This window comes from Prunus avium, chromosome 1 (genome assembly GCF_965620075.1).
Source record: "Prunus avium chromosome 1, drPruAviu1.hap1.1, whole genome shotgun sequence".
NCBI classification, from domain to species: Eukaryota; Viridiplantae; Streptophyta; class Magnoliopsida; order Rosales; family Rosaceae; genus Prunus; species Prunus avium.
Window position 1 is genome coordinate 15,605,900 of NC_142284.1, and position 53,363 is coordinate 15,659,262.

At 36.7% G+C, this 53,363-nt stretch overlaps 3 protein-coding genes and 1 non-coding gene across 7 annotated transcripts; 2 read left to right on the forward strand and 2 right to left on the reverse strand.

Moving 5' to 3' along the window:
* Nucleotides 1–6,261: 6,261 nt before the first annotated feature.
* On the reverse strand, nucleotides 6,262–8,304 carry LOC110748965 (large ribosomal subunit protein uL10). The gene is made up of 5 exons (XM_021948953.2): nucleotides 7,833–8,304; nucleotides 7,687–7,755; nucleotides 7,126–7,224; nucleotides 6,646–7,038; nucleotides 6,262–6,544 (listed from the first exon to the last, which is right to left on the reverse strand). Exons 1-5 carry the CDS (start codon nucleotides 8,088–8,090, stop codon nucleotides 6,404–6,406), a joined length of 960 nt encoding a protein of 319 aa, XP_021804645.2. The 5' UTR covers nucleotides 8,091–8,304; the 3' UTR covers nucleotides 6,262–6,403.
* A 209-nt stretch (nucleotides 8,305–8,513) lies between these two features.
* On the forward strand, nucleotides 8,514–8,586 carry TRNAE-CUC (transfer RNA glutamic acid (anticodon CUC)). Its single transcript has one exon. It is a non-coding gene; the product is annotated as a tRNA-Glu (tRNA).
* Nucleotides 8,587–21,179: 12,593 nt separating this feature from the next.
* PDS3 (phytoene desaturase 3) lies at nucleotides 21,180–34,896 on the forward strand. 4 transcript variants are annotated; one of them, XM_088243907.1, is made up of 15 exons: nucleotides 21,180–21,704; nucleotides 21,795–21,927; nucleotides 22,115–22,203; nucleotides 22,743–22,800; nucleotides 23,574–23,729; nucleotides 25,774–25,922; nucleotides 26,842–26,961; nucleotides 27,337–27,550; nucleotides 27,644–27,746; nucleotides 28,303–28,350; nucleotides 28,896–28,941; nucleotides 29,860–30,047; nucleotides 30,515–30,677; nucleotides 34,356–34,467; nucleotides 34,576–34,896. In XM_088243907.1, exons 1-15 carry the CDS (start codon nucleotides 21,510–21,512, stop codon nucleotides 34,602–34,604), a joined length of 1,803 nt encoding a protein of 600 aa, XP_088100033.1. In that variant the 5' UTR covers nucleotides 21,180–21,509; the 3' UTR covers nucleotides 34,605–34,896. The 4 variants fall into 4 exon arrangements, with proteins under 4 accessions (XP_088100033.1, XP_088100037.1, XP_088100043.1 ...); XM_088243911.1 differs by having other exon boundaries at nucleotides 21,181–21,704; nucleotides 34,548–34,896; XM_088243917.1 differs by lacking the exons at nucleotides 34,356–34,467; nucleotides 34,576–34,896 and adding exons at nucleotides 31,369–31,436; nucleotides 31,472–31,711 and having other exon boundaries at nucleotides 21,186–21,704.
* A 1,870-nt stretch (nucleotides 34,897–36,766) lies between these two features.
* On the reverse strand, nucleotides 36,767–38,053 carry LOC110747260 (F-box protein At2g26160). Its single transcript, XM_088253221.1, is given in 2 exon segments — nucleotides 36,767–37,810; nucleotides 37,813–38,053. Coding segments are annotated over 2 exon segments (1,086 nt in total). The 5' UTR covers nucleotides 38,033–38,053; the 3' UTR covers nucleotides 36,767–36,944.
* Nucleotides 38,054–53,363: the final 15,310 nt, after the last annotated feature.

Consider the following 53,363-nt stretch of genomic DNA (forward strand, 5'->3'; position numbering starts at 1 on the left):
ACAAAGGCCCCAGCTGTTGCTGCATCCTATAGTTTCGGAGAAGAAGAAGTGGAACCAAAGTTAGCATAAACCAATTGAAGGAGGACAAGATCAATACGAAGAAAAAAGTAGTCTGTTCTTCCATGCTTGCTTTAAGTTTAATGGCGTGTGTTCGATGTACGAAAATAAGAGCTGATAGAGCAAACATCCAGGCTTGTAGGCCTCTTATTATGAATAATTACTATTGTATAATATTATTGTAATTACATTCCTTTTGTTTCGTTTGTACCAAGTTTGTGGGGACATTCTATCTTCTAATGTTGCTGGCAATTGTTTCGATCTTGTACAAGCTCAATTACTTAATAGGTTCATTCATTGATGACAGGTTTCAACATGGTTTAAACTGCAATTACTGATCAACAAAGGTATGTGTTTTTGTACCTAGTTGATTAGTATCGTTTTACTAGTTAAGTTTCATCAGATTTTGAGTCGGGTATGATTTAATTCTTACAGTATCTTTTAATGTTATATTAGAGGTGTCAAATGGACCGGGCCAACTTGAGCACGGCCCTCTTAAAGCTCATTTATTAAATTATATTTATTTTATAATATTATTACATTTATTTCTTAAATTCAAGTCTATTTCCTTTCTCTAATAATATATACTAGCCTCTCCGCATGCGCTTCCGCGCCTGGGAGAGGTTTTTTTTTTTTTAAAAAAAAAAATTTATTTTAGAATTAAAAAAAATAATAGGTAGTTGTGTTCCATAAAAAGAGGATCCATTATCTGATTTTCCTTCAACAGTTTATGTAAATACTTCCCATCATATTTGGGTCTTCCTAAAAGTTGTAAATAATGAGAGAGTTGTCGTGCAAGGTATATTGTATGCATACGAAAGGTACATAGTACAACAATGTGGTATCTCCATCAACAATTAATTGTACCTAGATTTGGGGAAGATTTTAGGGCAGTGTTCGAGATAAAAAGGGATGATATCTTCAATAACATACAAGGGACGATTATTTTCTTCTAGGGTAGTAAGCATTGCCGCTACAAGGCCACCTGTGCTCTTCCGCACAACCACATGAAAATAATATGTGAGCCTTGCATGCTTACCATCTAGCTTCAGCATATAGCCTGAATAGAGCAAAACTAGTTGTATTAGATATTTTGTTTTTCCCTTTTGAAAAGCATGAGAAACATCAAATTGTGAGAAGTGCAATAAACATGCTAGCTAGGTGTAGCACCACTTGATGACATGACTAATCCACTTATATTGTAATACTGGTATTTATTTATCTAAACTATACGCTCCATAACATATGAACCTTGTGTTACACATGCCAATATATTATATCCTAAAAGTTCCTATAACATGCTATCAGCTAACAAAAATGCAGATTGATCTATATATATAAAGGCAGAGAATAGTAAAACATTCAAAATACCAGAAAATGCCATTGGTTAATGCAAACATTAAAAATTCAAATTATTAATTAAATGAGGATAATATGGTAAATTCACATTTTTCATATTTTAAAAAATTAAAATTAAAAGAAAAATCAGATAATGGATTATATTTTTATGGAACACAACTACCCATTATCTTTTTTTAATTCTAAAATAAATTTAAAAAAAATTATAAAAAATATATATATTTAAAATAAAAAAAAAAAAAAAAGGCCTTTGACTGGCGCTGAAGCGCGTGCGGAGAGGCTAGTATATTTTAATGAATAAAACATTATTTGGTGAACAATGTTTGGCATTATATATTGCTCATAATTAATAATCTCGCTAAACATATATAGAGTTCTATTTTCATCTTTTTACCTGAAGCTCATGAAATTATAACTCATGCGATAATCCCTCTTATTGCACCTCTCTGTCTTTCTCAATCTTGCTTAGTCTCTCTTACCGCTTGGCTCTCTCTCCTCCAAGGCATATCTAGAGGTTCTAAGAAAATGATACTTTGGATTCAAATCAGGTTAGCAACCCCTCCCTTTATCGTATGTCAGTTTAGCCACCTCCGACTCACAAATGCTATGCAAATGGATAGGAAGAAGAAACATAGAGCAGGTATATGTATAATTGTGCATATATAAATTGGATGACTTTGATTGAATTAGGAACATTTATTATGTGTTCAATTTTGGGTTTTTATTTTTGTTATGAATATAAATTAATAAGCTTGAAGTATAATTCAATTTGGTAACCCTCTAAATTGAAATTAATTTATGTGTTGGAGTATTTTCTGTTTCTTTCCCAAAAATTTGGAGTATAGTTCCATTTTTACCTAACATATAATTGTTTTTTTTTTTTTGTCGTTGTTGTTGAATTTTGCAGAATTATCAGCATATAGAAGTTCTTTGATGCTTTCTTCACTAGCTTGTCCTGTGCTGTTTCTCTTTCTATGCCCTTTTATACTGCCTTTCTTCCTTTGTTTTTCTTCTCTCTTTAATGGTAACTTTGATTTGTGTGATTGCATGTCATTTTTGGGTTTTGGGTTGTATATGTTTGCTATACTAATCAGCATATTCTAAATAAAAAAATTGTGTTGTAGTTGGCTAACCATTTGTAGAGGGCGGGAAGGCAAATTGACAAGTGATATATGATCTAAGGTCATTAAAAAGGACAAAAGATCTCACTTTGCTTCTGGCTCTCGTTCATTGCAGAACGTAAGACTCCTCATTTTATCTTATTTCATTATTGTGGTCATTTTATCTCACTCCATGCCAAATGAGTAAGAGTTGGTACTATTTTACAGCAACTTCATTGCATTTGCAAGAGACCAAGAACGTACGTTTAATCCTAACAAACAAGTAGGAGCTTGGAAATCTATGGGTTCGATTATCTATAGCTAAAGTTTGTAACTTTGCAAGAAAATAGTTTGTATGCTATGCTCCAAAGGCTTTTGATGAATTATTTTTTATGGTAGATATTCATATTTGGTGTTGTGGTTTGTACGAGAATAACTTGGTAAATTTATGGAAAGGAAAATATGAATATTTATGAGAGAGAGAGAGAGAGAGAGAGAGAGAGAGAGAGAGAGAGAGAAACCTCCATAATAACCAGCACGCCCCAAAAAACCCCTAACATCCCCGTCAGGATTCAACTTGACCCAAGATTCATGGTCTTAAATATCGATAATATCCCCGATATTATCCCGATAATATCTGATTTTTGGGGGTCCGATATTTTAACAACTAACCATATAGTTATCGTCAATATATCGATATTATCCCGATATTATCCCGATAATATCGGAAAGATATTTTCAACACTTTTATGAATGATTTGGTCAATATATCGAGATATTATCGATAATATCCCGATATGAAACTCAAAAAATGTAGAGAACTGAAGTAGCTCATTGAACTGATTTGGGCACTCTACGGAAAGCATGTCTCCTAGAGTAATACAAAAGTAGCTCATTGAGCTAATAAACAAAGCATGTCTAGCCGACAGAATGCTCACATGCTTTTACAAAATGGATAAAATATAAAACTTAGCTTTGGATTCCTGGCTTGGTTTACAAAATGGATAAAATATAAAACTCACCAACGTTTTTTCAACTTACATTACTTACCCTACCATTCAACCACTCACTTGCTTTTACTTACCCTACCATGGCAGTAGGCGGGCAGAACCAGGAATTGGTGCCATAGGGAAGAACTATACTCGTAGAGAAAGAGGCAAGGGGACATTGTCAAGTTAAGAAGATGACTCGTTATCTATAACTTCGGACTCTGTTGGAGTAGGAAGTAGTAACTATGGTTATACTCATAACCAACCATTTCCCTACCCTTCATATCCCATTCCTGTTGGGATGGAATCAAGTGACACATGGAAAGAATCCGAGACTCAATCTTCAAATGATTTTGCTTATGGACAACGTCAACCAATCTTGGATCCATATGGGTGGCATGTTAACAATTACATGGAAAACTATTTTGGGGATTTATCATTTGATGACTACTCTTCAAAATATACTTACTCGACACATAGAGATGATGAAGATAGTGAAAATTTTGAACTTCATAGGAACTCTATGTGGTACTAAGTCACTCATGTATCTTACCATGCAATATATAAAGTGTAAAATATTGTAATAATTCATTATATATAAATGATTATGGTGTGTTTAATCTTCTTTCATTAATTACTACATATTTCTACACTTACGGTGTTTGCCAGCTCGCTATATAATCAACTTAAATCAATTAAATCCATCATGCAATGCATTTCCTTCCAATTTTTTGTGATAAACTAATAGATAATTGACTAAATAAACATCCTACAAAGTTTCAAGAAAAATTTCCAAGTTTTTCTTACAATTTCCGTGGTTTTTATTCAATTTTTTCCGATACCGATAATATCCCGATATTTCCTGCGATATTTCCGTGTTTTTTGACTTCCGATACTTCCGATACCTCCGATATTTAAGACCATGCCCAAGAAGAAGGAATGCCACCGAAGCACCTAAACTTAATAGTGTGAAAGGGGGGAATGATTTATTGGGATTATATATCATGCAAATTTTATTTTACTGGACATCCCGCCCATCATAGTGGGACACTTCCTTTGTGAGGAGGACTGTAATGGGCCAACTGAAAAAATTCCCAGAGTGAAAGTGCAAGTGTATGCTGTCGACACACACGTATCCTATACCGTCATATTTTCTGCAGAACCAATAAACTACCTAACAGAAAACTAAATATCATGCTTGGTAGAAAGTAATTGTGCTGGTATATGCGAGCAGAATTTTTCATTGCCTATACACATTCCAACTTGTTTTTTCTTGCATTCCCCAAATCTGCCCATACAAACTGAATCCCATTTTTAAGATGACAATGGAATACAAAGAGACTACAAATTACTAAACTTGAAAACATAAAAGGTTTTTTATCACAAATGGTCCTTAAAGTTTACGATTTTATCACGAATGGTCCTTGAGGTTTTTTTGTGACACTAATAGTCCTTAACGTTAGTGTTTTTATCACAAATGGTCCCTCCGTTAAAAATTTTGTTAAGTGTAATAAGTGGAGCCCACATGTCCAATCACATCATGACATGTGGATTAAATAAATAAATAAATAATATTTTTTTTTTTATGAAAATCCACTCTCTCTCTGTCTCTCTCCCCCTCCCCTCTGCCCTCTCTCCTCCCTGTGCTCTCCCTCTCCCTCTGTTGTTTTTTCCTTGCCTCTACAGCCCGACCACCCCTCGCCCACCCACCCGCAACCCACCCGCAACCCACCCCTCGCCCTCCCACCCGCAACCCACCCCTCTCCCTCTGTATATTTTGCATAATCACTTGCACAAGGTAGTTTCACATTTCCTTTTACGCAAATATTTTTTCAAACAACTTAAAATAATTAAAAACAGAGGGGTAGAGTAGAGGAGGAGAGAAAATACAGTGGGTGAGGGTAGGGGAGTTGGGCGTGGGTTGCGGCTTGCGGGTGGCTGTGTTAAAAAAACAGAGACTAATAAAAGAATCCCAAAGACAATTTTTTCTTGCAGGTGGCAGGCAATGGGCAAGAAAAAAACAAAGGGGGATTGTGGGTTATGATTTATATACCACTATACAAAGATGGAGAAAGATATATGGTTTATATTATTATTTTTACAGAGGGAGAAGGAGAGGACAGGGGGGAGAGAGGGAGAGCAGAGGGGGAGAGAGGGGCAAAGGATGGAGAGCGAGGGCAGAGGGGAAGAGAGATGGAGTAGAGGAAGGGGGATGAAAAGTTGTAGAAAAAAAAAAGGAATTTTCATAAAAAAAAATTATTTAATTATTTTTCCATCCACATGTCACAATGTGATTGGAATATGAGCTCCACTTGTCTTCCACATCATACACTTAACAGAATTTTTAACGGAGGGACCATTTGTGATAAAAAGCCCTAACGTTAAGGACCATTTGTGATAAAAAGCCAACATAAAAACCAGACCTAGCAACATAAATCATAGATTATTTGCCGGAAACTACCCAAAGAAAAACACCAACAAATCATAGATTGATTTCCATTTCATTTTTCTTTTCCACCCAATGAATTAGATAAGCTTTTCTTTTTAACCCCATTTTTCTACATGGAGATGACAGAGCTAGGTGAGACTGAACTGAAGAAAACAACCTAAAACGATATTATTACATAACAAAAAGCTCACCTAAAAATCGTTTCATGAACAAAGCTGCACTATTAAAGACGGTAGTGTTTTCAGGATAGGACAACCCAGCAAAAACACGTTGCTGATAAACACCTCCACGGATAAGATCAGGTGACTAAACTTTAAAATATTTAAAATAGTCATACGAAAATACAAAAATGTATCCAACAAAAGCCAAAACATAACATAGTTCCAGGGCAAAAATCTAAATCTGCGAAAACTTAACATCCTCAAAGTTTAACTATTAATACTAACTACTTAATCATCAAACAAACTGAAACCAATATCGTCATCAGATTCCTCAGCAGGCTCCTCCTTTTTCTCTTCCACCTTGGAGGCAGCAGCTGGTGCAGCGTCGGCAGCAACAGGGGCTACAGCAGCAGCAAACTTGCTAGGGTCCTGCATTTGCACTCCACAATTAATCACATGCACTAGCAATGGAATAGAAAATCAATCACACAAACAAACGAAAACAATCAGTTGGGAATATAGCACAGTACCTTCAAATACTCCTTGACCTTCTCTGCTTGTGGGAAGGTATACTCTGTGGCAAGAGAAACTGCCAGCACATTCTTGTATGCGTTAAGGAACATGTGTGGGGCAGCTGCAAGCGTTGGGTAAGCAATGGCCAACGCCAATGAAGTGACCATGGAGACACCTAAAGCAAACTTTACCATGAGGTCATCCTCAGTCAGATCCAGAACCTCAGGGCTGAAGACAGAACCATTGTCATAAACGGTCTGGACAACAAGACCATAAGAGAATGGCCTAATTCCAAGCTTTGCAAGGAGGGCAGCCTCAGAAGACCCAACCTTGTCACCCTTCTTGATAAGTTCAACAGGGGTAATGATTTCAACAGTACCCTTGTTAATCTTGGTTGGGATATTCAAGACCTGAAATACGAAACGTGCAAGTAAGAACTCCTGATCATCAACAGGAAAGTGAAAAAGTTAGAATGGTGAAAGGATCTTATCACAGACCTGGAAGAAAGAGGTCTGAGACGGGTCCAGCCCAGTGTTTCCAGGAGGGACAACGACATCAATTGGAGCAACTAAACCAACACGAGCGGGAGCTCCAACCTATTTAAATTCAGGAAAAACACAGCAAGAAGATTACACCCAGATGCCGTAAAACATACAAATAAAATGAATGGAAAACAATCAACAAATTATCATGGAAAATAACACACTTAAGCATGTAAACAAGCATGAGTCAATATATACAATTTGAGGCATACCCTAAACAAGACAAACAAACCACGTATGTATACTACGAACAAAACCATTCAATTTAGAACTCATTTCCTTCACTTAAGATTTACTCAAGTATAGTCTTGTTCTTATGGCTAAAACCCATTTGTATGGCTGATGAATACACTAAATCTAATACCAATTTAAAGAGCTACACACCAAACTAGTACGGATTCATTGTGTATTGTAAACAATTAAAAATTATAAATCATCACATCTATAACCCACAAAAATTAAGAAGAGCCTGAAATCGAACAAATACAATAATAGACAGGAAGCGAAAGTTCGTACCTTGTACTTGGCAACCTCCTCGCTGACTTCCTTCAAATCACCCTTGGTGAAAATCAGACCCACATTGCCCTAATACACAAACCAACAAGAATCAACAAATGAACATTTAAAACGAAAGCAGCAAGAACAAACAGATAGAAGCTTACCACAAGAAGGGGGACGAGGTTCAGGTATACATTGTTGCCGGTCTTCTCAGCATGGATTCTGATTGACCTCTTCATCATAGTGTTCTTCCCCATCAAAACAATGGAGTCTCCACGCAGACCCTTGCGGATGTTCTGCAGCTGATTGGAGCCCACGTTGTCTGCAGCCACGATGAGGATCTGGCCATAGTCATCGAGAAGCTGGCACAGCTTAGAGTCGTATGCGATCTTCTTCTCGGCCTTGGAGGGTTTTGGTGCCATTTCTGCTTTGGGATTGAGAGTATGCGTTTACTGAAAATAGAGGTTAGGGATTGACCAAAATCGAGGGCCAAGACGAGACTAGGGCTCTATCAAGGCGGACAGCGACGATGCCGTCCCTTTAACCTCTCTTTCTCGTGAGATTCTAGGGTTATGGAGACTGCTGCAGCGGCGGGTACTAACTTCTTCTCAGAGCAGTAGAGGGAAACCCTAAATTGGTTTGTTCTAATTTATAGAGCCCTCAAAAGGCCCAAAATGGGCTGGCTCATTTTGAAACGGGTCAACCTGGGTTTAAAACAAAGAAATTTGAGGGTCAATAAAAAGGGCCCAAATGACATGAGAATCCATGTAAGTCTAAGAAACAAAATCACCAACGAACCAAGCCATGCCATTGAAAATCATTTGTAGCCGAAAAGTTTAACAAGTTCCGTTGTAGTCTAGTTGGTCAGGATACTCGGCTCTCACCCGAGAGACCCGGGTTCAAGTCCCGGCAACGGAAAGGTCTTTTTGTTTTTTGTTTCAATTGTCTCCCAACTTAAGTTTTATATGGCTCATTTGGAGATGTCAAATACCAAACATCAAATTTAAAAAATTTGATGATTGATGTGGCAATTTGACATCTTACACAGCTTTACACTCCACCCGATATGTCAAATTAAATTATTATTTTATTACATTTTAGTGTTGATTTATTTTTAATTAAAAATAATAGAAAAAAAAAAATAATAAAATATTCATTTGACATCTTGCTTTTGGGATGTCAAAAATAACATCTCAATCTTCAACCTTCATTCCACATCAGCTTTGACACATCGGTTGGAGTGTGTAAGATGTTATTTCTAGCTGTTAAATGTCTATGTGGCACTTTTGACATATCGGTTGGAGATGCTCTAAGTTTTGACATCTTGAATCTTGAGAGTGCATAGATGGGAGGATTGGAGGAAGGTTTTTGAGTTTTTCTTTTAAGTTTATTTTTAATTTTTAATTATTAAAATATTTAATTATTTTTTAATCTATGTGGGGGTGGCCTCCACTTGCCACATCACCCACTCAAATGGTATAATGATCCATGTTTATGAAATTATCAATAAGCCCATGCCATGTTATCAGTTTTAACAGAGTTTTGGATGGAGTTGACGGCATGAGGCAAAGTGGGTCACCAAACCACGATCAAACGGGGTAAGTGCCACTTTAAGTTTGGAGGGGCAAAGTGAGATTTGACCGTAGTTTCAGGGGGAATTGGTGTAAATAAGCCTTAAATTTAATTCAATAAATTTAAAGACTAAACAATTGTATGAGGTACGACCCAAAAAAAACAAACAATTGTATGAGGTTCAATTTTCAGGAAAAAGTCACTTTTTGTTCCTATAATTTGCCATTTTTACCACTTTGGTCTTTATCGTTTTAATTTTGTCAATTTTGTTCCTATGGTTTAAATTTGAAGCAATTCAAGGACAATCTTCAATTTATGTCAAAAAAAATTTTTAACTTCTATTAGTTGTGGAGAGGTAATTCGGTCAACAAACTACATATTGATGAACTTGGTCAATAGTCATCTTTATAACCCTATTGCACTTAAAGTTTGGAATTTCAGTTGGTGAGTTAAATATTTTATGTCATTAGGAAAGAAGACAAATTCTAAGATCTTAGATGTGAGTATGCAATTCGTATGACATACGTTCAGTGGCGGTTCTACAGCCAGGGCAGGGTAGGCAGCTGCCTACCCCAATTTTTTTCACTTAAAAAAAAACCTATATATAAACAAGGTTATTTCTAGCCATCACATGTGATAGTGTAAACCTTTGCCTACCCAGCCCATGTAAAACTACCCACATGTGTTATAGCCCATTCAAACTTTTTTTTTAAAAAAAGGGAAACAATTTTTACCAGCCCACACTCTTGTGTTATGGGATGGCCTAGTCAAACTTTAAAAAAAGAGGGAACACAACTTATAAGCAGCCAAATAGCTTTTGACTGTGCAATTCCGGACAATTTTGTTGAATTTTTTGATAATTTCCTCTGAAAAGCAATTCACTCGTACCGTCGAGTTTTTAAGGTAAATTTCGCCTACCTGACTTTTGAATCCTGGATCCGCCACTGCATACGTTCCTTTATTTATCTTGACAACCAGCCTAATCATATGCCTATATTGGTTATCATATGCCTAAGAAGTTCAAGTTTAGATGATATAAATTAATATGAATTGTTGTTTTTCAAGAAGCAATTAAGAAATGGAGAAATCTTGTAGCCTGCTCGTTCACTTTGATAAAGGAACACCAGCAATTGCAAATGAAATCAAGGAATCTCTCGAGAGAAATGATGTGGATGCAAAGATAGATGCAATGGAAAAAGGCAATCATGCTTTTGTTGAATGGTGAGACGTTACCTCAACTTTTTATTACTATTGTTAGATATGTCACTACGAAAAATAAAGGGTCATTACTGACCAAAGTTTTCCACTCTGTCCAAAAAATATTGTCCGTTAGAAATATGTAACGGGCCTGAAATATATTTCCGACAAACGAAATGCTCTCGAGAAAGGTTTGTATGGTCGTCGGAAATGTAATTTATTTGGCGGGAAGCTTTGGTACCAACTTTACTAACGACCAAAAGTACGTTCGTTGGAAATATGATGATTATTTCCGAGGGGTTTCTCATTCCGTCGAAATTGTTTAACTATTTCCAAGGGGATTCTCCTTCCGTCTGAATTGTTTGACTATTGCCGAGGCGCCTCTCCTTTCGTCTGAATTGTTTGACTATTTCCAAGGAGAAATATGTCATCTCGAAAAAAGTTCGAAGGCCAATTTCCCATTAGAATAAGTAAAAAAAAATATAATCAATACTTATCCAATTAAATTGTTTAATCTTACATGTTAAAAGTTCCAAAGCTCATTAACATTGCCCACAGTGGCTATCATTTATTCAAGCATAATCAATGACAAAATTGTAAATTAAAGTAAAATCGATGGCATAAATATAAATTAAAGAAAAATCAATGGCATAGTTATAAATTAAAGAAAAATCAATGGCATAGTCATAAATTCAAGGGAAATTGATGGCGCAGGAAAAATGAATGGCGTAATCGTAAATCCAGGCAAAAGTGGTGGCATAATTGCAAATTCAAGCAAAATGCGTGGCATAAATGTAAATTGAAGAAATATTTGAAGCAAAATTGTAAATTCAAGCAACATTTGTGGCAGAATTGTAAATTCAAGAAAAATTGATACCATAATTCCAAATTCAACTAAAATGGGTGGCAAAATTAGTCCAAAACAACAATTTCAACAATCGAAGATTATGAGAACCAAATCTAAAAATTCAACAATTGATGACTACCAGACAAACAGAATATATATATGTCAGTTTGCTTTCTCTTTTTCTCCCTTTAGAACCCGTTTGGTGAGCTAGACTGGAGTGGCTAGGATTAGACTTAGGGCTCGTTTGTTACACATGATTGACTTGGACTGGCTTGGACTAAATTTAGTACCATGTGGGCTCGTTTGGTACGGGGGACTGTGATGGACTGGACTAAGTGTTGGTACTGTCTTGGATTGGCTTGGCTTGGCATAAGCTGGATAACACTTGTACAACGTTTGGTGTATGTTTGATTGGACTAGGACTATTTTTTTTATTTTTTGAAAAGTAAGATTTTTTTAATGTTTTTTTTACTTTTCTTCTCTCTCCATCTCTTTCTTCCTCTCTGCATCTCTTTTTTTCTTTTTTGGACGAACCTCTCTGCTTCTCTTTCTTCTTCTTCCCTTCTACATCTCTTTCATCTTCTTCTTCTCCATTTTCTCTCATCTTCTTCTGTCTGCTTTTCTTTTGTTTCTTTTTTGCTAAAATTTTATCTCCTCTTCTATGTTTTTTTTCTAAAATTTTCTCTCCTCTTCTTCTCCATTTTCTTTCTTCTTCTCTGTTTTTTTTCGAAAAATTTCTCTCATCTCTTCTTCTACATTTTCTCTCCTCTTCTCTGTTTTGTTTTTCGAAAATTTTCTGTTCTCTCCTCTTCCTCTTCAATTCTGTCTTCTCCTTGGGTGGCTATGGCTGGTGATCGTGGCTGGTGGTCGTGGATGGTGGTGGATGGTGGTTATGGCTGTCGCTTGGTGGGTCGGTGGTTGTGGAGCGATTGGGCGTGGTTGCTCGTTGCTTGGCTAGGGACTGTTAGTCCCTCCTCTCCAGACGGGCTTAGCTAAGAACACCTAAGAAGGTGTTTTTGATGGGCCCAGTATTAGTTAATCCCACTTAAAGTTAGAACTGGGTGAAACAAACATGGGATAAAATTTTAGCCAAGCCAGTCCAAGCTTGCACGGTGTACCAAACGAGCCCTGTTTGTTTTATTTAATCCTAGTCTTAGATGGGATTGCTAATACCGGGCCCACCAAAAACACCTCCTTAGGAGGGGACTAATAATCCCATGTGGAAAGGGAGGATTAACTAGTCCCAATGCTTACCAATGTATAAAATGCGTATATTATATTGTAAAATTAATAACATATATTATTATTATTAAACTTACTTACACATATACTATAATGTACATATATACATGTATATACACATAAATATATCATATATGTATATATGTATATATATACATACACATATATACATATATAATATATATAATATACATATACATATATACATGTATATTATTATTATAATATACCCATATACACATATACATATTAATATTATAATAATAGCATACGTGTATATATGTAATATATATTATATATTATAATACATATATATATATATATATATATATATATATATACGTATATATACATATATGTGTATATATATTATACCCATGTATGTATTATAGTATACATATATACACATATATACACATATACATTATATGTGTATTATATATATTGCAATATACATATATACATGTATATACATGTATATATATATATTATAAAATACATATATATATATTATATTATATTATAAAATACATATATATATATTATATTATATTATAAAATACATATATATATATATGTATGTATTATACCCATGTATATATTATAATATACATACATACACATATATTATATATGTATAATATACATATATACATGGGTATAATACATATATATATATGTATATATGTATGTATTATACCCATGTATATATTATAATATACATATATACACCTATATACACATATATTATATATGTATAATATACATATATACATGGGTATAATACATACATATATATATATATATGTATGTATGTATTTTATAATATAATATATATATATATATATATATATGTATTTTATAATATATATATATATATACATGTATATACATGTATGTGTACATATATAGATATATATACAGTGGTGGACCCAAGAATTTTTCAGGGAAGGGGCAATTTTTAAAACGCTAAAAGCTCAACCAAAAAAAAAAAACACCAAAAAGATAGACAACCAAATACCTTAGAATTTGCTATCAAAAAAATATATATACCTTAGAATTTAAACAATACTAATGTCATTTGTAATTCATAGAAAAAAAATATAACATTACAATTAAGTTACAATTGTTCACCGCAAGCTTTTTTTTGGGTGAAAACCAAGGTATCCCCCGCGCGATTGCGGGGACTAACACTCGAGGTACTGTCGGGCGCAAAGCAGGGACCTCTCCCAACAAAGTCTGCTCTATTCGCAAGCGCCTGGGATTGAACCCAGGACCTCTTGTTTAAAGGATCCAAGCCCCTTCCACTTGGACCAACTCCTGTTGGTATTGTTCACCGCAAGCTTTGATATCACAAAAACAATGACAATATTTTATACAAACTTGGTTTCTTTTCTTTTTTATTAAATAATGCAATTTTATACATACTTGATCGATATTAACAATGCAGACTTGATAGATAATTAATATTGCAGCCCTACAAATTTATGCAAGGACAATCATTATTCAAGGCCCAATTTGTTTTTCATCCAATGACCCAATTGATTTATCATATACTAAATAGCATGTAGGAATTGCAGTCGCACTCACGTGTTTATTCCTCTTTTTTTTTGGGGGGCCTTGTACTACATGACGTCGTTTTGCTCAGAACTTAAAAAACAAAAGGACAGCAGCTGTGATGCGCACGCAGCAAAAGAAAGGAACCCAGCAAGTTTGCTTAAGCTTTTTTTCAAACACTTGGAGTGCAGCAGCAGCCAGAGCAGAGGTGCAACTCCAGCAGCTTTATTGGAGATTTCCGGCGACCGGAGGTGCAGGTGCACCTCCTTGCGCCTGCACAGGTCCGCCAATGTGTATATATATATATATATATATATACATACATATGTTTATATTATTTATAATATACATATGTATATATACACATACATGTCACATATATTATAAAATACATATGTACACATACATAATACATGTATTTATACATATATACATATACATAGATAGTTTTGAAAAAAAAAAAAAAATCTAGTCCTAGTCCAAGCGTACACCAAACGCAAGATAAGTGTTATCCAACTTAGACCAAGCCAAGCCAAGCCAAGATAGTCCCTAAGCATAGTCCATGCCAAGACAGTCATGTGTACCAAACGAGCCCTTAAAGTATTGGACTGGACTGGGCTAGACTTCAGTCCTATTGAGTTGTTTGGTAGAACACTAGACTGGACTAGACTTAAGTCCAATCCATTGTTTGGTACAAGGCCACACTGGACAACATTGGACTTCATTTTTTAAAAAATTTCAAAATTAATTTACTGTTTATTAGATTATTTAATATCATAAATAAATAATTAAAAATGTATCAAATTACAGAACCAATATTTATATAAAAAATTATTATAGAACCATAACATTCAAAGATATTGGGACTTCAATAAAAAAAAAAAAAAAAAGAGATCGAGAGCATCTCACCCCCAAAAAAAAAAGATTGGAACCTACAATCAAACAAGCAACAAAATCCAACAAAATTAACGCAACATATCTAACTTAATTAGATCAATTCGATCAACCCATTAACCACTATTAACAACAACAGTAAAAAAAATTAAAAAAATTGTAGCCAAAAGGAGATGGAGAAAATCTGGGATTCCCCTATTACAGCCAATGGTCTTTGCATCTTGGACCATAAACAAACATAAGCAGAAAAAAAAAAAGAAAAAAAAAAAGAAATATGAGATAGCATTGAAGAGACTGAAGTGAGAAGATTTGCATCAAACCCACCCTTTTCCTTCCATTTTTGTTGTTTCTATTTCCAAGAGAGAGATTGAAGTGAGAAGATTACTTGAAATATGAGATAGCATCAGAGAAGAAGATGAATAGAAGAACATAAGAAGAAAGGGGCTCTAGAAAAAAAAAAGAAAAAAAAAAGAGAGGAGAAAATCACTAAGACAGAAAGAGAGGAAGAGAGAAGAGAGAGGGGAAGAGAGAGAAGAGAAGAAACTGGTGAGAGGAGACGTGCTCGTCGAGAGAAGAGAGAAGAGGCGTGTCTCTGGAAAAGACTTGGATTCTAAACCCACATATGGGTTTGGGTTTTGGAGCCATAGTTATTTGGGACATGGATCCCATGCCCATATCCAATCCAAGACTAATTTAAGCTCACCAAACAATGGCTAGGATCCATGTCCATTTTAATTGAAAATATCCAATTCAGTCTAGCCTACCAAACAAGGCCTTAGTATATATGTGAGTGCCAACACATGACTACTTCATCATCGTCAGCCTCCATCATAAATATTAAAAAAAAAAAAAAAATTCATTTTTTGCTTGCTCACTCAACATTTGTGCAAATCTTTCTTTCTATATCCAATATTTTGCATCCCTCCTGTTTGAATTAAATTCCTTGCATCTTTCTTTGTATATCCAATATTAACATCAACAAATCGTTGTGCCAATACTTTATTAACTTCAAAAATTTTATGATGAGATCTCAACAAATGTACCATTTGAGGGGATGTCAAAGCATGATTGTGGCCCTCCACAAAGTTAGAAATTATGTATTTCGTTCCTTCTCTTGCATTCAAAACTGCACTTCTCAAGTGATTCAAACTCCTACCCAATTTTTGGTACATGCTGATGAGGATAGTCTGAATCATTTTCATTAGTATCTCCCGTAAATTTATATGTCCCGAGTCCTTCATTTGGGCTTCCCATCTCTAAATTTTCATCTATTAAAGCAAAAAATAACAAAAATTAGAATAACCCATACATCAATGCTTTCTATTTTTTCGATTCCAACCATTAGTTATTTCCAGCGAAACCCAATATTTTTCGTAAGCAATCCCATACCATAAAGAAAAGAGTTTTTCTATTGTTTGTACAATATCTGGCCAAGCATTCCCAAGCCAATCCAAACAAAAGGAAGGGAGTCCCACATCGACAAAACACAAGAAGAGGGGACTCTTCCTCACTTATAAAAGAAGACCCCTCTCCTTCAAGGAGGGGGAGGAGAAAAAGAGAGAGATTGGGGCAGGCTACTAGGGCTCCATATGGCTCACTAGGGCCTCATGGGCTTACCCATGAGCCCACTTAAAAGCCCACGGATCATACCAGATCCTCAGCATGCAGCCTTTGGCCTTCAGCCTCCAGCCTTCGGCATCGGCCTTCGGCCTTCAGCATCAGCCTTCGGCCTGCAGACTTCGGCCTTCGGCCAGCAGCCTTCGGCCTTCGGTATTCTTCCTCTTCTCCTTGAGTCTAAACCTATGTGCAATGTATACTCACATTATCGTAATGAGAACATACTTCTCCGTGGACATAGCCCATTATTCGGGTGAACCACCTACATTTGTCTTCTGTATGCATGCCTATTTATTTACCGAATGCTCCTACATACTGAGAGTCCTCACCTTCAACATCCACCTCATATTTAAGTAGGCCTAAATACTACCCATCTAGTTTTAGCGCAAACAGTCGATGCCCGATGGCCGATAGCTGATGGCCGATAGATGATGGCAGAAGGCCGATGGCTGATAGCCGATAGCTAATGGCCGAAGGCTGATGGCTGATGGCCGAAGGCTCATGGCCGATAGCTGATGGCCGAAAGCTGATGGCTGAAGTCTGATGGCGCCGAACGCCGATGGCCGATGACCGATAGCTGATGGCCAAAGGCTGATGGCAGGCTGATGGCCGAAGGCCGATGACTGATGGTCGATAGCTGATGACCGAAGGCCGATGGCTGATGGCCGAAGGCCGATGGCTGATGGCTCATAGCCGATAGCTGATGGCCGAAGGCTCATGGCTGAAGGCCGATGACTGATGGCCGATAGCTGATGGCCGAAGACTAATGGCCGATAGCTGATGGCCGAAGGCTGATGGCTAAAGTCTGATGGCCGAAGGCTGATGACTGAAGTCTGATGGCGCCGTAAGGGAGAAGTGTCTCCTGGATGATGTCGTTCGGCATGGCTTTGAGAAAAGGCGCTGAAGAAGTGTCTCCTGGATGATGCCGTTCGGCATGGCTTTGAGAAAAGGCTGATGGCTGATGGCCGAAGGCCGAAGGCCGATGCCGAATCATTGGGAGGATGTGAAGACATCGCACGCGCCGAATGATGATGGGGTGCCGAAAGCGGAAGGTAGATGCCGAATCATTGGGGGGATGTGAAGACATCGCACGCGCCGAATGATGAAAGGGTGCCGTTCGGCAAGTTAGCGTAGAAGGTGCCGAAGGCATGGCTCACAAGGGTGCCGAGAGCACTCGAGAAGGAGAACGACATAGCTTTTTGTGTCACTTCCCACAGACGGCGCCAAACTGTTTGCGCTAAAACTAGATGGGTAGTATTTAGGCCTACTTAAAGATGAGGTGGATGTTGAAGGTGAGGTGGATGTTGAAGGTGAGGACCCTCAGTATGTAGGAGCATTCGGTAAATAAATAGGCATGCATACAGAAGATAAATGTACATGGTTCACTCGAATAATGGGCTACGTCCACGGAGAAGTATGCTCTCTTTACGATAATGTGAGTATACATTGCACATAGGTTTAGACTCAAGGAGAAGAGGAAGAATACCGAAGGCCGATGCCGAAGGCTGAAGGCTGAAGGCTGCATGTTGAGGATCTGGTATGATCCGTGGGCTTTTAAGTGGGCTCATGGGTAAGCCCATGAGGCCCCAGTGAGCCATATGGAGCCCTAGTAGCCTGCCCCAATCTCTCTCTTTTTCTCCTCTCCCTCCTTGAAGGAGAGGGGTCTTCTTTTATAAGTGAGGAAGAGTCCCATCTTCTTGTGTTTTGTCGATGTGGGACTCCCTTCCTTTTGCTTGGATTAGCTTGGGAATGCTTGGCCAGATATTGTACAAACATCTATTTAAACCCCGCACTTCTCATTGTTCACCCCATATTCTAAGTTTACCCCAACTTCTAATTTAAATTTTCACAATTTCTAAGAAAACCTCACTATCTTCCCAAACTACCCCTAAATACTACGAGTGTTCTTATAATTTCAATTATCCCATTATTAGTGGCTATCTTGAGGATAATTTCAATATGTAGGCAATGCATCTATACATTTCGCCTGTTAATGTATGTAGCCAATGCATCTCACTTACTATACAAAGTCAGGAACTCAAAGAGACGTTGCAAAACTTCTTTTTGGGTATAGAATGTATTGGTCTCTCCTTGTTTAACCAAAATATTGTGGAATGAAAATTTTTATGCAGGCAGTCCAATTCTCAGTCTCTTTTACTAATTATATTGGCACATCACATGGTTAGTTGTGATGTTCCAATATGAAGAGTGGTGTGTGTATAGATGCACTAGGGTTAAGTATAAGTTGGATGACTTTTTCATCTTTTTACATGAAAATAAAATTTAATAGCTTAATATTTTAAGTATTTGGGTGAATAAAGAAAAGTGTTGGGTTTAAATAGAAAAACTCTAAACAAAATTAGAAAACTTTGTATAAGTAAAATGGAAAATACCTATATATCATAAAGTAAAATAAAACAACGAAGATACAAAATTATGTTGAAGAATAAAACATATTCTCACCTATGATATTGCAAGACAAGGGATGAAATGAAAGCTTAGGGATAAATTTTGACTCAGATGTAGAGACTTTGCATTGCCATTGAATATGACAACGAGTTCTCATAGTCATGTTTTAAATCAACATCATAGAAGTAATCTGACGGTCAATAATAGAACTTCATATTGACTTCGCACCCAAGCACTCCGTAATGGAGAAAGACCTTATATATGTATATATATTAATAATACCTAGCAGCCCCAAATCTAGAGCATCTCCAAATCAAGAGCATCTAAAATAATAAAAATATAAAGGGAAATTTGCATAAATACCACATGAACTTTTAGGTATGTATGCCATTACCACCTGAAATTTTAATTTTAATTTTTAACCACCTGAACTTTGTAAAGTGTTGCAATCCACCACCTACGTCTAACTCCGTTAAAATTTCCATTAAGTTTAGGGGTATTTTCGTCAATTAACTATAACAAAGAATAATTATATTAAAAAAGAGGTTAACCTAATTACAACGCCTTCACCCTACCCCTACTCCAACTTTTCCAACTTTTCCAACGTCAATTCGCTCCACCGCAAAAAAACCCACCCTCTGCACACACCATTAGTGAACAAACAATTCAACCAAATTTAGCAAATACATCAACATACCAACCAAGCTCTAGCTTGCCAATGGAATCACAACCTGTTTCTTCTGTGACAACTAACACAACAAGGAAATTTAGGCTCAAGTCTCCTGCTAAGAAGACATATATATTTCTGTTTTCTAATTAATTTGGAGTTTATTATAGGCATGTCCTGTATAAGGATTGCACTGGTGTTTTGGTACTTGAATTTAGGCATTCCTAGAACTTGTTTGTCAATTGCAGATGTTTAGGACCTTTTTGGGATATTTATATATACTAGGAATGCAATTGATTCCTTCCCAAAACCCTTGATGAAGTTACAAAATTTAAATTCTAGCTTTGATGTTAAATTTTTTGAATTGGCTGGATGGAGGGTGAGAGAGAGTAATTGTAGTATGATTTTTTTTTTCTCGATATGCAAACTTCCATTGAAATGAAGGACAAGCCTTTGAACGAATAGTGCAAGCCATGAAATGAATGCAGGAAGGCTCTGGCCCAAAAAAAAAAAAGGAAATACAGGAAGGCAACAAAATCAATGGACCATTGCAATTTGATATGATATTTGGTGGAATAAAGACGATGGAGTAGAGAGTAGAGAAGAGAGAGAGAGATATGGAGGTTAGCTTTATTTTTTTGTATTTTTAATTATGTTTTTTATATATAATTATTCTTAGTTATAGTTAATTGACAAAAATACCCTTAAATTTAACTGAAACTTTAACGGAGTTAGACTTAGGTAGTGGATTGCAACACTTTACAAAGTTTAGGTGGTTAAAAATAAAAATTAGAAGTTCAGGTGGTAACGACGCAAATGCTTGAAAGTTCAGATGATAGTTACGCAAATTTCCCAAATATAAAAAGCAGAAGGAGGGAGATACGAAGGGGAGATGATGACTTGCATGTTTTTTTCTTTTAATTATTTTTCATAGTTGTTGAAGAAAGGAGAAGGAGAGGGTGTGGTTTGGAAGAGAGAGAGAGTGGGGGCAATGGTTGGTGCGGCTGGGTAAGGGAATGGATGTGGGTGGGATCTGGGTGTGAGGATCGACTAAAGAGAAAGAGGTAGGGAAATATATATTTTTTAGTTCTAAATTTTTTAAAGTTTTATTTTTAATTTTAAATTAATTTTAATCATTAAAATAATTAATTATATTTTTATCTATATGGAGGTGGGCTCCATTTCACCCCTCAATTAGTGAATAATGAACCATGGGTACAAAATTACACAAACACCTATGTCACGCCATCAGTTTTAACAGAGTTTTGGATGAAGTTGACGGCATGGGGCAAAATGGGTCACCAAACCACGGTCAAGCGGAGTAAGTGGACCACTTTAAGTTGGGGAGGGACAAAATAAAATTTGATCGTAATTTTAAGTGGCATTGGTGTAAATAATTAAGGTAGTGTGCGAAGGGAAAAGGCATGCATTGTGAATTCGTGATTGGGTGTCTTCAACCGTTACCGCGCTTAGTGGAATATTCTTAACGCTGACCTAACCCACAAACTCAAAATGCCACTTTTGGCAGATTCCCAGCCTCACTTTCACAACTAGCCAAAGATGAAACGGAAACTCACCCAACAAGCTAATGTGTTCAGCGTTCCACCCCACAAAAAACTACCCACCCACCCACACTCGCACAACCCGTCCTCCTCCTCCCTTTTTCTTCTCTCCCCCACCACAATTGGAGCTGAACTCAGCACCATCATCACACTCACACAACCCGTCCTCCTCCTCCATTTTTCTTCTCCCCCCAACAAATTTGGAGCTGAAGAGAGCGAAGAGCTTTCTTCGCTCAGCAGCTGAGACTCCTGTTCTGTGCACAACCTGTTTGATAAAATGGCTCAGTGGGCTTGTGTCTCTGCTGCTAACTTGAGCTGCCAAGCTAGCATCATCAACACTCAAAAGCTACGAAACACTCCCAGATGCGATGCCTTTTCATTTAAAGGTAGTGAATTTATGGCTCAAAGCTGTAGATTTTTAAGCCCACAAGCCATTTATGGAAGGCCGAGGAATGGTGCTTGCCCTTTGAAGGTTTGTTTTCTCTATAAGTACGAGTGGTTTAGTTGCTAAATTGTTAAAAGGGTAATAAACTTTTTTGCGTGTAATTGTAATGGTGTGTAGGTGGTTTGCGTTGATTATCCAAGACCAGACCTTGACAATACTGCTAATTTCTTAGAAGCTGCATATTTCTCTTCCACTTTCCGAGCCTCTCCTCGTCCAGCTAAGCCGTTGAAGGTCGTGATTGCTGGTGCAGGTGATTATGATATACAAACTTATTATATATTCTTAAAATTGCGTTGGGTTTCTTTTTCCTTTTTTCTTTGGATGCTCATGCCCAATTTAAGCTTGTCTTATAGTGAACTCAAAATTTATGGATACTAGATATAACATTTTATCTTTCATTATGTGATTAATATTTATTCTGTTCTGAATTTTTGCAGGTTTGGCTGGTCTGGCAACTGCAAAATATTTGGCTGATGCAGGTCATAAACCTATCTTACTGGAAGCAAGAGATGTTCTAGGCGGAAAGGTTTTTCAGCTGCTATAACTTTATCCCACTTTGAGACCATATTGCTGTTAGCTCGAAATAGTTATAACTTTATATGTTTTGCGGCTAATGATTAAAGAGAAAATATCATTTATTAAAATTTAGAAAGAAAAAAAAACATAAGGATAGGACAGAAGAAATTTATTAGAATTGCAAGGGAAGGACGGTCTTATGTAATTAAATAAATTTACTATAACTTGCCAAAAAGAAAGACATTAAGTTCTGGAAAACCTACACAGAAGGAAAACATAAGCAAGTGGGGGAAATCCATCTAAGAGAAAGTGCAAAGATAGAGAATTTGCTCTTGGAAAGCTCCAAGGGGCGAATCTGACTCTTATAACTGTGCTTTCTAGTCTTCCAACTTATAATTATGTCCTTGTTTGTGCTCCCAAAATCAGTGGCCAATGAGTACCCAATTGGAAGGGTCACTGTCCAATATTTATCAACATTCTAACTTTCATATCTCTGATATTTTTGTTGTTTCTATTAATTGCTTATTGAAATATCCAGTTTTTTGATAGGTGGCAGCATGGAAAGATAAGGATGGAGACTGGTACGAAACAGGCCTACATATCTTCTGTGAGTTTAATAGTTTTTTCACTTATAAAAAATCTTTTTTTCAACTTTAATAATCGTCATGCTACATTTGGGTGGCTGGTATGGGAGAGGATGATAAAGTATAATAAATTGGGAAATGAGATTCCTAGTAATTAGTAGCATGCATTGTTCTCCTTCCAAAGTTCAGACTGTGTAAGGGTATCGAGTCCACTATTTTTCTGTTCTGTTTGAAGAAAACAAAAATCTCTCTTAGAAGTTTTGAAGGCTGAGAAAATTACACTGGCAGGCGATTGTGCTTGCAAGTGAAGCGATTGTATTCTCTGAAAAGATAAAGTTTTTAAATAAAGTGCCTATTTCATTTTTGACCAAAATTGGTTTATATATAAATTTGTAATATTCTATATCAATACAAAATTTTAGCTAATGTATAAGTTGCAACAGAGAGGGGTGAATAAAATTAATTTAGGTGGACGTATCAAAATGTTAATCAACCAAGTTTTTAGAATTATATTGGAAAAGGGTTGATAAGCAGTACTTATAAAATCAGAAAATTTAAAATCTGCCACCTGTATGTAGGGGTTCGAACCCAAGCATTTCCAGTATCTTTTTTCATTGTCTGTCTTCTATCCAATATGAATCAACATTATGTATTTAGTGCTTAATGAAACTGGTTCTTTAACTTTGCATTAGGAATTTTCTTTAAAAATAGACTATTGATGTCTCTAGTGCTTGTACATAGAGCAGCCAGGTAGTGGATTCTATTTCTTATGATATATATTTTTTGTATTGGCAAGTTGGGGCTTATCCGAATATTCAGAACCTGTTTGGTGAGCTTGGTATTGATGATCGATTGCAGTGGAAGGAGCATTCTATGATATTTGCAATGCCAAACAAACCAGGAGAGTTCAGCCGGTTTGATTTCCCTGAAGTTTTACCAGCACCCTTAAATGGTAAGATATTTAGCCACCTCTTGAAATTTGACAATAGTTTCTCCACAACTGCAGAAATTCATTCCATTCCTTGGAAAGTAACTTGATTTATACAAACATTACAAAATAATTTTAGTAGATTGAAGTATTACAATACCTTGTTTACTTAGTTGTCTGACTGTCCATATTTGATAACCAACACTCACACTGTCAAACCTTTATTATAATGTTTAACAGAAGATTCTGGGATTTTACAAATAGTCAAAGACTACTCTAAAATTCATCTAACCCATAATTAAATTACTCTGGTGGATGACATTGGTAGTTTGGAGGCTTGGTGGCAGCATTGGGTTGTAGGTTGGCAATCTGAGAAGATTGGTAGGATGGACAAATCGATTTCTTCCTGAAGGATAGAGATTATCAAGAGTGTTGTCTAGTTCACCACCTTTTCATGTTCCCCAAGGAAAAGATAAATTCCGAGTTGGTCCTCTTAAACCTATGTCTTTAATAATGTGAAGATATATATTTTTTTATTGTGGGATGGATGAAAATAGTACGAGAATGTTAATTATCATCTACTGAATTCGGATGATTTTACTCCATACTCAGTAAGAAGGTTTGGGAGTTAGGAGACTGGGTATCTTTAGCAGGGTCTTTTAGGTGAATTCTTGTCAAGGGAGAGAAATGATAATCAAATATGTAGTTTCATGTTGTTTTGTTGGAAACACACAATATGTTTTAGTTTTTCTTTTGCCCAAGACAAGCATGAAATATGCATTGAATTCTAGAATTTGAGGGCTCAAATAGGCAATGGTGTTTCAGTTGAACACTATTTTAGAATCAATATGCTTTCTGAGAAAAGGCACAAAAAATTGTAAGTGTGGACAGTTGAAGTCATCAATAAGAATCCAATTCTCTCTTGTCTTGTTCCGTCTCTTTTAATTATTTTTTCTGATTCCTTCTATTTATATAGCCCTCTGTTTCTTTCATGAACTTGCTCTTGATTTGTATTTTTTTCCCTCTCAATATCTCCTTGTTTAGAGATGGTTGGTTATGTTTGGGCCCATTTTTCATTTCGTTAGGTCAATGGATCCAAATTTTACCTAGCCCTAGGCTTTGGTCTTAGAGAAAACAGAACTCAGGATGAATTTGAGCTTCAAGTTTGTTAGATATTGATTAAGCCAAACCCAACTGCTCAAGCCCAGCGACAACCAGATGGGAGAAAAAGGACCTGGTGTGCGGTCCATTGAACTATGGAATAGGCTCAAGGAACCGTGGCTAATGCATCAAATTTTTTTCCCTTAGTTGCACGACCCTGGTATCATTTAGTGGTCTCGGATAAGTTTTCTTGTCTTTCATTCATTTCCAATTTCCAATTTCCTATTGTTCCATATTCTGGATTTTCATTAATTGAACAAAATTTAAGTACCTTTAAATATATTTATACAAGTGTCTTTAGATATTTTATAAAAAGTAATATTAAAAGTTTAAGCAAAATTCTTGGAAGACAACGCTGGTGCTTCCATGATCTACATGCATGTATTCTTGAGGATTCAGCCTGCTATATTCTAATGATTAGAAATCTTGTTTCTGAATTATGCTTAGATTAAATGATCCATGTGATTGTAAATTCATTCCTTGCTTGTGCTGTTAAGAGTCGTAATTGATGGGCCACCATGGGTGTTAGTAAAATAATTTCTTTGTTTGGTAAGATATATGTAGGGAATTTTTTTCTTGTCAGAGCTATGTTAGTAGACTGAGAATAAAAACCATCGTTAGGTAATATTATGCCTGAATGTGTGATCCTGTCTTGATTCACATTCTGGCCACATAACATGCCGGATTTCTGGCAAGGGATCACTAACCTCTCTCTCTCTCTCTCTCTCTCTCTCTCTCTCTCTCTCTCTCTCCCCGATGTCTCTTGTATCTCTATCTCTCCGTGTAATATACATTATATATAGAGAGAGTAGACATATATATAATATTTGTATAAAGTGAGAAGAGAGAGGACATCTCTCTGTATATATTATTACTTTTTTGAGCTGTTTGTGATTGTGGCTGGCAGGAATATGGGCCATATTGAAGAACAATGAGATGCTGACTTGGCCAGAGAAAATCAAGTTTGCAATTGGACTACTGCCAGCAATTCTTGGTGGGCAGGCTTATGTTGAAGCCCAAGATAGCTTGAGTGTAAAAGATTGGATGAGGAAACAGGTACTCTAATATAGTTGATAATTTTTTTTCCGTGTTTTATTGACTGAGTTAGACGCGTTTGTGTATATATATAGCTAGGAGCTTATGTGCCATGAGCAGATATTGTAATGAGTTGAAAAGTAAAGGGTTAGACCAAACCTGCTTCTTTGGTCATTCAGTTTCACAATCATGAAATGAGCCAAGGTTGGTTGATCTCAGTACAAGATGTGCTCAGATAAAGTACCTACTTAAAATATCAGAGGACCAAATCATATAGTTTGCTGAGAATAATTAATATTAGTCAATGTTCCCAGTACTAGCAGATAGACAATGAAATTATGAAAAGGAGATCTACTTCTTGTCAATTATTAATATATAAGAGACTAGCTATTACAGCACATACAAAACCTGACACTAGTTTGGATGGCTAAAATCCAAGGGACTAGCTTGTATCTGGTTTTCCATTTAAAGCTTTTGTTTCATAATGGTCAAGATGTCAGTGTGGTAGTGCGAGCCTCAAGATTTGAAGAGGTAGACATTTCAACGAACTTGTTGAAATGTAGAAAAACCGAACTAGTTTTCTCCTTCAAAGGAAAATAGGCATAAACTTGTATGTACTCTTAATTAATTATAACTGAATCCAAAAAATTTCCATCTCCAGTGAGAAAATAAGAGATATAGAAATAAAAAAACTAAGATTGTGTTAACAGAAAGAGATTTTTCTTCAGTGTTTTTACAATTTTTGTTTATTTAATTGATTGAAACAACTACCAGCCAAAAATAAAATGAAATAAAATCGACTTTTTTTTATGATTTGCAGGTTAGTCATATATTTCATGTGATCCTGTCGTATTGGTTGATCAGATTGAATTTTGTTATCTTGATGAAGATGGTTTATACAGGGAAAAAACAATGACTTGTGATTTCTCTTTTCTCTCAGGGCATACCAGATCGAGTGACTACTGAGGTGTTTATTGCCATGTCAAAGGCCCTGAACTTTATTAACCCTGATGAACTTTCAATGCAATGCATATTGATTGCTTTGAACCGATTCCTTCAGGTATGGTGAATTCCCTCACTTTCAATGCGCATTATATTGATTGCTTTTACTAAGAATCTTGTTCTTCTTCCAATCCATAAAAGATTGGTGTGAAAGAAAAACAGTTCACGATATAATGGTATAGCTTCATGTGCATCATTAATGCAAGTTAGAACCGTGTAATATATAGTTTCCTTTGTATATTAGATGGAGCATAGGTCAGATCTCAGAAGCAACTTATCCTGAGTATCACTCCTTGTGAAATATCATTTTTTATTTTTGGATGAGTTCCATCTCTGTATGCACTATATACGATCACTATATTATTACTTAGAGGACAACTTTTGTTACAACCTAGCACTTCCTGATCAGTAGACTATGCAAACACATGTATAGGAGAAACACGGTTCCAAGATGGCTTTCTTGGATGGTAGTCCCCCTGAGAGACTCTGTGCACCAATTGTTGATCATATCCAGTCATTGGGCGGTGAAGTCCGAATTAATTCCCGAATACAGAAAATTGAGCTAAATAAAGATGGGACCGTGAAGAGTTTTGTACTAAATAATGGGAGCATGATTGAAGCAGATGCCTATGTATTCGCCGCTCCAGGTGTGGCACAAATTTTCTTTTTAGATAATATAGTTGAACTTAAGTGTATATTACAGTTTTCCTAAGGTGGTTGTTTGGTTTTCTTATAAACAGTTGATATCCTAAAGCTTCTATTGCCTGATAACTGGAAAGAGATCCCATATTTCAAGAAATTGGAGAAACTAGTTGGCGTTCCAGTTATCAATGTTCACATATGGTGAGTGGAGATTAACTGATATTAAACAATAATGCAAATAGCTCTCTCTCTCTCTCTCTCTCTCTCACACACACACACACACACAGACGAACACACGCACATTCTCTCTCACTTAATAAGTATTGATTCCTTAATTTTTCATGATCAGAAAATAGAACTGGATGGTGTATATTGACAACTGGCCTAATTTATGGGTTTCTTTCTTCAATTTTTTCTTGGCCTGGAAATTTCAATAAATGAGAAAAAATTTATATAGTTTAGGACGTCAAGTTTTATCACAAGAGATTGGGATTGGCTATGGATACTTTTCTTAACCTCTTTGGGGTTCTCACTTTAGTCCTTGTCAATCAGTCATTGCCAATGAAAGCCATACCTTTCAGGTTTTATTGCTTAGAATGTGATTTCCAAATGTAATGTGAAACCTGCTATTGATTTATTTATTTTACTCAATTTCTCTCTGTTATTTTATTTCGGTCTGAAGTTACTCTCTGTTTCACTGAAGTAATATGTTAGTAATGCATGCTAATCTGATGCTATGAATTGTTTTTAATTACAGGTTTGACAGAAAGCTGAAGAACACATATGATCATCTACTTTTTAGCAGGTCCTGCTCATACTTAGTTGTTTAGTTTAGCATAGATATTACAGTGATGCTCACTTTCCGTGTGTATCTCATGGTTCTTTGAGGTTTGCTGCTTGCAGCTTGACATTCTGACTGGCCATGTTAAAGTTACTCAGCCAAGGATAATATATGACAAAATGTTGGTTCTAATATCGTAAGGGCTGCATACAGATAATAAGAGATCCCGTCCAGGCCAAAACATTTGAAGTTAGAAAGAATTTTTCTTCTTTAGTTGGTGATATAATTTATCTTCTTTCAATCCACAGTGGAGGCCAAAATAAGACATCCCGTCCAGGCCAAAATATCATCTAAACAATCCCAAGTTTATAATTTATCTATAATTTAATGACAAACTTGGGATTGTTTAGATAATATTTTCATTTAAAAAGAAAACTACAAAAAATACAACCTATTTGGTGTATAATGTATCCAAACTCTTATGATGCTGTCTGCGGCATTTGACCTCTTTTTATTGTGCCAGTATTGTTTCATCTGTGACATGTTCTTATTTTTTTCTCCCAATGCAGAAGTCCTCTTTTAAGTGTCTATGCTGACATGTCCGTAACATGTAAGGTAAAATCTGTTATTTATTCCTTATTAGTAAGCACAGCAGATATTTTTTGATTTTTCTTTTTAACTTCTAGCTACCATGCATCTAATAATGTAACTATACATTTCGTATCTTTAGAGGAACTAATATTAAAACACAAAATCTTGCATATAGTGACAAACATTTTAATAGCAACGAAGTTGAAAACATTTTGAGAAAAAGGAACAATATTGTCCCTTTTTCTCATTCAATGTTAAATAACCATTTTGTTTGAATCATTCAAAATTTGAATTTGTTTTGTATAGAATAATACTTGCGTCCTGACTGGTCATGACCCTGTTTATAATAGTGTGGCAATGGTTTATATATTATTATTGATTTATTGGAGGTTTTTTAGTCATGAGAGAGGTGAGCTACAAGCATATGTCTAGGGACTTAAACATAAACCATAAATAATTTGTTTTAGAGGTAGATGACAATTCTCTAGGTTGTGCAATAAGAATTTAGATAGAAAAGACTGAGAAAGTATATCATTCAATTATGAGAGAAAGATGATATTATTTTTATCCTTGTTTACTATTCTTGTACTGATTCTTTTGAAATTTCTTACCACAAAAGAAATTTAAAAGGAAAGAGAATAACATATTCTTTTGCTTAATGAGAAATATTGTTTTTATGGAACCATGGATGAAGCACATAAGCATGAATTATAGACCTATTCATTTATGGATGGATATTGTTCCACGCTACCTCCTGCATAATTTTTTATGTCAATGTACTAAGAATATTGGATCAGTTTTCCTTATCCAGGAAAAATCAGTTAATGGATTTTCATTATATTCTCTTAGTATCAAGTATAACTCATTTCAATTCCTTTTAGTTTCATTTTCATTTTAGTTTACTTTTGGGTTGGGGACATGATTCATTGTAATTCATTGCAGGAATATTACAATCCAAACCAGTCTATGCTGGAGTTGGTTTTTGCACCAGCAGAAGAATGGATTTCATGCAGTGATTCAGAAATTATTGATGCTACACTCAAAGAACTTGCAAAACTCTTTCCTGATGAGATAGCTGCAGATCAAAGCAAAGCAAAGATTTTGAAGTACCATGTTGTGAAAACACCAAGGTTTGAATTTAAAGCCATAAGTTTTGAATCTTAATGAATGTTTATGAATATTATTTGAAAAAATCATGTTGCCAGTACGCAATGGAAATAAATTCCAGGGGTTCTTTGTGTTACACGTGAACTTGTTTGATTGAAATATTAACATATTGTCTCATACCTCCTATTTGAAATTTCCTTTTTATATATAATGTGGAAATTTCTAGCTATTAATTTTTTGCGCAAAACTTTAATGGAAACTACGGGGCAGCAAATTCACTTGGAAGAGTTGGATTTTAATCTATTTACTTGTTGATTTGGTGGGACTACTCTGCATAAGGAGTTCCATTGCCATTTCGTAAGCAGTTGAATCCAGAACTATGCCCTAGGAATAAGGAGGCATGACCATTGGGCCACTGCCTGACGTGCCCATGGTTGACTTGGTTATGGGTGTTTATGCTTTAACTGATTATGACTGATTTATGTCTCAGGTCGGTTTACAAAACTGTACCAGATTGTGAACCTTGCCGTCCCTTGCAAAGATCTCCCCTAGAGGGTTTCTATTTAGCTGGTGATTATACAAAACAAAAGTATTTAGCCTCAATGGAAGGTGCTGTTCTGTCAGGGAAACTTTGTGCACAAGCAATTGTACAGGTAATTTCCATCAGGACTCCAGAAATTATATGGCATGATGAACACTCATGTTCATCTATGTCTGAATTTACTTAAAACTGATATCTTACAAACATGGTCTGTGAAAAACGAAAAAGATCTCTTGAATATTTAACGTGCATCACTTGCCTCCATTTTTTGCTGGTTTCACTTTACAGGAGTCATCCCACTTTTATTTTTTTGATTATTTAGTGATGGAAATTTTGGCAGTTACTTGAATTGAAATCTTTTCGTTGTCTATAATTACTGGTCACATAATTCCTGTGCTGCACTAAGAACTTCCTAAGTGGGTGAAATGCCTTAGGAATGAGTTTATTCTTGTTTTCATGTAGTTTAGGCCTTTTTTTATTTATAGCAATTTTGGTTTTGGTTCTGGTGTTCAGATCTTTGTCTTTTGGTTAAAGAGATAGGGAGAAGATATAAAATAAACAATTAAAGTAGATGAGAAATGAGAGAGGTGTCACCTCTCTCCTTTACATCAATCTTCTCTGTCCTCACTTTTTTCTCCTTTTTCTTCTCTATCTTTATTACAAACCAAAGACAAAAGGTTACGAAATTAGCCCTCAATATTTCCAGTCCTTTTAGCGTTGAGTTGTATTTGATGACAAAGCCTTTGTAATTTCTGTTCTCTCCTCTGCTTGCATGTTGAACTTTCATGTATTGAAATATGCAGGATTACGAATTGCTTGTTGCTCGGGGACAAACAAGGTTGGCTGAGGCAAGCGTTCGGTGACGAAAAACCTTGAAGTAGAGGCAAGCTTTCGGTGACGAAAAACCTTGAAGTAGAGGCAAGCTGTGCAGTTTTTTTCTGGATGATAATTTAAAAATGGGTTAGTGCTTGTAAATGATTGGATTTCAACAATTTAGGCACCAATCATCCCCTTAAGGCAATGTATGTGGAGACAACTCTTTGAGCACTTTGGTGGTGCATCTCTTAAAAAATGGTGTTATACTTTGTACCCTATCATTGAGCGTGTACGTGTATATAATTTGATCTGAGCGTTTATCTATGGTCATTCCAGCCATTAGATTTGGAAAAGGAAAGAGGTAAATCCATCCTAGAACCAAATGAACATGTATTTTTGTTTTCCAAACGTTACTCTACAATTTAGAATTATATTATACTTGATTGCACGGGATTAACAGAAAACGTAACCTTACCCATCTTGTGCAACTATTATCCTCTTGGGGGGCGAGGGCTTCATAGTTATTCTCATGGAGAAATTTAACCAGTACAGGAGCCCTAAGAGTTGTGATGTGGTGGTACGTTACGACTGGTAATGAGTTATATTATTCTTTACAATGTGTGAATCCATATTGAATCATTCGGCAGATAAATTCTGTACAAATACACTTCATTCCATTGAGTTAACCGTCAATGAGTTCTTGGAAGAAACTGGCCACACCGGTTTGATCTTTGAATGGTTTATTGAGTTTTATTTTTGCACGAACTAGATTAAGAATTTCACCTTGTAATTAAATTTGGTTTCAGTCCCCACTTTACATCTGTGTCCGGTATATTCTAACTTCATTAGTCGTACCAAGTTTCCATAAGGACAACAAAATCAATGTTAAGTTTCCAAGTTTGCATAGCGGATGAGAAATGATAACCGTTAGAATGAAATAATGAAAGGCTGAGATTTAAACTTCTGGGTGCCTCTATTTTACCCTCAGAAAGTTCAAAAAATTAGGATTTTTATGTTGGAGTTGTTCATTACTTCATTTAGTTTTAAAGGGCAAAATGGGGCTTTCAAGTTTTAATGGGTGAACTGATCAAATATACTGTGGGTAGAAGCGAAAAATACAAATACAAAGACGCAAAGGTTCGCATCTTCTTCTTCTCCACTCGGCTTCTCCTCCTTCTACTTGGCGCTTCTACTCATACTAGGACCAGACCCAAAAAAATCGAATTTTGGGTTGTTTTTGGATGCAGATGTAAGTGTAGAGTGGCCGGAAGATAAAAGTAAAATGCAACAGAATTTGATTTGGGGATGGTTTTTCATCGCATCCGGCTCTGTTTTCTTTCTGGGTTTTCTCTATGCTACCGTCTTATCCAAGCTTCTTCCACCTTCAGATAATATGATCCTCTCCGCCATACAAAATGACCGGTAATTGCTTGTTTTCGGTTCAGCCAAGTGATTTTGTATTTTTTCCCCTATATATTTATATGTTTTTTTTTTTCCTTCTGTTACTATTCAATGCTAATTCATATTCAAAATTAGTCCCAGAATCCAATGTACTAGCTTAAACTCCATTTATCATTCATTCCAGAACAAAATTGCCATATAATTTGACATACTTATTAGGGAAAAAGAACAGGTTCTTCTGTAAGTTATTAAGTTGCAATATGCAAGTACCTATATGTTTGATGCAGTAATGATCCAATAATAACATTTGGATACCTATAAGAAATAAAATGCCAATTTATGTAATTTATCTCCATATGATGTTCTCTTTTTCTGGGTAAGCATATATTGTTTTTTTTCTTTCTGTCAATATGATCTTACTTGATCTATTTAATGACTGCTTAGCTTTATGATAACAATATATATGAGTGAATTTATTAGTTTTCAGTTGGTGGCTTTCTTCTGTATTATTGTCAATCGTTAGGAGAATAGGGTTTCATTACACTGAGACAGATTTATAGACTTTCCTTTTGGGTTTTATTTGAATAGGTAGAGATTGCCTGCAAATTTGTGTTGATGAGGCAGTTTTCCTGCAATGTAATTCAACATCATATGCTTTCTTAGGTTACTTTAAAGAAGAGGGTTTTATTTTTTGGAGGAAATGACAGCTTTTTAGGATGCCATAATCTGTGTGAAAAGCTGGGTTTTGATTGTATGTGGGAGGTATGTACTTCCCTGAGGTGAAACACAGCAGCTCGGGAGTAAAGAAAAAGAGCTTGGAAGATTGACCACACAAATGTAGGCATCAGAGTAGGGGCTTTTAGGCATCACTCATAACGTCTTAGCACTAATGACTCTGAGGGACTGAAATTATTGTTGTTTTGCCATCCTTTAAATTATGTAGATACAAAAGGTATTAGCTTATTGTGCTCGATAAGCAAGCACCGAAGAAATCCACAAAGCTAACACATAAGATGACACACACGCTTGCAAAATAAAATCAACATGTGCAAAATCCAACTGTCAGCTTCAACGGTAGCCAAAAAGCCCAAATTATCAGTCACTGCATGTTGTTCAAAATCCCAAGGTAGAGTGATGTCAAGGAAAATTTTGAACTTGCTCTGGCCATGAAATGGGACAGTTTTCTTGATTCATCAATATATCAATCTTTTGTGTTGGCTGGTTGAATTGTGCATGGCAAGAGATAGGGATATTGTTGTTCATATATTTATAATTTATCTTTTTATATAGAGAAGAAAGCCTAAGGTATTGAGTGATTATCAGAAGTTCGTTGATGTTCCATTATGACATGATTGGATTTTGATGTTATACAAAATAACATTTGGGTTGACAGTTGCTTTATTTACTCTCGAGTGTTAGTAAGTGACTTGGTGCCCATACCCATCAAGCTGATTTGGAAAGTTCAAGTTTAACATGACTGTTTTTTTTACTGGATTTTTGTCATTGACAGTAATAACGTACTGAAGTTCCTATTCTTCATCATTTTCTAACTTAGTTTCTTGTCTGGTAATAGGTATTATTGCTTTTTGGTGCCCTTGACTCTCCCGGTCCTTGTGGTTGCTGTGTACTTTCATTGGCTCAGCATGAAACTGTTCAAACATGCATGATTTTTCTAAGCCCGTCAGGTATGTTTGAAAGCAATGGAATTTTGTGAGCTTGTTTGAGTTCAGAGTTAGATAAGTGAGGCTACTTTCTTCCTTCCCAGGTTAACCTAAGCGTTCCTCAATTAACAGAAAGCCGTTTCATCATCAATCAGACCTGAAGGCTGGAACCCCTACAACCATAGCAGTGGTACATAATCACATTTCTCAGTGTTTTGGCCAAACACACTGACTGCTGGTATTCTGCCTTCTTGAGCATAACCCACTATTTGTCAAACCAGATGTGGGCTCTAGATTTTCATTTAAGAATTTCTTGAAAAGTCATTTTAATAATTCTTTTCTTTCTTGTCCATAAGGTTTTTTTTTTCCCCCTGAAATGTTTCCATTCAAGATCATGAATTCTTAGTGGCAAATGCTGTAAACATAGGAATCGCAGTGAGTCTTTTCCATGAAGCATTCAACTTACAAGAATCATTTTTAGTTTTTTAAAGGGTAGACTTTTTGTTAATCTTAACCCCGAATACAAATGGACGGTTGCGCTTTCAAAGGAAAATAGAAAGGCTCGCCAATGGCCCTTGTATTTTGGGTCAAGTTTCATCAAGGCCCTGCAATTGTGATTTTACCGAATTTGCCCCTATTATTTTGATATGTTGCAATTCGACATCACGTTGTTATTTTTGTCAATTTAGTCGACAAAAATAGCATGTGGTTTGCACACGATTTGGGTTTTTATTATTATTATTTTTTTATTTTAAAATAATTTGTTTTTAACAAAAAGAAAAATTATACGAGCGCTTGTCTAGATTACTCTAATATACGGGGAAGGGGACATGAGCTTACTAACCCGTTTCAAGATCATGCAAATGTGCGGGCTCATTGTCCTAACCACCCAAAATATCCCCAATCATTCATGTCAAAGTCTATTTTTCTTTGGAAAAATTGACGAAATTAAAGATGTGTAATTAAGGATGTGTCTTCGAAATGCAAGAAGTTGCAACTCTATTGATAAAATTAGCAAAACCGAAACTGCATGAAAAACACATGACTGGCATTAGGCCATGCAATATAAGTACCAAAAGAAAGGAAAAAAAAAAAGAATATGGCTGTAAAATAAAATAAATCTCACACTATAAAAAAAAAAGTAGTCTTCTTTCAACTTAAGTGGAACATGCGAATTGTTTGTGTTGTTCATGGAGGCTCATGACAAATTGTATTTTTAGGGGAGGGGCAATGAATGATTGAATTGTCCTTTTCTGTAATTTTATACAAAGATAAAATCATAATTAAATACTTATATATATAAATGTAAAAGTTGCATAGGAAAATAAGTTTGGTGGGTTCATTATTCTTTTAAAAAGAGTCAATTAAGACAAATGGAACACATTATAATTTTTTGAGCGTTGATAAAAACTGATAACTAAAAAAACCAAATTATTTAGTTAGGAGATAATGCGGGATACAAACAATGATTCGGGGCATTGCTGCTAAGTTTTCATGGTTTACCAACCCAAAAAAAAAAATATTAGCACAAACTATTATTATTATTATTATTATTTAAAGGAGGGCAAAACCGTAAATTAGGCTGACCATTAGAACCGACTCAAGCAAATTGACGCAAGTTTGAAAGGGAAAAGACAAGAAGAGAGGACAAAATTGTAAACTGAGATGAAACGATGTTCTCTTTCTCATTCAATAGCTCTTCACTCTCGAGTCTTGACTTCCCTAGCTGTATTTGTTAGTCTCTCAGTTGTGTTATGTTGGTTTCTTGAAAATGGTTGTTAAGATGAGGCTTGAAGATTTGAGGTGCAATGAGGCACAGGACCTCAAGTACATGGATAACGGCTTACTTGAGCTACAAGCTCCTTCCCAGTCTCCCTTGCTTGATTTGGGAAGGGGAGATGGGACGTAACCAAAGCAGTGTCAAAATCCATGGATCCATTGCATAATAAATTTATTATGCCAGTTAACTTACCAGCTAAAAGACCCCATGAAGAATCACATCACTCATGAATCTGGAAAAACTACAGGCAAGGGCACAAAGAAAAGGTACCAGCCTGCACTTAATCCGTACATGTTTAAACAGAATACAAGTTCAAAAACTGGCAGGCCATGACATTACAGCCCAAAGCTATGACCGTTTGTTGGTTTGTTTCCTTTTTCTGTCTAGAATCTAGATACAAGTAGTAAATCTAAATGTTCCAAATCCCCGAAACAAAATGCCGGAACCCAATCTCCGGCTAGAGCACAGAGGGAGGGAGAGAACAAATAGCAAGGGTTACAAGGACAACCATTTTGATACATCATTCTAATTGAAAAATCATAATTTTATAAGAGAAACAACATTATATTGCCCAAAGCAAAACACACCTCCATGAGGAACAGAGAGAACAATTACATAGAATAAAAAAAACCAATTAATCTGTGACAACGAGGTAAATTACTTAGTCGAACAATTACATCGATTAAGTTAAAAAATAATAAAATTAGCAAATGACCCCTGCTTAGAAACTTGGTTCAATCCACAAATGCGATGTCTCAAAATGCCTTCCTTTATAACAGACATTATAGGATTTGTCAAAGGGTCGCTCAATTTGTCCATCATCCATACTAAAAATACCCATGTCCATGTCTACTCTCAAATACACATGTTTATTATTCATGAAGTATATGCAATTAGCCTTCCATCTGGAATTCTCTGAGGCCTCAACAGAGATGGAAGAAGAGTTTGTACACAAGAACAAAGATCTATTCCCCAAATTCTTCACCTCCATGTCTGCCCATGAATTGCCATTAGTACTAAATGGGACCTTGAAAACCTTACAGCCAGTAGTTGAATCACAGATTTTAGGGTTGGACAAACACAAAACCAACAACAGGGCTCCAGCTGATTCCACCAAATAAATTAATTTACGGCTTTTCATCATAGGACCGAAAGGTTCCTTTGGAAAGTTTGGAGCAACAACCCTTAATTTTGCTTGATTAGCGCCATCTTCAATCTCACAAACAGAAACACAACCATCTAAGTCCACGACATAAAACTGTCCCTTGTAATAAGTTAGATCAACTAATATTGGTGTGCTTAAATTTACTTTTATCCAATTTTCTCCTGGTCTGCAAAATGCCAAACTGCTAAATCCATGGACCATGACTATATAATTCGACGTCCAAGACGGGCTCGATGATAAGACAAACTTCCTTATGGCTTCAAAGAATGCGGGTGGCAAATTAGGATGTCCATCCGGCAGCTCAATTCGGGCATGATTTAAAGGATGTATCAGACTAAATTTCAAATCTTTAGATACAGTCAGCAGCCATCCTAAAGAAGAAAGGCACATCTTGCCCTCAATTTCGGACAGATCAAGTTTGTTAGACTGTGAAACTTAAAGGTGGTAGCACTCTTCTTCTTTGGAAGCATCAGGAGTGGAACTTGACGTGTTGATGGTAATTCACATGCAAAGTAGTTTTCTTTGGTCGCAGCTGATCTCCATGATCTGCAAACAGCACCAAAAACAATGAACTCTTCCAAGGAACCCATGCTTTTAGCTATATAGACAATAAGCTCTCGAGGAAGATCTGACCAGTCAGCCATCAAATCGATATCAATCCTTGTCCTGTTGAAAAGTAAAAAATTAAAGTTCAAAAGAATTAATGGAGCAAAACTTAAAAGAAAGGCATCTGATAAACATATCTAATTTAAAATAAAGTCTTGGGAAAAAAAAAATTCAAAGTAAAAAAGCACAGATTTTACACAGACATATCCTATCCCTCATCCCCTAGACAGGTACATCAATCTCCTGGTCTATCTTAAACACATGGGAACCACCATTGCCAAGAGAGAAGAGGAAAAGAGAAAAAGGAGGGGAGAGATAGACAAAGAAGAAGAAGGGTTTGCTGGTGGTGAAGAGGGGAGGGGTTCATGGGCTGATGGGGTTGGGATGGAAAGTTAAAAAAGTTCATAAGTTTGGATGGAAATAAATCTAAATACTCAATGAAGGATTCTAAGTGGGGCTGCACAACTCCTCCTCCTCCTCTTTTCTAACAAAAGCGGGGTAGCACAAATCACATATTATTTAGGGTAGATAGAACGCAATCTCCAATCCATCGGCTCTCTTATTATTATTATTATTTTTCCTCTTCAAATCCAAAGCATATTAAAAGCCAAATTTTGAGAAGAGTATTCAGTATTAAATGAAACTTGAGGAACCCCAAATACCCAATTTGGGACTTGGGAAACAGTTTAGAGCAGCATTGCCTAAGCTAAATTATGAGCGTTTTCTCATGGAGAATATTTTTAACCCGACAGGTGATCAATCCTCATGCTCATATATGTATAATTAAATTGGTGGATCAGATCAATCAGAAGACTAACGAAAAGCTCCACAGAAAAACCCTTGGAACACTTATGTTGCGAATAAACAATCTTTAGACAAGATTGATGCATATCTAACTACTTTGTATTCTTGTATACTTGTGAGAAGTTATAGCAAACATGTCAAAAATGGTACGCATTCCTTGACAATCAGATCTCTACTACTCACGCAGGCCATGCTTAACAGAAAACACAAACTTTAAAGATTTGAAAACAGGACTCATATTAACTCATGCAGTTAGATTTAGGTGTGGACACTATACATCGGACTCGGGAGATAAAAGTATCATACCCATGCATGCCCACATAAAAGTATCAAATTTGGACAGTATACATCAGATTCGGCAGATAAAAATATCATGAGAACTTAAAAAATACAATATCATCAATTGGGGATTAGGGTTTAAAACTTATTTGAAATTTGAACTATTATTTCACATAAGCGGCGGCGGCGGTAAGAGGTGGTGGGGGCTGGAGAGTTGAGGTTTGAGGATTTGGGGAAGATAAATTTTGGCTATTTCCGGGGAAGTCGGTGATGGCCGCCTGCTTCCTTCCTGATTCAAAGGGCAGGCAGGAAAGGGCCAAGGCAGCAGTCTTATTTATTTATTTATGGACAAACATCAAAAGAGTACCTCAAGGTTTGGAGTCATTCTCAATATAGGCTTTCAGGTTTCAATTTCATCAATTTACACTATGTGGTTTTCAAACCAGATCAATTTAAGCCTTCTGTTAAATTATCCGTTAGAAAATTCGTTAAGTGATGATGTGTCATTTATAGGGTCCACTTTTTTTGCTTAGTTGGAAGAAAATATTAATAAAATATTAATTAGAAATCTTAAATTGAATATATAATTTTTTTAAAGTAAAAAAAAATAAACAAACAAACAAACCCTTTCCCGATCTGCCCCCTCCCTCCCAGCCCTACCTATTCCCCACCCACCTCCACAGTGACGTCAACCCAGCCACCCTCCCCACCCCCAAACGTGCTCGCTCTGTTTCTCTCTCTTTTCTCCATGTCTCCTCTTTCGATTCCCCCATATTTTCCCTATCGATCTCTCCTTCGACAGGCTTCTCGAGTCTAGGTCCCGCGATGCGGATCAAACCAAGCTCATCGATCGCGCTCTCCAATTGGGCTCTATGCTCCTCAAAGCTGCTAAGCGCTCTGCGAGAAAACAAGCCACCAACAAGCTTATGACTGTGATTTTGCAGCTAAATGGTTAGGGATACTGGTGTTTATGGGGGTTCGAGTGGTTGAGCTACAGAGCGGACGGAGGATGAAGGACTGGTCGCCTGAGTTGACTGTCGCCTTCTATGGGGTGGCCTTTTAATATTTGTCGACTCCACACCCGGCTGCTTAGTAATCAAATTGAATGTGAGTTTTTTTTTGGGTTTTCTTTCCTACCAATAGGCAGAGCCTATTTTTGCATAGAAATTCTTTTAAAGGAAGAAGCAATGTGGCTTTGGGTGTAGTTCACGGTCAAAGTTCAGAATTGGCTTTTGCTAGTAGGAGAGGTGTTTCATTGAAGTGTCGTGCTCAAGAAAAGCCCAAAGCTATTGTTTCTGGTGGTATGAGCAGTTTGATAGATGAGCAATTAAGCTTGGCTGAAAAGACTGCTTTGGAAGTTATTCATTTTTATCGGAAGAAGAGGGAGAGGGAGAAGTGAGAAAGAGAAAGGGCGCGAGTGTGGCAGGGTGGGGAAGTGGTGCTGCTGGGAGGGGGGTTTGTTTTCTTTTAACTTTAAATTATATATTCAATTTAAGATTTCTAATTATTATTTTATTATTATTTTCTTCCAACTAAGCAAATTGGTGAAATTGATCAGGTTTGAAAACCACATGGTGTAAATTGATGAAATTGAAACCCAAAAGCCCATATTGAGAATGACTCCAAACCTTGGGGGTACTCTTTTGATGTTTGTCCTTTATTTATTGGCTTTTTATCACAAAACGTCCCTGACGTTTGCGAAACTATCAGATTGCATCCTTAAAGTTTTTTTGTATCACTCATGGTCCCTAACGTTAATATGGGTGCTCTTAAATAGTCCCTCCATCAAAAAAACTGTTAAATCCAGGGATAAAATCGTCAACTCTGTATTGCTGAAATTTTCCTTCTTTTTTTTTTTTTTTCCTTCCATCTCTCTCTCTCTCTCTTCTCTTGCACTTCTCTATCTCCAGTCCTCTACCCAAGCTTCTCCCTCCACAACACTTTCTTCCCTGTTGCTTTCATCCATGGCAATAGCATAACTTTTCCTTCCGTTATTTTTATATATAATGGTTTTGGCTGAGTAAGCATTGATGTCTGACTAATTTATGGTTGAGTAAGGAATTGGTTTATTTTTATATTTTTGGAAAGCCGAAACGAGTTAGGAAAAAAACAATAGAACAGAAAAGAAAAGAAAGGGAACGAATAGAAAAGAAAAAAAGAAAAAGGGAGAAAGCATCAAAACAAAAGAACCAGAGAAACAACCCAAAATGGTGGAAGAGAAAGGAATAAGAAGGAAAATACAGCAACCCAAATGCTCCCCACCAGAAACACCAAAAGCCCCACAGTCAAAATCCAAACCCCCAACAAACTCTCCAATCCCAAAAGAAAGCAAACAACTGTGGAGAGGAGAGAAGAATAGGGAAGGTCAAATAGAAGGGAAATTAGAGGGAGAGACAGAGGAGGAGCTACCGTAAGAAATGGGAGAAGAGAGGAGATGGAAGGAAAAAAAGAAAACTTCAGCCACGCAGATGGGGGAAGAAATGAGAATGGAAGAAGAAAGGGGAGGAAGGAGACGAAGAGTGCGAGAGAAGGAAGAGAGATGGAAGGAAAAAAAATTAAAATAAAATGAAGGAAAATTCAGCAACACAGATGGGAGAAGAATTGAGAATGGAGGAAGAGAGGGACAAATCTCCCTCTAGACTTATATATATATATTATAATTTTGGATTGATTTGACGATTATATCCCTGGATTTAACAGATTTTTTGACGGAAGGACTATTTAAGAGCACCCATATTAACGTTAGGGACCATGAGTGATACAAAAAAACTTTAAGGATGCAATCTGATAGTTTCGTAAACGTCAGGGACGTTTTGTGATAAAAAGCCTTATTTATTTAAGAGTTTTTAAGACCTGGATCGAAACGACATTGTATAGCCGGGTCATTTAAAATAAAATATAAAAAAATAAAAGATTATCATTCTGATTTCTGACTTAAGAGAGAGAGAGAGAGAGAGAGAGAGAGAGATTGTTATAGTTTAGCAGTTGTTTGTTTGTACTAGGACTAGCTAATAGACAATAGTAATAGCTCCATTCAATTCTTATCTTTCTTGTCAGTATACAATCAGCTTAACAGTATACAATTAGAAAAGGATAGTATCCAAATAGAGTCCTAAGTGTGTTGGTGGCTATCATCTCCATCGAACCACTCAATTTGATCCCCAGGATCCCTATCACATACTATTATTACCTTCAATAGATGAATGAATTCGTTCAGTTCAATATCCACATCAGGAAACTTCAGACCCCTTTCAGCTCCATTGTTAAGAATTGTGCAGTATCTTAGGCAATAACCATCAATGTTCTCGAGGTTGACATATCCCTCAACCTCATGATATAGTCTGATGTGTTCTCTTATCTTTTTGTAAAGATCCGTCACTTGGTTGATTTCTGAGTCAAATAGAATTTCCCCCAAGGAGTGCCTTTCCCCATCTATGGTGATCATGCACATTGACACAAAAACTCCATCTTCTTTTTTAAGCGTCCAATCAATGTATCTCTCATCACCGTCTAACCACTCAAACTCAGACCAAGTATCTTCAGAGAATGCAACAACTCCTCGCACCAAATGGGTGAATACATCCCATTCGATCTCCAAACTTAGCTCCCTATCAAATCCATTCCTAAGCTTGGTGTAGTAAATCAAGGCACATGCATCAATATCACCATGAACTGAGAAATAATTCCTAACCATTTTATCCAAAGCTTCTATGTTACCGTTGCAATCTTCAATCCGAACCCCTTTTCCAACCAACCAATTCAGTTTCCTCATCTTCAGTTCTTCGATAAATGTCTAAGAAAATCAAAAGAAGATACTTGATCCACTAAGTGCCGGAAGACGCCCCAAGGAATTTTAGGGTTGACCCTCAAGAAACTATCTCCATTTAGTTGAAGATAGAGCACTGTGTATTCCTCAATGGAAGGCGTGTCGTATTCTTCCAAATCCCCATTTTCAAATATAACATCTAGAACTTTCTCATGTAATTTGTGTGCATCTTCGCACTCTTCAATCAACACCACTCCTAGACAATGGGATTCATCATCGGTTGTGATCCTATAGATGTGCAAGGGCATTTGTTCCTCTATTCCCTCACCTCCCTCCAACCCACCAGCCTCATCATTACCTTCCCCTTCCTCTTCATCCTCAGCTTCAGCTCCATCTTCACCCTCAACTTCAGCTTCGTTCCCACCCACAACTTCATGCACCCTTGTTTCTCCCCACAAAAAAGATGCAAAACCCTATAAAAAGATATGTGAAGTAAGTATTCAATCATTAGGCAGGTGTACCAATGGCATTGCTCATCAAACAAAAATACAATTCGACTAGTAGCTGGCTTTGACAGTCAAGAAAGAACACTGAATTTAAAAGAACACTGCAAAATAAAATGTACAATTGGATCTTATTCATATGCTAGAAAGTATCATATTCTTTTAAAAGAAGTTAATATGGTGGTACAATACACTGAATTTATACGGTTGAATATTTCAATAAAAGCTAAAAGAGTTGTTGATGCTCTTTTTGGGGAGGGTCAACTTAGGAAGAAAGTGTAGAATCTCCAGCAGGAAAGAAGGTGCAGACCTTCAATCACTGTGGAACCTACAGAAGACAATGGGAAGAAGCAGTCGTTAAGCTTCGGACACCGGTGTAGTGCTGGCCAAAGGCTCTCCGATACTAAGTCAGCTATTGATGGTAATTTTGGCGGACTAACAGTAAATGTGAGAAATTAGTTACCCCTTTTGTCTTGGGCACTGTTCCCTATTTATAGGGAGGTGAAAATGGAAGTTTTGCACAAAGTTTCGATGTGGGACTTTGTGCAAGTTGCTGTGATGGTGACACGTGTCCCTGAGGCTAGGTTCGGTAGTCGGGAGTTTCGGCAGGTGGCTACCGCTTCGGAAGAGTGTCTTCCTTCGACATATTGGAAAGTGCTAGCGTCAGCAGGGGAGAAGGCATGTCTGCTTAGTTTTAGCCATTTTGATGTTAGATTTGCTCGGTTGATTTTGGTGTAAACAGTAGTCCTCCAAGTTCGCGGTCGAGAAGTAACTTCTGGGTTGGGAACTTGTGAGATTTTGCATAATCATGACCGAGCATTCTTGGTTTGGTAAGAGCCATAGGGTATTCCCTAGTCCCCCAAGTTAGCAAGCTAGAAGTTGCGTCAACCCTTGGAAGGTATGGTAAAAGCTGTGTGAGTCTTTAGAACTGTTGGTAGCTGGGTGTTCGACAAGGAGGCCGAGTCTGGGCTCTGTGGAGCTGGGCTTCGGCATGGGTGAAGTGGCGTGGCCTGGGGTTCGGCCCTTGAAGCTTCGGTAGGGTTGAGGGCTTGTGTAATTTCGTGAGCTTCCAAGCATGTGGCAGGTGGGCCTCGTGGGCTGGGTTTCGGCAAGGAGCACTCAAAAGGAGTGTGGTTGGTAAGGCATAAGTATAGCATTGGGGAGCCTTTCCTTGCTTCAGCATATGGCAAGGCTGGTTTGTTTGTGTTTTTTTTTTGAGTGGCCACCTAGTCTTCGGTATGGCCCTTGCCGTTCGGCAAGGAGTCAAGGTGCAGATTTTGGCTAGGCAAGGAGCCAAGGTGCCGGTCGGCAAGGGCCCATTTGGGGCTTTGTTTGAACCTTCGGGCTATGCAAGCTTCCGTGACGGGCCTCCACTTGCTTCAGCATAGGCCTTGCCATTCGGCAAGGCAGGTTCCCCTTTTTTTTTTTTTAGGAACCTAAACCTTTAGAAGGTGGGTAATGGTGGGCTTGGGGTGTGCAAGGCTTGCAAGGAGGCTTGGAGCTGGGCTTGTGAGGCTTCGAAAAGGAAGCTTGGAGCGTTTGTGCCGTGTATTGGGTCTAGGCATTTAGGGCTTCATCAAAACCCTTTGGTAATTTAAAAGATACTCAGCTTTATGACTTATCTTCGACAAATCTCAGTGAATTGAAGCTGGGACCCTAGGGTTTTGAATAAAAGGATAGTCGCGAGCGGTTTGGGAGAGGAGAGAGTCCCTCGTGCTCCGTAGCTTCTGCGCGACCCTTGCCGTTCGACAAGGGTGTCTCGGAGAAACTTTTGAGGCCTCCTTTTATCGAGCGACGCATTGCTTAAGCAAGGTGTTGGCCATTCATTGAATTGGAGCTGGGCTGCTGTAGCTTTAGTAAGTGCACTTGAGAGAGGACCATTGGGGGTGGGTCGCTAGCACATCCTCGAGTTGTTTCACGACCCTTGCCGTTCGGCAAGGGTGAGCTGGGAAGGTTGCCTTATGAGGTTGTGAGTCTTGGTACCTTTGGCAGGTAGGGCAAGGTAGGCTTTTTTTGAGCCTTCTGGGCCTTCTAAAGTGTGGGAAATAGTTTGGAGCTGGTTCTTCAAGGCTTCGGCAAGGGTCTTAAAAAGTTTAAAGGATTTGCTTACTAGGGTTTTGGAAGTAAAGAGGCTATACACTAGGAGCCTTAGTCTATACGGTCGTTCGGCAAGGAGATATTTTTTGAGTCCCTAAGAATATTTTTCAAGGCTTATGCCGTTCGGCAGGACTGGGCTTGGTGTGGATTTCGACAAGTGTTTTGGTCTGTTTCCTTGGGGTGTCGGCAATGATTATGTTGGCTAGGGACTAAACAGCAAGTGTTCGGCAAGGGTGAGTTGGAAGGAATTTTGCGTGAGTCTCGGTACCTTTGCAAGTGTGGGCAAGAGTCCTTAGTGCCGAATCCGGGTTCTGGGGGTGGCTTGGACTGATCTTCTTCAAGGTATGTTTAGTGGCCCCTAAATTTCATCATTTCCCCTTTTTCCTTGTGCACAGCCCTTGCCATTCTGCAAAGGGTGTTTGTTTATATTTTTGTGAGTTCTCCTTGCCCATCATTCGGCTCGATTTCGAAAGGAGTATGTTTGTATCTTTGGCAAGCAACGTGAATCTGAGCGCATGGCTGGGTTGGCATGCGGAAGAGCATTGGGTGCCGAAGACATGTTGTGTTGGGTGGGTTGAGGTGGGTAGTCTTCCCACTTCTTGAAGTCTTCGGAATGGTAGGGCTCCCAGTCCTTTGGGTGGTAAGGTTCCCAATCGTCGAAGTCCCCCACTCCTTCTTGGGTAGGCACGTGGGTAGGAATAGGCTTTTTTCGAATCTCTGAGATACGGTCCCTGCAATTTTTGTAGATTTTGGTCGGAACATGGGGCCGACCCTTCGGTGGGGAGACGTGGAGAAGCCGCGACTTGGTTGTCTCTGGATGAAGGTGACCTTTGCCTTTGTCAGGCCTAGATTGAATGGGAGCGTTATGACGAGAGATGACCAGTTGGGTAATTGAGGAACCTGCAAAAGACAATGGGAAGAAGCAGTCGTTAAGCTTCAGACACTGATGTGGTGCCGGCCGAAGGCTCTCAAATACTTAAGTCAACTATTTATGGTAATTTCGGCTGAGTAACAGTAAATGTGAGAAATTAGTTACCCCTTTTGCCTTTGGCACTGTTCCCTTTTTATAAGGAGGTGAAAATGGAAGTTTTGCAAAAAGTTTCGATGTGGGACTTTGTGCAAGTTGTTGTGGTTGTGACACGTGTCCCTGAGGCTAGGTTCGGTAGTCGGGAGCTTCGGCAAGTGGCTGCCGCTTCGGAAGAGTGTCTTCCTTCGACATGTTGGAAAGTGCTGGCATCAGTAGGGGAGAAGGCATGTCTGCCTTAGTTCTAGCCATTTTGATGCTAGATATGCTCGGTTGATTATGGTGTAAACAAGAATTATAATGATATACCTGATCGGCCTTGGCTTCATGGATGTGAGGTTGAAGAAGATCGAACAAAGATTCCGCCATTGTAGACTTCCAAATTTCAATTAAAGTATGACAAGGCAGATTATTAACAAGTTGACGTCCTCGTCCGTAGAATTCCAAATCATCGAATTAGCCGACGCCGGAGCGAGAGTCGGAGCAGCCTCTGCTTGGTTTGCATTTGGCTCCTTGAGTAAAGCTAGCATTCAGACATGGAATTCAAAAAATAAAACATTTCAGTTTCGTTTGTGATCCAATATTTCTATTTCTTTTATCAGAAAATCTTTAGGAGGTTCTAGAGGTATGGTACTTTGGTCTGGGCTACACCTGTCAAAGCCCAAGCCCAAATCCTTTTTTCACTACTTGGGTGGAGCACAAATAATAAAAATAAAGACAAAAACAAACGAACGAAAAAAAAAAAGGGAAATAGCTCAAAATGCCAACACATTTGAGGATCATACTGTGGATGATGAGACAGCAGCCAACACATTTGAGGATGAAATTGTGGATGATGAGACAACATTCAATACCTCAATTTCAATTTCTGAATTGGAGACTGAAATTCTGGATGGGAGCTATTCACTGGGCTTAGAAAGTGCATGACTGGGGCTACCGTCTCTCCAAGACCTATGAAGCCGTGAAGTATGGCTCTTTTGTTACGGAAACATCCCCCTCGAATGTAAGTGCTGCTTTCACATTTGCAGGGACTACCCCTTTCATCACTCTCAGTTGCTACCTAGCTGAGAAGCTGAAGAATAATGTACAAAAAGATGCCAGATTTCACCACTGGGTTGAAAAATATTCATACAATCATTATCAGGTTTGTCCATTTTTTTTTTCGGTAGGCAAACTCCATTTATTTGTTGTCAAGGAAAACAATTTGCAGCCGCATGTCTTATTTTTAAAGCATATGTGTTTATTGCGTTTTAGGCATAAACAAATTATGCACTTCCTCTATTTTTCATTTTTGACATATGTCCATTGTTTGACTTCCATTTTCTTGTAAGGAAAACAAAGAACACATGAATTTAATTTGGAATGGATAGATAGCTTTCAATTAAACCTTTTGACAAAAAAAAAGTAAATAGCAGAGCTTCTCCAAGCAAGCAAAGGCAGGATTGAGTTGATGACCATTAGTTCAAACATTATGTACAAAGGGCGAAAGACAAAGAATAAAGACAGAAGTCCGTATTTTATAAGCAAGCAAACTCTCCTCGGTTATGTTGTTTAGCTAAACAAACTAGAAATAGGAAGGAATATGTCATTGTTCCCTCATTTACAAGTAACTCATCTCCTATGTTACGTAACATTCAGTAGCCAAAACAAATGAAGAAAAATATGTGATAATTAAATATTAGTCCTTAAAACAGATCATGGTCAAATCCCAGATACACCGTACAATATATAGTTAGTATTATACTTGCCTGAATGTGTTTGTAAGTAAAGAACTTCTCCCTTCTTCAAATGCCCAGAAGTATAAAGAGTTTTCTTCAAACCCTTGTCAACAACAATGCATACTGTACTTAATCTTGAAGAAATTTGAAAGAATGAACTTAGGAAGGTGCAATAATCATTGATGGATAGAGAAACAAGAAGAAAGAAAAAAATGAGCAGCAAAATACATGAGATGAAGTAAAAAGAAGCAATATTTCTGTCAAAGTTTAAATTTTGAGAAGACTACAATAACAAAATTCCAAATCAGGTAACTTCATAAGCTGCGTCCTATTGGATTAGAGTGTTTTGTCTAGCTCTTTCTTATTGTAATTTGGCTGTGGCTTTCTCATGAGCATATTGTGCATAGTCTTTAATAATCTTTTCTGAAAAAGGAAAAAAAAAAAAAGTTCCCATGCTGCACACAATATGTTTGAGTGAAGCAATTAACATGCAGTCCTAGGTTGAGGTGTTACAGACAGCACAAGATGCAATTTTGAAAAAATAAGAAGTTTTTCCTACAACAACAGTAACACTGAGATTCAAGGATTATTCATTAGATGCCTTGAATGTCTGTAGCCCTGAAAATCAAAAGTTTTTTAATTTCTAAGAAAGAAAAGAAAACTTATATCGGATCCAAATAGAAAAGAGGTTCATTGAGGTTCATATTTAGTAGAAAGAAACCTCGTTTAACGTATATGGGGGATAGAGTTCAAGAAAAACCAAAAGAATGTCTCCACAAACGAACAAATGTGAATCACCCTAGTGTAATATAATTAACCAAAAAAAATTATTATGAATACATAAAACATAAGTCTGTATTGTAAAATGAACATATAACAAGGTGAGTCTTCAACAAATTATAAGTGGACAATTATTTTCAAACAATCTGATAGCTGCCCGAGAGAACTGAGGGAGTTCAGGCATGAGATGCAAACATGATAAACACCGTTAAGCACTTGGACAAACCCATGCTATAATATAATAGATATTATTAGATAGTTATACAAGCTGAGAATGTCATTGCTTGGGTTAAAATATAGCACACATCTCAAATTCATTCCACTTAACGAAAGAAAATGCAAGTTTGTAGTTAATACAAGCATCTAAAAACCAACGCTCAGCAGAATTAAAGGGTAAGAAAGATGTGGTGTACCAAGGAACCCCTAAACCCTAAACCAATTTCGAAGAAACCCCTAAACCAATTTCATACAAATCCATACGCCCTAAACCCTAAACCAATTTCAAAGAAACCCCTAAACCAATTTCATACAAATCCATACACCCTAAACCAAATTCACAAAAACCCCAAATTTCTAAGAAAATGACTATGAACAGTACCTTGTGGATGTGAACCATGGAGTTAAGCTTGGATGAATAGACACCGCTGAGGGAGGAAGACCACTGCGTCGGAGAGAGAGAGAGTTACACGAGAGAGAAAGAGAGAGAGAGAGAGAGAGAGAGAGAGAGAGAGAGCTGTGCAAGAGGGCTGAGCGACAGAGAGAGACGGAGCCAAAAGAGTTGAGAGAGAACACAATTTCTAAAAAAGTGATATGGGTGCAATCAGTCGATAATAAAGATGTATTTATAGGTGATAGTTTTAAAATTTTAAGGGAGGGGTGGTATTTTCAGAAAAAATTATAAAATGGGTGGCATTTTGAGATATTTCCCAAAAAAAATTCCCTAAAAGGATGACAATGGTGTCTTACGGAACAACGGCAAAGATGAACACCGAGCTCCTAAATTATTATTGGCAAAAACGTTTTGGTCTCACTAGTTTGTCCATTTTTCTTACTTCGGTCTATGTCATTTTAATTTTGACAACTCTTCAAATAACTCTTTCTTTTTTGTTGGAGCAAATGCTCTATATAACGATATGCCTGTAAACATGGCCCATGCCCGATAGGCTAGCCCGTATTCAGTGTTGGGTTATGGGCTGGCTCAGCCTATAATTTAAGGGATAGGACTTGAGCCATGATTCGGCTCGATACTTAATTTAGTTTATTAGTGCCCATTTGACATTGCTTATTTAGGCGATAAGTGATTTTTAAAAAAAATTTGGGAGGCCCAGTCCTTTTGGTAAATAATGAGAAAATCACTTATTATTAAAAATTGATATGAGAAAAAGCTATAAGGGAAATCAGCTAATAAGGTGCTTTCATTTTTTGATAAAGCAGGAATTAGTTTCGAAGAGGCGCTGTGCTTAATGATTATGCGGCAATCATTTTCTGATTATGTGAGAATCAATACCAACAACACTTTTAACAAAAATTTTGGTTTGTGGATTAATACCATCAGTACAAATGGTTTGTGGATTACGAACATTTATAATGGTTGAACCTAATAACATTGCAATTACGACCCAAGAAATAATAAGTAGCCAAACCTATGAAATCGAGCAATAAGGGGCCTAAAAACAGTTCAATCGATGAGAAAGTAGCTTTTTCAGTGGACTTACGAAAATCTGTTTCATGTAGCTTGGCAAGGAAATTTTGAGGCATGGGTCATGTAACAGAAGACCTCATTTCAAAAAAAATATATGTATTTTTTCTTACTGCCACATAAAGAAAATATTTTACCTTTTGCATATGTTAAAGGAAATATATGAGAACTAGGATGGCTGAAGATCAAAACCTAAATGTGCAAGGGGTTGAATTTTTTTTTTTTTCATTCTCGAGGAAGTGCATATTTTACCCGAGTTTTCTTCCATAATGGTACGGAACAATAGCATCATTTAGAGAGATACACAAATCACTATTTTCGTTACGGCTCCGATGGGTTCTCTTAACCAAGTCAAGGCCTATGAGTCACCGGCTCATTCTTCAAGAAGCAGAAGCAGATCTATTCTATATCCGATAATATTTATAGAAATACGATTTTTTTAAATAATTTTATTAATATGTAAAGAGTTGTTTTTAATCTTATAAATCATAATTGTTGATAAAGTAGTTATTAAATTTAATTCAATATAATTGAAACTATTTTTCATGTTAATTATCATGAGAGGTAAATTTTTAATTTTATGTTAAGCAAAAAATGTAAAGAAAATAACCCATTTGATGCGGCCACCACATAGACCCGATCCATTGGCCTGCTCATAAGCCCGAAAATAGTTGGCCCATAGATAGGAACTGGGCTTAGTTTATCGAAGATAGGGATAGCTCGGCCCAGCCCATTCAACTTTTAGCATATTTCAAAAATCATTTTCAAAATCTCACAATGAAAAATCTAAATTTCATCAAGTAGAGAATGCATAGTAAAAGTTTTAATCTACAAAATTCTCAATGGGTGAAGTAGATTTCTAAAATAGAAGCAGATTTCAAGTTATTTGAAAACCTCATTTGCAAACTCTTCGCACTTCAGCTATGAACTGCCCTAAGCGTGATTATTTCATAACAAGTTGATGCTAATGAGTCTCACAGTTCAAATCGGATTTAATGTGGTTGGTTAACCTTTCTTTTGCCGCTTGACTCTTTTCCATTTTTAGAAGTCAACTTTGAGTTTTAAACTGGGTATTCGTGCCTTTAACTAGATAAAAGCTCCATAAACAATGGTTTTTTCCGAAAAAGCCAGTGCTATTGGGCTAATTTGACATTGGGCCTCAGTATCTGGGTATTTATTTTCTTATTTTGAAAAGCCCAAGTGGGTTTTAAAAAAATGAAGATAACAAATAGCCACTTGATTAAAATTGGTGAGTTTCGAACAAATTTGATATAAAGTGTACGTGTAGAAAGAAAATTATTGTATTTAAAAAAAAAGAGTTATTTACACTAACACCCCCTCAGGTTTTTAATGTTTTCACAAAGCTCCTTCATGTCCCTAAAATTACACGAACACGTCCTGAGGTTTTAGTGTGTTTTCACAAAACCCCATTCTGTTGTTTGTTTGTCCAAAAATTGATAATTTCATTTATGAAAAAAACTTATACAAATACAAAATTAACCTCAATTAATGTATATGTAATCTAATCTCAAAGACCAACTTTATCATTTGGAGAACTTTTTTGTATAAAATCATTAATCTTTGGACAAAAAATCAATAAAAATAGGTTTTGTAAAAACAAACTAAAACATGAGGAAGTGTTTGTTCAAAAACCTCATGGGATTTTGTGAAAAAATAAAAAACCTCAAGGGATGTTAGTGTAAATAATTCTAAAGAAAATAAGAGTTATTATAGTAGCAATCATTGACCAAAAACAATTCATTATACTAGCAATCGCTCACACCCGATGCTTGGGTAAGAAAAGGAACTGAGTTCATTGCACTTGGAGAGGGAATTTGTGAGAAATAAATTACATTTTCTTTACTAATAAAATCATCTATGTCAAACAAAAATTATTTTATAGCTCTAGAGTGAAATCCATCCTTCCTTCCATTACTTCGATAACATAGTAGCTTATCTCAATAAATAGAAGAGATTAATATCTTAAAATTATAAATAAACTAATAATATAAATTTTTACAACATATACTATCAAACCATAAATACAGGTAAACAATGGAAGTTTCACCTAAAAAGATATTGGCCATTTAACAAAGGACTTGAAAAAATGTAAATGGTACATAAGGGGTGGGCAAAAAATTATATGAATAAGTATGTTTCACACGGAACGAAACGAAAGTATAATCATTTTGGTTAGTCCTATTTAGAAACCATCTACATTAATTTTAGGCTTAATTACACCAATCTCTCTTGAAACTTGGGTCAAATCTCACTTTGCCCCCTTCCCTTAATTGAGGTTTGGTGACCCACTTTGCCCCCTACCATCAACTCCATCCAAAAGTCTGTTAATTTTAATGGCATGACAAGTAGAGCCCACCTCCATATAAAAATATAATTCAATATTCTAATGATTAAAAATTAAAATAAAAACATTAAAAAACCAAAAAGATTTAAAAATTGATAATACAGTCCACCACACCCCACTCTCCTCGACGATCACCTCTCCAGCCCATTCAATCACCACCATCCCCTCATCCAACCTTTACCTTTATTACCTCCTCCTCTAATTCAATCTCACTCTCTCTAGCTTTATTCTCACTGTTTGTACCATATTTGAAAAATGGACTAAATTTGGTTTATTTTTCAAATGAAGTTACATTACATAAGGGCCAGGCCTAGTTTCTTTCTTTCGAAATTAA

Bases quoted from the DNA above. Each gene is read 5' to 3' on its own strand.
- LOC110748965 (XM_021948953.2), bottom strand. From the start codon at position 8,090: ATGGCACCAAAACCCTCCAAGGCCGAGAAGAAGATCGCATACGACTCT. The intron at 7,225-7,686 runs GTACGAACTTTC...GAATTTAAATAG, and splicing joins AGGAGGTTGCCAAGTACAAG to GTTGGAGCTCCCGCTCGTGT. The intron at 7,039-7,125 runs GTCTGTGATAAG...TTCGTATTTCAG, and splicing joins CTCAGACCTCTTTCTTCCAG to GTCTTGAATATCCCAACCAA.
- PDS3 (XM_088243907.1), top strand. From the start codon at position 21,510: ATGGCTCAGTGGGCTTGTGTCTCTGCTGCTAACTTGAGCTGCCAAGCT. The intron at 22,204-22,742 runs GTTTTTCAGCTG...GTTTTTTGATAG, and splicing joins GAGATGTTCTAGGCGGAAAG to GTGGCAGCATGGAAAGATAA. The intron at 28,942-29,859 runs GTAAAATCTGTT...AATTCATTGCAG, and splicing joins ACATGTCCGTAACATGTAAG to GAATATTACAATCCAAACCA.